Source organism: Dermacentor silvarum, chromosome 1, assembly GCF_013339745.2.
Source record: "Dermacentor silvarum isolate Dsil-2018 chromosome 1, BIME_Dsil_1.4, whole genome shotgun sequence".
In the NCBI taxonomy this organism is placed as follows: domain Eukaryota; kingdom Metazoa; phylum Arthropoda; class Arachnida; order Ixodida; family Ixodidae; genus Dermacentor; species Dermacentor silvarum.
The window spans coordinates 53660935-53733023 of NC_051154.1; the positions used below are offsets into that span (position 1 = coordinate 53660935).

The following is a 72089-nucleotide window of genomic DNA, read 5'->3' on the forward strand; positions in this document are numbered from 1 at the left end:
AAGCGTCCTCCAAATGCCAAAACCAAAACCAGTCCTGATTATGAGGCACGCCGTAGTGGAGGGCTCCGGATTAATTCGGACCACCTGGGGTTCTTTAACGTGCACTACAACGCAAGCACACGGGCGTTTTTGCATTTCGCCTACATCGAAATGCGGCCGCCGTGGCCGGGATTCGATCCCGCGACCTCGTGCTCAGTAGCGCAACGCCTTAGCTAACGGAGCCACCGCGGCGGGTCCCAACAAACAACCACGCAGAAAGTGGATGAAGTGGCAAAGAAGCTACCGCGCAATAAAAGGCAGCCATTGGTCGCTAACCTACCTCACGGAAATCATTTATTGTGTTTAGCCACTCTCGATCGAATGCGAAAGTAACTGGCAAAATCTTTCTTTTGATTGTTATTTCTGTGCTCTTAGCGGCACATCATTTATCTCTTAACAATCTTGTGTTGAGAACTAAAAGCAATGGTGAACGACTTCAAATGGTTACAAAAGTTGTCCCCTTTGCGCCCGGTGCTCTATATGAGCATTTCCTCAAACCAAAGTTGTGATGGTGTCCAAGACTCTCTGACCCTGCGGCTAACGTTGGAGCCGGTGGCCTTCTGTCACGCGCTGGCGCGTGACTCGGCTAGCGGTTCGCTGAAAACGACTCGCGCACCATCAGAACTGTTGTTTGAGAAAGCGCTCACTCGCAATCTCGGTTTTGATTAAATACCAAAGCTAAAGGATGCACAGAACAGAAAGAAAATACTCAAAGCACGATCAATTTCTTTTCTTGATTTCGGCTTTTTTACGTGACCGTATCGTATGTCTCGTGCCCTTGGTTTTCGTCCCCGTAGCTTTTAGCGCTTAATAGATCGCTATAGTATAGCGTATATCAGTAAACGCAAGGATCTGGCGTTAGCGTTAGCAATGCGCCGTCTCGCAAGTGACGTCACGGCCGGGACGCCACTGGCTGGTGGTGGTGGTGGTGGTGAAAACATTTATTTTGGGAAAATACAAGAGTTGACCCCCGAAGGGGGGACACCTAAGTGGACTCCCTAGTCTGGGATTCCATTGGAGATGGCCGCCGCTCGGGCACGCGCTACCAGGGCGCGCTGGGCGCACAAGGTAGAGCAGCTGAGCAGGGTCTCCTCCCAGGCCTCTCGTGTGGGAACGGGAAAAGGGGGGGGGGGAGAGGAAAAGAGAAAGAGGGGCATCCTGCAACCATGTGGTAGGTGTCGGCCAGGACCCCACAATGGCGATAGTGCCCACTTGTATTAGGCAAAAGATGGCGAGCCACGGCAGGACACAACAGGGTGTTGGTCTGTAAGCGGCGCAGGGTTCGCTTATCGGCCTTAGACAAACCCCCGACCGGGGCCGGAAAAAGCCGACGACCATCGCGGTAATAGGCCAAGATTTCTCGAAACGATGTGAGCAACTGGGTTGCAGGATCAGGCGAGGGGGGAGAAGGGGTAACGGCCCGGGGAAGAAGCGCGCGGGCGGCTGCATCGGCGGCCTCGTTACCAGGAAGACCCTCGTGTCCCGGGGACCAGACAAGTCGGACGGGGTGAGGTACGAAACGCCAGGAGGCGGCCCGGAGTAGGTGTGCCGCGAGGGGCGAGACGGAACCGGCAAGGTATCGGGAGCAGGCAGAGCGCGAGTCCGAGATGATGACCCTTGCGTTGGGGTGGGAGACCGCCAAGGCAATGGCCACCTGCTCCGCCTGAGTTGAAGTAGAGGCCCGAAAGGAGAGGCCATCAATCGTGTTTCCCTCGTGGATCACGGCAGCCGAAAAGTAGCCAGAGGGGGAAGGACCCGCGACATCCACATAGAAGACACCGGGGCGAGATCCGTGTTGGGATGTAAGGGCACGAACACGAGCGGCCCGACGACCAGGATGGGAGACAGTATCCATATTACGAGGGAGAGGGGCAACCCAGAGTTTCTGGCGCCAAGAGTCGGGAATCCGATCGGGGGGCGCCCGAGGAAGAATAGGTTGAAGAGCAAGGCGCGCAAGCAGACGGCGCCCAGGAGACGTCTGAGACAGGCGACCAAGTTGGTTAACGAGGTGAGCCTCCCGAAGCTCCGAGTAGGAGTTGTGCACCCCCAAAGCCGCAAAACGACGGTTGGAAGTGGACACCGGGAGGTCCAGCGCACGCTTATGCCCAGACCGGATGAGGGCATCCAGCTGGGCCTCGTGGTGGCGACCGAGACGGAGGTAGGGGGCTGCGTACATGATCCGACTGATGACGAACGCCTGGGCCAAACGAAGGGCATCCCGCCCTCGCAGACCGCCACGTTTCGTAGACACCCGACGAATCATGCGGCTCACCTGCTCCCCCGTACGGCGGAGGCGGGTAAGGGTAGAGCCCGGGTTGAGAGAGGACGAAATAAAAAGTCCCAGAACACGGAGCTCGGTGACCACGGGGATGGGACCCGAGCGCAAGGAGAGCCAGGGTGGGGGTAAAGAGGAAAGAGAAAGAAGTGCCGATTTCTGCGGGGCGCACTCCAGACCACAAGAGGTGGCGTAAGTGTCCACTATTGAAGCAGCCTGTTGAAAACGCTGCTCGGTTTGAGCGGGGTTGCCAGAATTAGTCCAGACGGTGATGTCATCGGCGTAAAGTGCGTGTCGGATACCCTCCACCTGGGCCAGAAGAGCAGGAAGGCGTAGCATGGCCAGATTAACGAGGAGCGGAGAGAGAACCGCTCCCTGAGGTGTGCCCCGCGTGCCCATGGGGCACGGCCCGTGTTCAGAGTCATCGACGCGGATGAAGGCAGAGCGGTGAGAAAGGAAAGCGCGGATGTATGCGAACGCTTTTGAGCCGCAATGTGTCGTGTTGAGATTGGCGAGGATACTACTATGTGTGACGTTGTCAAATGCGCCGCGCAGGTCGAGCGCAAGAATGGCTTTGTCGTTGTGGCGCATAGTAGTAAGATCAATAATGTCGCGGTGAAGCTGGAGGAGGACGTCTTGCGCGGACAGATGCGGGTGGAAGCCGCACACTGTGTCCGCGAAGGTCCCCTCCCGCTCCAGGTAGGCGGAAAGGCGATCCCTAACCATCGCTTCCGTGAGTTTCCCTACACAAGAGGTGAGAGAAATGGGGCGGAGGGCCTCGATGTGAACGGGGTTGCCAGGTTTGGGTATAAATGTAACGAGAGAGGTGGTCCATTCTGTGGGGAGGGGCACCCATCCCAGACACAATTCATGAGGTGAAGAAGGGAGAGATAGGCCGAGTCGGGAAGGTTAGCCAGCAGGGTGACCGTGATGCCATCGCGACCCCGGGCCGTACCCCGTCTCATTTTGGCCAACGCAGCCCGAAGGTCAGGCAGCGTGAAGGGAGCATCAAGCTCAGGGTTGGGACGGCCCGAGTACTGATACTCCGGCCCAACCAGGTCCACCGTGCGACAGAGGTACCTGTCGCGCAGCTTGTCCGCGAGCTGAGCCGAGATGCCAGGGAACCCGTGCAGAGCGCGGCGCAGTTGTCGTTGTGTTTCCCCTCGCGTGGAAGAGGGATCCAGAAGGCTCCGAAAGAGGCGCCACGTCCCCCTGGAACCCATCTGACCTGCGGCCTTCGTGCAGGTTTCGACCCAGTTTGTATCACTGAGGTGGGCTGCATAAGCAGCCGCTTCCTCTGTGAGGGCAGCAATGCGTGCTTTGAGCTTGCGATTCAACTTGTGGCGACGCCAGCGGCGCAAGAGGCCGCGGCGAGCGTATCAAAGGTGGAGAAGGTGCGGGTCGACGGCGGGAGCAGCCTGAGTTGTCTGTATGACACGGGTGTGAGAGCGTTGAGTCGAGAGGGCATGGGCGGCCCAGGCGGAGTACCCGTCGGGGGAGGACAGGGGAAGGAAAGGCTGGGTTCGAAAAGCAGGACAGTCCGTGAGGCGGGCCGCACCCCACGTTTTGCGCACTATCCGCGTGGAGAAGGCGATTCGCAGCTGACAGTGGTCGCTACCAAGAGACTCCTCGAGGTTCTCACAAGTAGCGTCCCGGATATGTTTGGTGAGAGAGAGGTCCGGACACGTGTCACGAGTAACCGAGTTGCCCCCTCCCCCCCCCCCCCCCGCGTGGGACAAGCCGGGTCCGTGAGCAACGTGAGACCGAGCGTGGAGATAAGCTCCTTGAGCTTACGGCCCTGGGCCTTCTCATAGTGGTAGCCCCAGTGCAGACTGGGGGCATTGAAGTCCCCAACAATGACCAGGGGGTCACGAGCAGCGGTGTTAAGGGCGCGATAAAAGAGTTCCGAGAAGGTGACGCGCGGAAGATGAGGAGGGCAATAGACATTAAGAACATGAATTGGGGGGTCACGGCGCCGCGAGATGAGCACCGTAACCATGGAGTAATCGTGTTGGAGGGTGAGATCGAGATCGACTTTCACCGCTGTATAAGATTTGTGGACGAGGATACTGGTCGTCGGGCCCCCTGAGTAAGAACAGTAGCTAGAAAGAGAAGGATTGAGACCAGCCTCCTGGAGAGCCAGGACGGCCGGCAGAGAGCCCCGGGATTGAAGGAAGAGGAGTAGGTGAGAGCGCTTCTGCCTATTCCCGAAACCGCGACAGTTCCACTGGATGAGCTCGAATTGTGACGAAGGTGAGGAGCTCGAGGAGGGCACCGCCATAGTGAAAGAGATGAGTTAGGGGTCATCCTCCATCGCCTGGGCCGACACCAGGACCGGGTCCGGTACTGGAGGAGCAGGAGAGGGAGGAATGAGTACCGGGTTGAAGGGGGTGTTAGCGGTCCCAGCGAGTTTGCGGCGGCGCGGGGTGGCGTTGGGAGACGCCGAGCGCGAGCGCGACTTTTTGAACCTGAATTGAGAGCACGCCCATATCTAGGCGGCCTTGAGAACCTCAGCTGTAATTTTTGGCACGATGGTCTCTCCGATGCGTTGAATGAGCAGATCGGGTAGGGCTCGTAGTGCACGCTCCATGGTAAGGCTGCGTAGTTCGAGACCCGTGAGACGGTCTTCAATGGGAAGAGTAGTATCGATCGGAGGAAGATCATCCAGGGGGACCTGGATTGGGGGAAGGGCCGAGGAGGGATCTTGCGAGACTGCGGCGGCGACTGCCCGAGTTTGCGGGTGCTCCTGGGAGGGAGGCCCGGGGGGAGAAGAAGAACTGGGATTGGGATGGGGGGAAATGGCCACTGAGGCAAGTGGAAGGGCCGACTTGGGTTGGGGGGGAAGGAGTTGGGAGCGAAGGGACTCGAGTTGCTTGGCCAGAGCAGCGACCTGGCGCTGAAGCTCGGAGTTCTTCCGCTGGAGAGTAAGTTGAAGCGGGGTGGGGGCAGCGGAGGGAATGGAGGGGAGAGGCCTGGAGGCAACCCCTGCCCAGCTACTCACCTGAGGTGGAGCCGCGAGTTGCGGGAAGTGTTCCGGAGTAGCCGGTGGCGGGGCCTTGGACCGGGAGCCGGACTTGGGTTGAGTCAAGGGCGCGTGGCCTTGATGGGGAGTACGAGGTGGTGGCGAGGCCGGGTGTGAGGAGACCAGCTGGGAGGGCTTGATAGCCTTACGGTACTTGCCGGGGCAGCCCCGTGCCCCGGTTTCGTGCGGCCCGGTGCACAGGATGCAGCGGGGTTGGCAGTCATGTTTAGCAAGGCCCTCAGGCGTGGTAGGCACCTGGGAGCCGCAGCGGGAGCAGAAGCCCGGTTTGGGACTGGGGCAAGCCGTGGCCCTGTGGCCAATGGTGCCGCAGCAAGAACATACAGGAACCGTCTTCTTATAGAGGCGGACGTGGGCCACCTGGCAGCGGTAGAAGATGAAACGCGGGACCTTCGGGCCCTCGATCGAGGGCCCGAACCGCCACGTTGGAGTCCCCGAGTTTGCGGGCCGCGAGGATAGTGCCTTTCGGCCACTCCAGATTCGGCTTGATGCTCGAGGACGATGCAGCCGGCTCGATGTTGTTGACGCGGCGGCAGATGTCCCCAGACGCCTTGGCCTGGCCCCGAAACGGGAGCTGCTGGTCCCCTACGGGTAGCATGATGTCACCAAGAAGACGTTGAGCAATAGGGATCGAGGTGAGGCTGCACACCAGCACATTTTGGTCCCACACTGGCCACACGTGGAGGTCGGCAGCCGAACAGTCCCCCAGAAAGGCACGCACCGCATGACCAGCGCGTTCCGATGCGAGCACCGTCTTGAGGTCAAATGAGGCACGCGGTTTGAGCACAACGATGAGGTCGTCACGTCCTATGCGGGGCGTGTATCGCGGCCGCCAAGCAGGCTTACGGGGGCGCCTGAGGAGGAGAAGAGTTGGGAGCGCCTCCTGGGAGAAGGTGCGTCGACATTCCCGCAACCGCCGGTTGCGAGGCAGCCGGCGTCCCCTTGAGCTTGGGCGTCTTGGGAGAGGACTTGCGTTGCTTGCGTTGCCAAAGTTGGATCATATCTTCAAGATACTCATGTTCGGTAGGGACATCCTGGTCCGCCGGGGTGACATCCATGGTAACCACTCGATGTGAGGCGGGATCGTAGCCCGTAACCGGGGTTGAAGCCGCCATCGCCGCGGAAGAAGCCCGGCGAGGCCCGCCGGCGCGCCGCAGCTGTTAGGCTACGCGCCCCCGAACGCTGGGAGAATCTCCAAAGGGCCCGGAATTGGAGAAAAATGGTCCCACCGCGACGAAAGTGGGGTCCAAATGGAGCCCTGGGCTTGCAGAAGACGATGTTACCAAGCTTACGGAGATCTGTGGTGATGGACTGCAGTAGCCAAGGGGCCACGCCACTGGCTCGGCTACCGGGCACGCTCATTCGCTTCGTCCATGCCCGAGGTTTAGATCGCGCCAGCCGTACTTACTGAAGGATGTTAACGCGACAACGTTAAGGGTCCCGTGTCGCAGAAAATACGGTGGCGGCATCGTAGCCGGCGTATAGGCGTCCCGTGAGCGAAAAATATTCTTTACGGCACTAAAGCTGTTCTTCTATCACTAAAATTGCTCATAGCTTGTCTTACACTGTTTACAAAATTATTCCTCGGAATTTTGAGATGACAGACGACAAAAAAATGTCATGTAACAAAACACTCACAGCGCATGCGTTTTACGTTAAATCTTCTCGTACTAAAGTACTAAACGTGCGAAACAACAACAGAACATCGGCCCATGCAAGAGGCCGTGTTTCTACCAGAAAGCTCGCCTTCGTGTAAAGCGTTCGCCGCAAGCATTTCCCGGTAAACATCTGGGCTACTTAAGCTCCATTTGCCGGGAAACGTGACAAGCAGTCAGGGATCTTTAATGCTATCGCATTCCACTTTTAAAGGCGAAGATTAAGCGTCCTCCAAATGCCAAAACCAAAACCAGTCCTGATTATGAGGCACGCCGTAGTGGAGGGCTCCGGATTAATTCGGACCACCTGGGGTTCTTTAACGCGCACTACAACGCAAGCACACGGGCGTTTTTGCATTTCGCCTACATCCCGCGGCCGGGATTCGGTCCCGCGACCTCGTGCTCAGTAGCGCAACGCCTTAGCTAACTGAGCCACCGCGGCGGGTCCCAACAAACAACCACGCAGAAAGTGTATGAAGTGGCAAAGAAGCTACCGCGCAATAAAGGGCAGCCATTGGGCGCTAACCTACCTCACGGAAATCATTTATTGTGTTTAGCCACTCTCGATCGAATGCGAAAGTAACTGGCAAAATCTTTCTTTTGATTGTTATTTCTGTGCTCTTAGCGGCACATCATTTATCTCTTATAACAATCTTGTGTTGAGATCTAAAAGCAATGGTGAACGATTTCAAATTGTTACAAAAGTTGTCCCCTTTGCGCCCGGTACTCTATATGAGCATTTCCTCAAACCAAAGTTGTGATGGTGTCCAAGTTTCTCTGACCCTGCGGCTATAACGTTGGAGCCGGTGGCCTTCTGTCACGCGCCGGCGCGTGACTCGGCTAGCGGTTCGCTGAAAACGACTCGCGCACCATCAGAACTGTTGTTTGAGAAAGCGCTCACTCGCAATCTCGGTTTTGATTAAATACCAAAGCTAAAGGATGCACAGAACAGAAAGAAAATACTCAAATCACGATCAATTTCTTTTCTTGATTTCGGCTTTTTTACGTGACCGTATCGTATGTCTCGTGCCCTTGGTTTTCGTCCCCGTAGCTTTTAGCGCTTAATAGATCGCTATAATATAGCGTATATCAGTAAACGCAAGGATCTAGCGTTAGCGTTAGCAATGCGCCGTCTCGCAAGTGACGTCACGGCCGGGACGCCACTGGCTCGCCTACCGGGCACGCTCGTTCGCTTCGTGCATGCCCGAGGTTTAGATCGCGCCAGCGGTATACGTACTGAAGGATATCAGCGCGACAACGTTAAGGGTCCCGTGTCGCAGAAAATACGTTGTCGGCGTCGTAGCCGGCGTATAGGCGTCCCGTGAGCGAAAAATATTCTTTACGGCACTAAAGTAGTTCTTCTATCACTAAAGTTGTTCATACCTTGTCTTACTCTGTTTACAAAGTTATTCCTCAGAATTTTGAGATGACAGACGACAAAAAAATGTCATGTTACAAAACACTCACAGCGCATGCGTTTTACGTTAAATCTTCTCGTACTAAAGTACTAAACGTGCGAAACAACAACAGAACATCGGCCCATGCAAGAGGCCGTGTTTCTACCAGAAAGCTCGCCTTCGTGTAAAGCGTTCGCCGCAAGCATTTCCCGGTAAACATCTGGGCTACTTAAGCTCCATTTGCCGGGAAACGTGACAAGCAGTCAGGGATCTTTAATGCTATCGCATTCCACTTTTAAAGGCGAAGATTAAGCGTCCTCCAAATGCCAAAACCAAAACCAGTCCTGATTATGAGGCACGCCGTAGTGGAGGGCTCCGGATTAATTCGGACCACCTGGGGTTCTTTAACGCGCACTACAACGCAAGCACACGGGCGTTTTTGCATTTCGCCTACATCCCGCGGCCGGGATTCGGTCCCGCGACCTCGTGCTCAGTAGCGCAACGCCTTAGCTAACTGAGCCACCGCGGCGGGTCCCAACAAACAACCACGCAGAAAGTGTATGAAGTGGCAAAGAAGCTACCGCGCAATAAAGGGCAGCCATTGGGCGCTAACCTACCTCACGGGAATCATTTATTGTGTTTAGCCACTCACGATCGAATGCGAAAGTAACTGGCAAAATCTTTCTTTTGATTGTTATTTCTGTGCTCTTAGCGGCACATCATTTATCTCTTATAACAATCTTGTGTTGAGATCTAAAAGCAATGGTGAACGATTTCAAATTGTTACAAAAGTTGTCCCCTTTGCGCCCGGTGCTCTATATGAGCATTTCCTCAAACCAAAGTTGTGATGGTGTCCAAGTCTCTCTGACCCTGCGGCTAACGTTGGAGCCGGTGGCCTTCTGTCACGCGCCGGCGCGTGACTCGGCTAGCGGTTCGCTGAAAACGACTCGCGCACCATCAGAACTGTTGTTTGAGAAAGCGCTCACTCGCAATCTCGGTTTTGATTAAATACCAAAGCTAAAGGATGCACAGAACAGAAAGAAAATACTCAAATCACGATCAATTTCTTTTCTTGATTTCGGCTTTTTTACGTGACCGTATCGTATGTCTCGTGCCCTTGGTTTTCGTCCCCGTAGCTTTTAGCGCTTAATAGATCGCTATAATATAGCGTATATCAGTAAACGCAAGGATCTAGCGTTAGCGTTAGCAATGCGCCGTCTCGCAAGTGACGTCACGGCCGGGACGCCACTGGCTCGCCTACCGGGCACGCTCGTTCGCTTCGTGCATGCCCGAGGTTTAGATCGCGCCAGCGGTATACGTACTGAAGGATATCAGCGCGACAACGTTAAGGGTCCCGTGTCGCAGAAAATACGTTGTCGGCGTCGTAGCCGGCGTATAGGCGTCCCGTGAGCGAAAAATATTCTTTACGGCACTAAAGTAGTTCTTCTATCACTAAATTGTTCATACCTTGTCTTACTCTGTTTACAAAGTTATTCCTCAGAATTTTGAGATGACAGACGACAAAAAAATGTCATGTAACAAAACACTCACAGCGCATGCGTTTTACGTTAAAATCTTCTCGTACTAAAGTACTAAACGTGCGAAACAACAACAGAACATCGGCCCATGCAAGAGGCCGTGTTTCTACCAGAAAGCTCGCCTTCGTGTAAAGCGTTCGCCGCAAGCATTTCCCGGTAAACATCTGGGCTACTTAAGCTCCATTTGCCGGGAAACGTGACAAGCAGTCAGGGATCTTTAATGCTATCGCATTCCACTTTTAAAGGCGAAGATTAAGCGTCCTCCAAATGCCAAAACCAAAACCAGTCCTGATTATGAGGCACGCCGTAGTGGAGGGCTCCGGATTAATTCGGACCACCTGGGGTTCTTTAACGCGCACTACAACGCAAGCACACGGGCGTTTTTTGCATTTCGCCTACATCCCGCGGCCGGGATTCGGTCCCGCGACCTCGTGCTCAGTAGCGCAACGCCTTAGCTAACTGAGCCACCGCGGCGGGTCCCAACAAACAACCACGCAGAAAGTGTATGAAGTGGCAAAGAAGCTACCGCGCAATAAAGGGCAGCCATTGGGCGCTAACCTACCTCACGGAATCATTTATTGTGTTTAGCCACTCACGATCGAATGCGAAAGTAACTGGCAAAATCTTTCTTTTGATTGTTATTTCTGTGCTCTTAGCGGCACATCATTTATCTCTTATAACAATCTTGTGTTGAGATCTAAAAGCAATGGTGAACGATTTCAAATTGTTACAAAAGTTGTCCCCTTTGCGCCCGGTGCTCTATATGAGCATTTCCTCAAACCAAAGTTGTGATGGTGTCCAAGTCTCTCTGACCCTGCGGCTAACGTTGGAGCCGGTGGCCTTCTGTCACGCGCCGGCGCGTGACTCGGCTAGCGGTTCGCTGAAAACGACTCGCGCACCATCAGAACTGTTGTTTGAGAAAGCGCTCACTCGCAATCTCGGTTTTGATTAAATACCAAAGCTAAAGGATGCACAGAACAGAAAGAAAATACTCAAATCACGATCAATTTCTTTTCTTGATTTCGGCTTTTTTACGTGACCGTATCGTATGTCTCGTGCCCTTGGTTTTCGTCCCCGTAGCTTTTAGCGCTTAATAGATCGCTATAATATAGCGTATATCAGTAAACGCAAGGATCTAGCGTTAGCGTTAGCAATGCGCCGTCTCGCAAGTGACGTCACGGCCGGGACGCCACTGGCTCGCCTACCGGGCACGCTCGTTCGCTTCGTGCATGCCCGAGGTTTAGATCGCGCCAGCGGTATACGTACTGAAGGATATCAGCGCGACAACGTTAAGGGTCCCGTGTCGCAGAAAATACGTTGTCGGCGTCGTAGCCGGCGTATAGGCGTCCCGTGAGCGAAAAATATTCTTTACGGCACTAAAGTAGTTCTTCTATCACTAAAGTTGTTCATACCTTGTCTTACTCTGTTTACAAAGTTATTCCTCAGAATTTTGAGATGACAGACGACAAAAAAATGTCATGTTACAAAACACTCACAGCGCATGCGTTTTACGTTAAATCTTCTCGTACTAAAGTACTAAACGTGCGAAACAACAACAGAACATCGGCCCATGCAAGAGGCCGTGTTTCTACCAGAAAGCTCGCCTTCGTGTAAAGCGTTCGCCGCAAGCATTTCCCGGTAAACATCTGGGCTACTTAAGCTCCATTTGCCGGGAAACGTGACAAGCAGTCAGGGATCTTTAATGCTATCGCATTCCACTTTTAAAGGCGAAGATTAAGCGTCCTCCAAATGCCAAAACCAAAACCAGTCCTGATTATGAGGCACGCCGTAGTGGAGGGCTCCGGATTAATTCGGACCACCTGGGGTTCTTTAACGCGCACTACAACGCAAGCACACGGGCGTTTTTGCATTTCGCCTACATCCCGCGGCCGGGATTCGGTCCCGCGACCTCGTGCTCAGTAGCGCAACGCCTTAGCTAACTGAGCCACCGCGGCGGGTCCCAACAAACAACCACGCAGAAAGTGTATGAAGTGGCAAAGAAGCTACCGCGCAATAAAGGGCAGCCATTGGGCGCTAACCTACCTCACGGGAATCATTTATTGTGTTTAGCCACTCACGATCGAATGCGAAAGTAACTGGCAAAATCTTTCTTTTGATTGTTATTTCTGTGCTCTTAGCGGCACATCATTTATCTCTTATAACAATCTTGTGTTGAGATCTAAAAGCAATGGTGAACGATTTCAAATTGTTACAAAAGTTGTCCCCTTTGCGCCCGGTGCTCTATATGAGCATTTCCTCAAACCAAAGTTGTGATGGTGTCCAAGTCTCTCTGACCCTGCGGCTAACGTTGGAGCCGGTGGCCTTCTGTCACGCGCCGGCGCGTGACTCGGCTAGCGGTTCGCTGAAAACGACTCGCGCACCATCAGAACTGTTGTTTGAGAAAGCGCTCACTCGCAATCTCGGTTTTGATTAAATACCAAAGCTAAAGGATGCACAGAACAGAAAGAAAATACTCAAATCACGATCAATTTCTTTTCTTGATTTCGGCTTTTTTACGTGACCGTATCGTATGTCTCGTGCCCTTGGTTTTCGTCCCCGTAGCTTTTAGCGCTTAATAGATCGCTATAATATAGCGTATATCAGTAAACGCAAGGATCTAGCGTTAGCGTTAGCAATGCGCCGTCTCGCAAGTGACGTCACGGCCGGGACGCCACTGGCTCGCCTACCGGGCACGCTCGTTCGCTTCGTGCATGCCCGAGGTTTAGATCGCGCCAGCGGTATACGTACTGAAGGATATCAGCGCGACAACGTTAAGGGTCCCGTGTCGCAGAAAATACGTTGTCGGCGTCGTAGCCGGCGTATAGGCGTCCCGTGAGCGAAAAATATTCTTTACGGCACTAAAGTAGTTCTTCTATCACTAAAGTTGTTCATACCTTGTCTTACTCTGTTTACAAAGTTATTCCTCAGAATTTTGAGATGACAGACGACAAAAAAATGTCATGTTACAAAACACCCACAGCGCATGCGTTTTACGTTAAAACGTCTCATACTAAAGTACTAAAAGTGCGAAACAACAACAGCACATCGGCCCATGCAAGAGGCCGCGTTTCTATCAGAAAGCTCGCCTTCGTGCAAAGCGTTCGCCGCAAGCATTTCCCGGTAAACATCAGGGCTACTTAAGCTGCATTTGCCGGGAAACGTGAAAAGCAGTCAGGGATCTTTAATGCTATCGCATTCCACTTTTAAAGGCGAAGATTAAGCGTCCTCCAAATGCCAAAACCAAAACCAGTCCTGATTATGAGGCACGCCGTAGTGGAGGGCTCCGGATTAATTCGGACCACCTGGGGTTCTTTAACGCGCACTACAACGCAAGCACACGGGCGTTTTGCATTTCGCCTACATCGAAATGCGGCCGCCGCGGCCGGGATTCGATCCCGCGACCTCGTGCTCAGTAGCGCAACGCCTTAGCTAACTGAGCCACCGCGGCGGGTCCCAACAAACAACCACGCAGAAAGTGGATGAAGTTGAAAAGAAGCTACCGCGCAATAAAAGGCAGCCATTGGGCGCTAACCTACCTCACGGGGAATCATTTATTGTGTTTAGCCACTCACGATCGAATGCGAAAGTAACTGGCAAAATCTTTCTTTTGATTGTTATTTCTGTGCTCTTAGCGGCACATCATTTATCTCTTATAACAATCTTGTGTTGAGATCTAAAAGCAATGGTGAACGATTTCAAATTGTTACAAAAGTTGTCCCCTTTGCGCCCGGTGCTCTATATGAGCATTTCCTCAAACCAAAGTTGTGATGGTGTCCAAGTCTCTCTGACCCTGCGGCTAACGTTGGAGCCGGTGGCCTTCTGTCACGCGCCGGCGCGTGACTCGGCTAGCGGTTCGCTGAAAACGACTCGCGCACCATCAGAACTGTTGTTTGAGAAAGCGCTCACTCGCAATCTCGGTTTTTATTAAATACCAAAGCTAAAGGATGCACAGAACAGAAAGAAAATACTCAAAGCACGATCAATTTCTTTTCTTGATTTCGGCTTTTTTACGTGACCGTATCGTATGTCTCGTGCCCTTGGTTTTCGTCCCCGTAGCTTTTAGCGCTTAATAGATAGCTATAATATAGCGTATATCAGTAAACGCAAGGATCTAGCGTTAGCGTTAGCAATGCGCCGTCTCGCAGGTGACGTCACGGCCGGGACGCCACTGGCTCGCCTACCGGGCACGCTCGTTCGCTTCGTGCATGCCCGAGGTTTAGATCGCGCCAGCGGTATACGTACTGAAGGATATCAGCGCGACAACGTTAAGGGTCCCGTGTCGCAGAAAATACGTTGTCGGCGTCGTAGCCGGCGTATAGGCGTCCCGTGAGCGAAAAATATTCTTTACGGCACTAAAGTTGTTCTTCTATCACTAAAGTTGTTCATACCTTGTCTTACTCTGTTTACAAAGTTATTCCTCAGAATTTTGAGATGACAGACGACAAAAAAATGTCATGTTACAAAACACCCACAGCGCATGCGTTTTACGTTAAAACGTCTCATACTAAAGTACTAAAAGTGCGAAACAACAACAGCACATCGGCCCATGCAAGAGGCCGCGTTTCTATCAGAAAGCTCGCCTTCGTGCAAAGCGTTCGCCGCAAGCATTTCCCGGTAAACATCAGGGCTACTTAAGCTGCATTTGCCGGGAAACGTGAAAAGCAGTCAGGGATCTTTAATGCTATCGCATTCCACTTTTAAAGGCGAAGATTAAGCGTCCTCCAAATGCCAAAACCAAAACCAGTCCTGATTATGAGGCACGCCGTAGTGGAGGGCTCCGGATTAATTCGGACCACCTGTGGTTCTTTAACGCGCACTACAACGCAAGCACACGGGCGTTTTTGCATTTCGCCTACATCGAAATGCGGCCGCCGCGGCCGGGATTCGATCCCGCGACTTCGTGCGCAGAAAGTGGACGAAGTGGCAAAGAAGCTACCGCGCAATAAAAGGCAGCCATTGGGCGCTAACCTACCTCACGGAAATCATTTATTGTGTTTAGCCACTCTCGATCGAATGCGAAAGTAACTGGCAAAATCTTTCTTTTGATTGTTATTTCTGTGCGCTTAGCGACACTACATTTACCTCTTATAACAATCTTGTGTTGAGAACTAAAAGCAATGGTGAACGACTTCAAATGGTTACAAAAGTTGTCCCCTTTGCGCCCGGTGCTCCATATGAGCATTTCCTCAAACCAAAGTTGTGATGGTGTCCAAGTCTCTCTGCCCCTGCGGCTAACGTTGGAGCCGGTGGCCTTCTGTCACGCGTCGGCGCGTGACTCGGCTAGCGGTTCGCTGAAAACGACTCGCGCACCATCAGAACTGTTGCTTGAGAAAGCGCTCACTCGCAATCTCGGTTTTGATTAAATACCAAAGCTAAAGGATGCACAGAACAGAAAGAGAATACTCAAAGCACGATCAATTTCTTTTCTTGATTTCGTCTTTTTTACGTGACCGTAACGTATGTCTCGTGCCCTTGGTTTTCGTCCCCGTTGCCTTTAGCGCTTAATAGATAGCTTTAGTATGGCGTATATCAGCAAACGCAAGGATCTAGCGTGAGCGTTAGCAATGCGCCCTCTCGCAAGTGACGTCATGGCCGGGACGCCACTGGCTCGGCTACCGGGCACGCTCGTTCGCTTCGTGCATGCCCGAGGTTTAGATCGCGCCAGCGGTACTTACTGAAGGATATTAGCGCGATAACGTTAAGGGTCCCGTGTCGCAGAAAATACGTTGTCGGCGTCGTAGCCGGCGTATAGGCGTCCCGTGAGCGAAAAATATTCTTTACGGCACTAAAGTTGTTCTTCTATCACTAAAGTTGCTCATACCTTGTCTTACACTGTTTACAAAGTTATTCCTCGGAATTTTGAGATGACAGACGACAACAAAATGTCATGAAACAAAACACCCACAGCGCATGTGTTTTATGTTAAATCTTCTCATACAAAAGTACTAAAAGTGCGAAACAACAACAGAACATCGGCCCATGCAAGAGGCCGCGTTTCTACCAGAAAGCTCGCCTTCGTGAAAAGCGTTCGCCGCCAGGAAGGAAGGAAAGAGTGGAGAAGGAAAGGCAGGGAGGTTAACCAGTTCAGCACAACCGGTTTGCTACCCTACACATGGGAGCGGGATGAGGGGGAATGAAAGATGGGGAGGAGAGAGAGCACACAGCACAGCACACACATCGTCAGTCACAGTCCGTCACTCTTGCGTGGTACCTGACATCACTGTCACAGCCGCTTGTCCAAGCCCGTTGCTTTTAAAAACCGAAGTATTCCCTTCGTCGCCTTCAGCTGCGATGTCTTCTGTCGACGACATGTGAAAATCACTTCAGCTGACATTGGTCTGTTGTCAAGGTGCGCTAGAACGGACGCCAGGGACTGTCTCTGAACATTATATCCAGGACAGTCGCATAGAATGTGTTCCAGCGTCTCCTCGCAAAGACAGGCATCGCAAAGAGCGTTGTCGGCCATTCCAATCAGAAATGAATAAGATTTAGTGAATGCCACCCCTAGCCATAGGCGATAAAGCATAGTGGCCTCTCTTCGGCGGAGTCCAGATGGCATACAGAGATGCATCAAAGAGGGCAGGTGGTAGTGACGATTGCTCCGGTTGGTCTGGCCGCTGGGTGTGCACCATAGAGAGAGCGTGATCTCCTGGGCAAGCACTCGAAGTCTGCTGGCAGCGTCGGACCGTGAGAGTGGTATGGCCTCTTCCTGTGTGTCGTCAAGAGCTGCCCGAGCGGCATTATCGGCGTCTTCGTTCCCTATGACACCGCAGTGACTTGGAAGCCACTGAAATGCCACGTGGTGTCCTTTCTCGTGTGATGTATGAAGTAGGTGCCTAATATCGAATACGAGCTGTTCGTATGGCCCGCGACGCAGAGCTGATAGCACACACTGTAGGGCTGCCTTAGAGTCACTGAATATTGACCATTGTCGAGGTGGTTCCCGAATGACAAAACAAACTGCAGCGCGAAGAGCAGCTAGTTCCGCAGATGTCGGTGTCGTTGGGTGGTCAGTCCTGAAGCTGATGGTAGTAGCTCTTGCTGGGACAACCACAGCACCGGACGAACATTGGAGGTTTGTGGAACCATCAGTATAAATATGTACACTGTCCGCATACCTCTCGTGCAGAAGAAGCAGAGACAGTTGTTTCAGCACAGGTGACGATAGCTCAGATTTTTTCTTGATTCCTGGTACACTGAGATGTACTGTGGGGCTAATAAGACACCAAGGGGGCATCGATGGTTTAGATGCAGCGGTGAAGCCCGAGGGAAGTTTGTCGTTGTACTTGATGATAGTTTGAGAGAACGATGCTTGGCTCCTGTCTGAAGGTAGTGTTGCAAGGTGGTGATAGGGGGCACGTGCAAAATGTCTGATGTGCGTTCTCAGGGCTTCCACCGTAATGTGAGTTTGCATCGGATGGTCCCCAGCAATCGCAATAGTTGCCTCTGTTGACGTGCATCTGGGCAAACCAAGGCAAACTCTGAGTGCTTGAGCTTGTTCTGCCTGCAGAACACGAATATTTGTCTTGCAAGTGTTGTTCAGTACAGGTAGACTATATCTTAAAAAACCGAGGAAGAGAGCTCTGTAGAGTTTCATCATTGAGTCTACTGACATCCCCCACGTCTTTCCTGTCAAGTATTTAAACAACTGGGAAATTGCTGTCAGGTGCCGTTTCATGTAAGCCACGTGCGGGCTCCAACAGAGGTCTCGGTCAATGATTACGCCAAGAAACCTGTGGGTTCTGACATAGGAAATGGTCCGCCTATTGATTGAGATGACATAAGGCGTCATTGGTTTACGAGTAAATGCCACTAGTGCGCATTTTTCTGGTGATATGCTGAGACCTTGTTTACACAAGTAGCTCGCTGTCAAAGTTGCTGCTCTTTGAAGCCGCGCACGTATCTGTGGACGTGTGACTGCCGAAGTCCAGACACAGATGTCGTCTGCGTATATTGAAATCTTGATGGTAGTCGGTAAGTATTCAGCAAGTCCAACAAGAGCGAGGTTGAATAGCGTCGGGCTGAGAGCACCGCCTTGAGGAACGCCTCTGCTGGTATAGCGTCGCGTAGTCGGGCCATCGTCAGTTAACACAAAGAATGATCTTGCAGATAGGTAACTTGCAATCCACAAAAAGACTCGACCACCTAGGCCAACTGTTGCAAGAGCATCGAGAATGGCCTCATGTAGTACGTTATCGTATGCGCCTTTTACATCTAGGAATAAAGCTGCAGATAAACGCTTACGGGACCTTTCGTGCTGAACATATGAAACGAGATCAACTACATTGTCGATGGAAGAGCGGTCACGTCGGAAACCAGCCATGGAATTCGGATAAATCTTGTAGTGCTCAAGGTACCATTCCAGGCGGCCAAGGATCATCCGTTCCATTATCTTTCCTACACAGCTGGCCAGCGCTATTGGGCGGTAAGAGGTGAGCTCGAGTTGGGATTTGCCCCGCTTCAAGAGTGGCACCAGGCGGCTTACTTTCCATTCGTCAGGAACGTTTCCCTCCTGCCATGAGGAGTTGTAAAGACTCAACAATTCTTTCCGTGCGGATTCTCCAAGATAGCACAAGGCTCGGTATGATATACCATCTGGACCCGGAGATGAAGAGCGTCTGCAGAGAGCTAGTGCCGCCTCGAGCTCCTCCATTGTAAAAGGAAGGTCCATGCGGCAATCACGGGAATGGGGGACGTCACCTTGGGCTGGAGGATCTGGACGAGTCGCTTGGTCGGCGATCCTCGCACAAAAGTCTTCTGCGACATCGATGTCTTGCCGCCCTTGGAAGAGCGCGAGCGCCTTGAATGGAAAACGCTGCTCCGGAAGGCAACGCAGACCTTGCACCGTTTTCCAAATGTGAGACAGTGGCTTCCGGGGGTCTAGTTTCTGGCAAAACGTTGTCCAACGTTCCGATGCTAATCTATCCATGCGACGCTGAATCTTCTTTTGCATTCTCCTGGCCGCCCTAAGGTCATGGATAGATTTTGTACGCCGATATCGACGTTCCGCCCGGCGACGAAGTGCTCGTAGTCGCTCTAATTCTATGTCGAAGTCGTCTCGCGTGGAAGAGATCGTCACCATGCGAGTGGCGTTTTGCATCGTACTTATAATTGTTTGCTCTAACCCAGATGGTAGGCCCTCGCGGCAAGCATCTTCCATATCAGACTTGAAGGTGGCCCATTGAATCTTCCGAATGGTCTTCCGTGGACCAGATCTAGACGACAAGCCTTTGATGTTAAGATAAGTGGGAATGTGATCACTCCCATGCGTTTCAATATCCGGAAACCACTTCACACATCTGGCGAGAGAGTTGGAGACGAAAGCAAGATCGAGGCAGCTGCCGTATGTCACGCCTCGAAGAAAGGTGGGGCTACCATCGTTCAGGAGAGTAAGGTCATAGTTGTAGGCGATGCTTGCTAATCTTCGTCCTTTTGCATTTGTTCTTGTACTTCCCCATGCCGGATGGTGTGCATTGAAATCTCCTATGATAACCCATGGGGCAGGACACACACTCAAGATATCCGCTAATCATTTCGTATCAAAATTGCTTGAAGGCGATATATAGGCGCCTATGAGAGTAAACAAGAGTTTGTTCTTTTTAACTGTGATGCATATATACTGATTGTCGTCGTGGGGTGCAATTGGTTGCAAAACATAGGTAAGTTCACGACGAACAAAAACGATGATTTTGCTGCATGCACCATTTGTTGAAGACATGATAACTTCGTACCCTGACAGTCTGATTGGTTTCGACAAGTTGGGCTCACAAATGACGATGAGTGGAAACACATTGGTGTACATAAACTGACGAAAATCTGAAAGGCGTGATTTTAGCCCTCTGGCGTTCCACTGGATGACGGACGCTGCCTTGACTTCTTTTCGGAAGGATGGTGTATGGGTAGCCATCTTTCTAGTTGAGGGAATCAAGCACTGGGCTTAAGGCGTCCAGCACTTTAAGAGCGCTTCGAGCAGATGTTGTCCCCATGTCCACCAAAAGTGCTCGGATGGCTTCCATGAGGGAACGCAGAACCGAAATGACCTGACGATCTGTTTTAGGTGCATCATCCACGGCTGGAGAAGGCTCCGGCGGGACGACGACCTTCTGAGGTTCCTTGGCAAGGGAGCGGCTCGGTAGCGTAGGCCATTCCTCCAAAGAAAGAGTCTTATCCGCTTCCTTCGTGCAAGTGGTGGGCCCTTTCGCGGCGCCACTGAGTGGTGCCGCAGTGGAATGGGCACTATCACTTCGAGCATGCCCCTTCTTTGAAGACGTACGATGGTGCCGACGTCGACGCCGACGCCGGACTACTTCGGCTGCCTCCCTGTGGGTCGAGTTGTCTCTGGACATTTGCTTGAGAACTGCATGCTCCTTCTTGATGCGGGGACAGTCTTTCGACGAGGCAGCGTGAGGGCCATTACAGTTGGCGCACTTCAGAACCGTGGCACCGCAGGTCTCTTCTGCATGAGGTTCAGCGCAACGGGGACACAGTAGCGAGTTGGGACACACGCCCTTGACGTGTCCTAGCCTGAGACACTGATGGCATTGAAGCGGCTTCTGGATGAATGGTCGAACCGGATGTCGGAAATGTCCGACTTTAACGTGGGATGGTGTACAATCCCCCTTGAAAATTACTTTTACGCAGCGCGTATTCCCAAGGCGTCGCACTTGCGTAATGATAGTTCCCTCGCTTGCCGGCTTGATGAGGCTAGGTAAGTCATCATTCGGAATGGCAATGTCGATGTCATAAATTACACCTGCTATGGATGTATCGTCAATCGGGATAAAGGGGCGCATTTTGATGCCGCCTAGCTCCGTGATTGCTTGAAGTTTTCCAAGCGCACTCACGTTGTACACGTCTATGGCGAGTATATTCTTCCGCGGGTTTATTCGGATGTCCTTAATTTGATCTGGCACCGCACATTCCAGAAAAATGGATAGGGCTTGCCTGTTCAGCAGCCGTAGGTTACTTGAGGGTTCTTCCGGCATAAAAATGATGACGTGCGGCCAGCGCGCAGGCCTTGACTTCACAGTCGTTGTACTCGCAGGAGTTGACGGCGATGTGTTGACGATCTTTCTCTTCGCCCTCTTGCTTCGGAAGGGTATGAAGCTGTCGTCGGATGAGTCGTCTTCCGACACAGAGTACAGCTCGGTGTCTTCGGTGTCGCTGGGGGAGCCAACTCGCTTCCTTGCGGTTGACGGCCGTGATGACTGCTGGCCAGGCGGGCCTCTGGAATGCTCCGCGTCCATGGCCGCAAGACGGGGAGGCGAGGCACCTCAAAAGGCGAAGATTTCACCAAAAATTCAGAGAGCACAGAGACTAGTGTTCTATCAAGAAGACACTTCGTCGTCGTTCCTCCGTCGTTCGCCGCCAGCATTTCCCGGTAAACATCAGGGCTGCATAAGCGACATTTGCCGGGAACCGTGACAAGCAGTCAGAGATCTTTAATGCTATCGCATTCCACTTTTAAAGGCGAAGATTAACCGTCCTCCAAATGCCAAAATCAGTCCTGATTTTGAGGCACGCCGTAGTGGAGGGCTCCGGATTAATTTGGACAGCTTGGGGGTCTTTAACGTGCACTACAACGCAAGCACACGGGCGTTTTTGCATTTCGCCTACATCGAAATGCGGCCGTCGCGGCCGGGATTCGATCCCGCGACCTCGTGCTCAGTAGCGCGACGCCTTAGCTAACTGAGCCACCGCGGCGGGTCCCAACAAATAACCACGCAGAAAGTGGATGAAGTGGCAAAGAAACTACCGCGTAATAAAAGGCAGCCATTGGTCGCTAACCTACCTCACGGAAATCATTTATTGTGTTTAGCCACTCTCGATCGAATGCGAAAGTAACTGGCAAAATCTTTCTTTTGATTGTTATTTCTGTGCTCTTAGCGGCACATCATTTATCTCTTATAACAATCTTGTGTTGAGAAAAACTGAATGACTTCAAGTGGTTACAAAAGTTGTCCCCTTTGCGCCCGGTGCTCCATATGAGCATTTTCTCAAACCAAACTTGTGATGGTGTCCAAGTCTCTCTGCCCCTGCGGCTAACGGTGGAGCCGGTGGCCTTCTGTCACGCGCCGCGCGTGACTCGCCTAGCGGTTCGCTGAAAACGATTCGCGCACCATCAGAACTGTTGCTTGAGAAAGCGCTCACTCGCAATCTCGCTTTTGATTAAATACCAAAGCTAAAGGATGCACATATCAGAAAGAAAATACTCAAAGTACGATCAATTTCTTTTCTTGCTTTTGTCTTTTTTACGCGACCGTAACGCGTGTCTCGTGCCCTTGGTTTTCGTCCCCGTCGCTTTTAGCGCTTAATAGATCGCTATAGTATAGCGTATATCAGTAAACGCAAGGATCTAGCGTTAGCGTTAGCAATGCGCCCTCTCGCAAGTGACGTCATGGCCGGGACGCCACTGGCTCGGCTACCGGGCACGCTCGTTCGCTTCGTGCATGCCCGAGGTTTAGATCGCGCCAGCGGTACTTACTGAAGGATATTAGCGCGACAACGTTAAGGGTCCCGTGTCGCAGAAAATACGGTGGCGGCGTCGTAGCCGGCGTATAGGCGTCCCGTGAGCGAAAAATATTCTTTACGGCACCAAAGCTGTTCTTCTATCACTAAAGTTGTTCATACCTTGTCTTACACTGTTTACAAAGTTATTCCTCGGAATTTTGAGATGACAGACGACAAAAAAAAATGTCATGTAACAAAGCACCCACAGCGCATGCGTTTTACGTTAAAACTTCTCATACTAAAGTACTAAAAGTGCGAAACAACAACAGAACATCGGCCCTTGCAAGAGGCCGCGTTTACCAGAAAGCTCGCCTTCGTGCAAAGCGTTCGCCGCCAGCATTTCCCGGTAAACATCAGGGCTACATAAGCTGCATTTGCCGGAAAACGTGACAAGCACTCAGGGATCTTTAAATGCTATCGCGTTCCACTTTTAAAGGCGAAGATTAAGCGTCCTCCAAATTTTTTTCGGCTGCTTTCCGCTGTCACTGTTAGCTGCAGTTTATTTTTGGAAACTGCGTGAATAGTGAAGAATTGCGACTGGGATATCGCAAGCTATGTAAAGTTCAAGGGGGCTGTTGCTTTTACACTGCAAAGGTCTGCCGCGTCTGCTAATAAATTTTGTGTAAAAAGAACGTTTGCAAATTCAGCATGCAAGATATTCAATCAATCAATCAATCAATCAATCAATCAAAGCTTTATTTCAGTTTGCAATAGAGTGTGCGGAACTGGGGGTTTGAGAGAAAAAGCAGTCTACACGACCGCTTGACAAGGCTCTCGAACCCTTTTAACACATTGACAGCTGCGACAAAAGGAAGAAGGAAAAAAAAGAGAAAAAGTGTAGCAATAATAGGGTACAATATGTGTAATGCAATGAAATCTCTCGGACATTGTTAGTACAACAGTTGCGTATGTCATTATACAATGATACGTAGAACTTCAAATGCAGTAAAACATGTAGTGAATACTCGCATAATAAATACACAGTACGAAAAATATTTGAGTTAACATCAAACAGTGCAAAATTATATTTATAAAAGAAAATACGAATGCTCTATATTAAGTCAACAAGAACTAAGCCACGAATGAGTCTCGAATAGCATGAAATGACATATAGCATAAATTCTCATAGAATTCAGTGTATCAGTATTTAAGCAATTTGTACAACAACATAGCGAAACCATAGTTACACTCTTAATCTGGTTCCATATAAGTTCCAGTTAAAAAGGTGATTCACATATTTTTATCTGGATCGGAACAGTCGATAAGTGGAACGAGACATATAAGTGGATCTTATGTGGAACGTTCGTTCTGTTTTCTTTATGTTTATCGTTCTTATTTGGAACTCAGTAAAGGGGGGGGGGGGGGGGGGGGGCGGTGTTGTATGATCCAGTTATCGTTCCACTTAGATTCCAGTAACATTTCTAGAGCTTGCATGTTTTTTGCTTGTGTCTTGTTCCACATAACTGGTGCGCTGCAGTGAAGTGTGCATTGCACCACATATAAATTTGGCGCTCTTTGGGCGGAGATGCCCTTGGCCCATACACACATGGCATATAAAATTGCAGAAACTTACGCTGTATCTGTGAAGCTATCTTACAGCAGTTGACATTTATAAACTGCTAAGGAGGATATTTAGTGATGTTATTTTACATTAAAAAGATCCCTGTTCAACAACGCCGTAGAAAGATTAAACGACGCAAGCAAAGGATATATCTTAGCGAAAAGTAGAACTTGCAGGATCCTCTTGTCAGGTTGTCTGCGGCGCTCAAACGGCCTTTGCGAACCTGGTCTTGCTGTCACTAATTTCAGACGCGCAGTACACCAAAGCGAAGGTGTCATTGCCCTCTCATGTGCTTGTCTCAGTTTACGCTTCCGTTTCAATGACGAATGTTCACCAGCTAGCTCGTCTCTCCATTTTACTTCAGTGCGTCTAAAATCATCAATAACTTGGATTCTAGAAGGTCTGGCGTCTTTCGGTGCCCACTCTGCTGTTTGGACGAAGCCCATAACTGCCTGGGCTCAAGAATTTCTGGTGGACATCGCGCTTTTCTGGACACCTCGGTTATAAAATAATTCTTGAGGCTATCACGTGTTGTGCATTTGACTAACAAGTAGCACCATAGAAACAATGGCTTTGGTTCAACGTTCAGCCATTTGCGCGCTGTGGTCTAGTACGTACACAGTCTTCAACGCTTAAACAATAAGTCAATGACTACAGCCTTCAGCTATAATGCACCCTTGGGTCAAGTTGCGGCATATTGCGCATGCTTATACGCATGCAAGTGTGGTTGCATTTTCCGGCTCCTGGTAGCTCTTTGATTTCCACAAGCAAACAAAAATATCAGTTTGCAGGGAAAGGTCGACTGTATACGATTCAGAAGTGAGGAACGAAATTAAACTTAGAGAACTTAAAATACTTCGCAGTATCTGCAGTAAACTCTGTGTATTAATACTGATATCATAATATTTTTCTAAATTATGCACTTCAATAAAGGAAAGATTCGCAGTGTAAACATCGATTTCTTCATGGTAAATGTAGCGCACCGAATGACCCTTCCGTCTCCTGCTGCTCCCTTGTTTATTGTTTTTCTGCAGTGCTGGCCTTAAGGAGGAAAACAACTGTTTTGAAACGGGCCGGTGCTTTACTTTCTAATAAACTGTGCCACACCTTTCCCTGGCTGTACCGTGTACGCGAGTAATTTGTCATGTGTATATCAATGAGCGTCGCATTATATTTTTTTGGTAATGAACAGGCTTGCTGTGGTCAAGGAAACGCAGCAAATGAAGCAGCGTACATTTTACGCTTATTGTAAACAGCAACGCTGAAAAGCTTTCTTAAGACATTATGTACGGTTATTGCGCGCGCTCACGGCCAGCAGTGCGACACAACTTAAGTAGAAATTAACGTGTTAAGCGGTCTGCTAATATCTTTGTAAAATGCATTAACACCTGTATTACGTATATTGTATGTATTAAGTACAATAATATATATACTAACGTGTTAATAACTAAACACTGCGCCCTGAGGGCGCGCGGCGCGTTGTCATTTCCTTAAAAAAAAAAAAGAAAAAAAAGAAAAGAAACCCCGGCGACGGCCGCGCAGTTTTCACGCGCAGTACCGCGGGCTGGTCCCGGGCCACATCGCCCATACAATCGCTACCTCCAGATGCGCATGCGCGACGTCTGACGAGCTCTCCTCGCCGGCTCACCGGCGCCACCTTATCGCCGGCGCGGTTTACGTTGTGACTACAGTGTACTAGAAGAGTTGTTGTTCAGTTAATAGGCCCCTGAAGACTGTGAACAGGATAATTCAAGCCTACAAGTATGAAGGTCGCATAGGATGCACCCCGCGCGCCCCGCCCTAAAGCTTGAAGACGCCCTCATAGTTGCAGCTAGTAGGACCGTTTCGGACACCACTGTTCGACGTCGCCTGCGTAACATACTAACGTGCTTGCTGCACAGGTGACACGGACGCTTGCCTTCGGCCGTTGCCACGCAGCGACCCGGACAACGTGCAAGGTGTTTCTGCCAATGGGAGATCGAGTGTGAACGTGTGGGGTGCTGTTTCAAGATATGGTTTAGGGCCCCTGCAACGTATACGTGGACACTTATCGTCGGAACAATACTGCAACATTTTGAACAATGTGCTGTTGCCATATGCGAGCAGTTTATTCCCAGACGGTGATTACCTGTTCCAACAGGACCGGTCACCGATACACACGGCGCGGGCTGACGGTGGTGTGCGTCGGACATTTTGCGACGGTGTAACCTTTACGCGACGTCTGACGAGCTCTCCTCGCCGGCTCACCGGCGCCACCTTATCGCCGGCGCGGTTTACGTTGTGACTACAGTGTACTAGAAGAGTTGTTGTTCTAGTACACTGTAGTTGTGACACATGGGTGTTCTGTGGTGACACGCACAGTACAGCGGCGGCGCTTGCCGCGCCTGATGCGAACTGCAAGAAATGACGGTGGTGTGCTGTCGGACATTTTGGCGGTAACCTTTACGACGAAGTGGAGTGGTGGAGTTGCTAGGAGGCGCAAACAAAGGTCAGTGCTGCATATTTATGTGCTCATTAGGGTAGTTGTTCAGTGAAACCAAAAATATCATTATGTCGGGTAGGATTATTCCTACCCGAATTCAACTGTATTCAGTTGTATGTATTCAGTTGATTCAGGCACGCCTGCCAAACTCGCTCCACGAAGACAATTACTGCTTATATAGTCCGATAGCTTAATTTGAGTACCATCCCGGCGGATTTGTTTCCAGCGCGCGTAATAGAGCAATCTAAATGACGGAATGGTGGCAGTTTTTCCGCCAAATTGCGGATCACGAGGCAAAGGGCGAAAAGACAAATCGTGTTAATATGCTTATTTCGTCATTTACGCTGTCTTAAATTCTGCGCGGAAATTTTTTTCGTAGCGTGCAACTTCACTTTGTTTTGGCGAAACGTAATCGGTAAATGGTAATTCGCGTCAATTTGCGTGCTCGTTTCCCGGAATCCGCTGGCCATTTATGACTCCGACCACGTTGCTGGTTCGCGTGTTTCCCAGTAATCTGTATGCCCCCTTACAGTATGTTGCTTAGTAAGATATTGACGGTCGCTTTAGCTGACAGCAGTTGTGGATCTTCGCACCATGCGACCGCGTGTTTGCCGCTCGCGATCTCAGCGCGCTCACACGCTTAGCAATTTCCAAGCAAATTTGCCAGAGCTTGCGTCCTTGAACGTATCCGTATTTTTTTTAAACTTGTGGGTTATTCCCGCTGTTTTATTCTGCTAGGTAGCATGGATCTACAGCGCTTGCAAAACCGGGATCTTCGTCCCGGGAATATTTGTCCTTGCCGCTTGCGCGCACGTAATGCACCAATTAAGGAGAGAGCGCGAGTAAGATGCCATTCTGCATAACTGTTAACAGGGGCGGATCCAGGTTTTTTCTGAGGGGGGGGTCAGCTTCTGTCAATGATGATGATGATGATAGTAGCCTTTCTGATTTACCGAAATTCACCGTTTCTGCTCACGATAAACCCGCGTTTTATACGGCTAGAGCAACACCTGTAGCCCACCGTGGTGGCTCAGACAGCGTTGCGCTGCTGAGCACGAGATCGCGGGATTCGCGGCGGCCGCATTTCGACGGAGGCGAAATGCAAAAACGCCCGTGTGCTTGCGTTGTGGTGCACGTTAAAGAACCCCAGGTGGTCAAAATTAATCCGGAGCCTTCCACTACGGCGTGCCTCATAATCAGAATTGGTTTTGGCACGTAAAACCCCAGAAAGAGGAAGAAGACCTGTAGCGAAACCAGATATCGGTTTTCCGAGCTTATAGGAAAAGGACGTTACCCAATACAGCCATGTGATTGGCGGCTGTGCCTGATAATACCGGGTGTTCAAAACTAAGCTTTATGCTTTTCTTAAAATTAGGCACTGGGAGGCACACGAAGACCACCTGTGCAAATAAGTTATGTGGCCAGGGGGGCACAAAGTAAGATGATAATTATCGCTGTGAGCAGCCCAATTAACTAAAATTGAACAATTATTTTTGTCGACTGCAGTAAGTGGGTATGTTTGTATTGAAAACTTAGAGGCAGTCGTGTTTATTACTGCAGTGAATAAAAAGGTTATTATTCAATTTTAGTCAGTTCGGCTGCTGACAGCGATAATTATGATTTCACTTTGTGCCCCCCTGGCCACATGACTTATTTGCGCAGGTGGTCTTCACGTGCCTCCCAGTCCCTAACTTTAAGAAAACCATAAAGCTTAATTTTGAACGCCTGGTATATCTAGCGTGTATTGTTTCTTAAAATAAAATTTGGGATGATCTGTTGCAGGTTCGTTATAAATGCGTAAGCACGGGTCCGTCTTTGGAGTTTTGTTGGGACACCTTGTTTTCTTTAAGGAGATTCTATGGGTTCGGCTGAGACACCTTCGTTTGCTTTGGAGCTCCAACGCGGCAACCACTACGCTGGTTTACGATATGCGAATCGCCGCGTATGAAGACTCACGACGCCACCTACAAGAAGAACGATGCGGCGTAGTAGCCGAGAGCGCGAGCCAGCGTCTTCATGTTTTGTTTCCCACGCGACGCCATCCTTTTACACAAGGCGCGCATCTGCTCCCGTTTCTCTAACCACGCGACGCCATCCTAGGCGCGCGCGCTGGCGTTGGCCGTCACGCTCCCCCACTTCGCAGCCGCTGCTCGAGGCTTCGCCCCGCTCCGCAAGAACGCCCACTCAGATAAACGGATCCGGCTGCTTTGAGCCTCCTATGCTTAATGTACGACAATAAAACTGCGAAGTTACAATGAAAAACTTGTAGCGTACTGCGCTCGTACTGGATATTGTCAACGTGTAACTGTGATCACAATGAGTGCTACAGTTAAAAAAAAGTTGCCCATGCGGAGTTCTTAGTTTAGCTGTTAGTTGTTATTATTTATACAGGGTTTGTCCGAAAAGTAATGTCAGTACTGTCGATTAAAAAGAAACTATTGATCAGATCGGTACAACACAATAAAATGTTTCAGAATAGGCTCCTCCTGCGTCGTTACATTGCTTCTAGCGAGATTTTCAACCATCGAAGGCGTCACTGACAGTAGGCCTCCTTAGGAATGTCCTTTATAGCCTTGGTGCAAGCCTCTTCGACTTTGCCAACTGTCGCGAAATGTTGTCCTTTCATGGGAATTTAAAACGCAGAAAGAAGCCTGGGAGAGCCACGTCAGGACTGTAGGGCGGCTGGGGAACCATTGGCATCTTTCAATCGGCCAGGAAGCGGGTCACGAGGAAGGCGGTGCAGGCTGCATGGTGCATTGTCATGGTGAAGTTTCCAATCGCCCCCGATATCAGGCCGGGTGCGATGAATCCTTCATTTGAGTCGCTTGAGCACTTTTGACCTTTGACTTGCTAATTCTGGCCTTCTTGGGGCGAGGGGACGCCGATCTGTGCCACTTGGCACTTAGCCTTTTTGTTTCGGGATCGTATTCAAACACCCAAGTCTTGTCACCTGTGATGACATTGTACAAAACGTGGGGGTCACATTCGCACAAGTTCCCAACCTCCTGGCACGTTTCAACTCGGTTCGATTGTTGGTCGTCCATTAACATTTTGCGCGAGATCTTCGCGCACACTTTTCGCATCTGAAAATTATTCGTCAAAATCTTGTGAACGGTACTTTTTGGAATGTTTACTGTCTGTGCCACTAAACGGACACTCAAACGAGGGTCTGAGTACAAAAGATATCTCTCGCGGGCGTCACATTTTCGTCGGTGATGGTGGTTGATGGCGGTACAGCGCGGGCTTCATCGCTGAACTCTTCACAACCTTCTAAAAAGACCCTGTGCCCCAGGTAAACTTGACGTTGTGACAAACAATTATCACCAAAAGCTGCCTTTATATTAGGAACAGTTTCCTCTGCAGACTTGCCGAGTTTCGCACAAAACTCGATGGCGGTCCTTTGTTCCAACGAGCGCTGCATTACGGCTTGCACGGTAAATGAAAATGAGTTGACGAAAAAATGCCAGGCCTGCGCGGCACACGCAGCACAGTCACAGCGTAAGCTAGAGGAGCGTTTCGACAGTACTACCTAGTAATTTGAGTGAATGCGTCAATAACGCGCTTGGGACGCCGTCGCGCATGCAAGCCGACGCATTCCATCGCCGATGGCTAGCGCCGTTCGGCCCAGCCAAGCGGCGGACAATGCAACTACGGCTGTCACATTCGCTCCCACTGCAACGCGCCCGACGCGGCCTGCTTGGGACTCCGTCGCGCGTGCAAGCCGACGCGTTCCATCGCCGGCGGCATCATCGCGACCAGAAACTGCTATTGGAATGAGCCCATAACAGCTTACGCTGTAAAACCTTGTCCTTACTCTCCAGATGGTCGCAGACGACTGAGCGACCGCGCGTGCGTAAGCTAACTTCCCCCTACACCAATGCCAACTGGTCTTAGCGCGCTGCGACGTATAGTCGCTTCACAATATAATCACTGTGTCACAGACCCCGGTGAACGAGGTGCAGACGCCGGACTAAATTCCAAAGCCGAATTATCAGCTTCCGAAAATAATCCCACGAAAGCAAGGACAATTAAGAATGGGCCCTCTGGTGCGCCAGCGAACGCCAGTTGCTGTCCAAAGACCGAGTCAGAGCCCAGAGTTGTCAAAACACAACAAAATATATTCTTCACACAAGGCAGTTACACACAAACTTGCACACTTAGGCTAGACACAACACAATACAAATCAGATGGGTATTAAACACAAGAAAATAATTCACGACAAGCACTAAGAGTCCAACACGTAAAGTACAAAATAAATAGGAACACTAAGTGTCCAATCGTATTCACCGTGCTGGTTGGTCTTGGAGTCGGACGATCTCGGCGTAACTTGGGGGCAAATCTCGAAGAAGGAACTTCTTCCGGAAATGCAGACGCTCGATAAACTCGTCGACTAGCTTGCCGGGGAATCCCCTTCTTCCGCAGACGCTCGGTCTTCACGTTACATCACTTCACCGGTGCGGACTGTACTCCTTAATTCCCGGATTCCTACTAAACGATTCTCGCACGGCGGTTATATAGCTTCCACAGGTGTTCTCGAACATTCTTATCGGTGTCATGATCTCGTAGCATTGCCAAAGCTTGGGAAGCTTCTACTCTTTTCTCGTACCTTCGACCGCCGCTTTCGGAACATTCTCGAGGGGGGGGGGGGGGGGGTGATGACTCATGCTGTTGGCGCGCGCGCTCACGCTGTAGTTATGTCTGTCGACTCGCCGGGTGAGAAGGTGTCTCGGCGCGCGCGTGTGCTCCCTCTCTCTGGTTAACGTCGCTTCGTCGAGGCTCTTGCAGACGTTTCGGCGCCGTGGTTCGCGTTGTTGTTTGAGGCGTATGGGCTCTCCCCCTCTGTTGAAGTTGCCGCGGGGCCGGCGTGTTCTTTCGCTGGCTTGCGTGATACGCGGCGCGCGCTTGGATTACGCGCTCTTTTGTGACACACTGACATTACTTTTCGGACAAACCCTGTATATGAACACTTCAGCAAGTGATCTCTTTCATAAAGCAGGTTGGTCGCGGAACCGATGACAGCCAATGAGGCAACCGATGACACCCCACGGGGCAACTGAGTTGATCAGGCGCGAAGGCACTCGTGCGGACATCGGCGTGCTTGGCAAAACGGACGTCTCCTCGTTCATTCGACGCCACCGACGGGACGAGTAAGGCACCGCCGGCGCCAGGAGGTCTAGGTGTTCATGAGAAAAAATAACTACAGCAACTTCGCAACACAACACCCCGACGGAATACAAGTAAGCTTGTGAGCGAGCTAGCTTTACTTCCACGTGGCTGATATCACTGGTACTCGCGAAAAATACTTTTGAAGAATGCTAGTGGCCATATTTTTTTGCGACAGGGCCGTCCCGCTGTCAGCGAGGGGCCGATGCGGAAATCTGAGGGAGGGGGGGGTCAGGACATCCGGACATCCCCCCTGGATCCGCGCCTGACTGTTAATAATGGTTCAATGCGTTGGCGGCCGCACTGCCTAGGTTTGGCTGTGTACGTTAGGTAGTTTCTTGTTTCTTCCAATGCCGCCGGCCTTTTCAGATCTTATGTCCACGCCACCCTTAGCTTGCTCCCTGACGTAGAGAAATCTAAGGGACAGTGGTTGTCGTAGCAGTAGCGTAAGTGCACGCTGCTGTCGCTTCATAATATAACTCTTTTGGGGCAGCTTAGATTAGTTAACAAAAACATTTCATTGGTGGAGGGATGAAAGTGAGGAACGCATGCCTGGGGGCCTGGTATCACCGTGCCTGGTATTCAGAAATTGTGCCGCCATTTCTATGCCGTTGATGTCAGTTCTGGTTGCACGACAGAATAATTGCCTACAACGCGTACGTGCTGAATAAGTTCTTACATCATGATGTGCCCACAAAAATTATGCCATTTCTGCGCGTCCTCAAACTTAATAATCTGCAAACGTAGCTACGTTCTCAGTTCGACAATAACCTGTGCAGAAACCGAATATCGCTGTGCCCACTTGGATAGTTTGTGACAAATATTCCTGCTTTTGTATGAAAAATAAAAATGAAACCATTATTTCCAGTCTCTACGCGAACCCTTCGCGTCATGGCTGTGGTATGCACTGTGGACGCATGTAATAGGCATGTATAGTTATGATTTGTGAGAAACTTATGCAGCAGCCTAATCCATCAGCAGTTTATAGTTTGGTTGATGCCACCACGTAGGGTCAGAGTCAGAAGTCAGAAGTGGTTTTATTTGGGCATTGAATGAATTACAAAATATGTCTATACAGAAGGAGGTCCCATAGTCGGAGACTGAATCGGGACCTTCTACAGTAGTTAATGTAGAAAAATTAATTAAAGCAGCAAACAGCAGTAGCGAAAACAAAAATAATATGGATTGCAGACAAAACAAAGAAATTGAGAAAGAAAAAAAAGAACAGCAAAAAAAAAAAACAGCAATAATTAGACAGGATAAGAAACAAAAGGTAATTCAACACATCTAAGCAGTTGTCGGATGGTTACAGGGTGAAAAGTAGTGAAAATAAAAAAAGAAGTCGCATCTATTTTCACCAATGTAAAACAACCCCTGATGAGTTGTTTCTTCGATAAAAGGTTGTGAACTACTTGGCATGATAGGGAGCGGGACAACAAAAGGAAGTAAAAAGAAGTAACCACAATTACGCAGAATATGACATGGATGTTAAGAAAGTTTTCACTTCTTTTTTGAATTTGCCAATTGATTGTGAGGTTTTGATTGCATTTTGTATATATACCTAGAGGATAAGATTTGGACACACCTTTGTAACATAAATTTTACTCCACAACACAAAATTTATCACATCCTGTGACTTGGAACCAGTGGCGTAGCCAAGGGGGGGGGTTGGGGGGGTTCAAACCCCCCCCCCCCCGAAATTTTTTGCACCCCCCCCCCCCCCCCACTAACCCACCCTTTTCTCTCGTCGCTTCGCGCTGACATATTTCAAGAAACCGGTGCTACTTTCACACTTTCATTCCTGGGCGCTTCCGTTTGGGTTGGTAATTTACAGCGAATCGTGTCTGCATATGGAAAAAAACTGTCACGGTGTTTGTCAAGGCCTTGACACTCTATCAGGTTTTGGGCGCGAATGTGGCGGCCGCATTCTGAAACAAGAAATGCGCAACAAATGCGCAACAAATGAAGCAACAAATGCGGCAGCCGCATTTTAGATGAAGGCGAAAATGCTCGAGGCCCGTTTACTTAGAGTTAGGTGCACGTTAAAGTCCCCAGGTGGTCAAAATTTCCGGTATACATTTGCGCCGCTTCCCTTCAGGTGCCGGTTAGGCCGCGTTCGCGTAGGAACTTGGTCTCGAAGCTGTCGGAAGCGGCAAAATCTTGCAAAAATCCCGCCCGTCTAGGCGGCAAAACAGGCAGAAAAACAGGCGGCGAGCCAAATTGGTCTCGGACCGATTTTTTCGCCATGGCGAAGCGGAAACGCGGCGGAAAGTCGTTCTGCTCGACCGGAAGCTACACTAGCATGTAAACTTCCGGTCGTAAATTGAACATGGCACCAAAAGTGTAGGCTGTAATGCTGATCGACGCGATCAATAACCACCCCTTGCTCTACGACAAGAGTGGCACTCAAACGTACTGTCAGCAATACTCGCGATAGTATTCAACGTCGCGCGACAGGAGGTGCGGCAACGAAGCCTTGGCGTGACCCAACTTCTCACACTTTTGCAAAGCCAGGCGAACCCACCACTGCCGTTTCCGAGGTTTTCTTGTCTTCCGTTTATTCATTGTCCATTTCTAGAAAACAAGTAGGTAGAAGTTAAAAGCCATTTCTTCTTCCACTTCCATGGAAGACAATAGTTAGGCAGATTCCTCGTTGGCGCTCCATAATTCTCCTCGCACGTGCACGGTATGTTGCAGAAGTCGCGGGGCGCTTTTCTCGTCGCGACGATAGATTGGGAGCGTAGGTCTCACGTAGGACGCGCAGGCTTCGGCGAGCCTCAACACAAGGGCCAGCCCGGGTTTTAGCTTTGGTGTTCCCGTTGCCGCTTTCGTGTCCTGGAGGCGCCGAAAATAATACGAAATGATGAAATGTTATTACAACTTGTAAATAAAAGCTATTAAAGAAATATAATCAGCGCCTATAGGCAGCAACCTGTGACACAGCGCTACCGCGCCCGTGTGAGGAGAATTACAGAACGCCAACGAGGAACTTACCGAAGGTCGCAGATGACACGCGAAATTGCGCAAGATGATCACTTTTGATGACGGGTGGGTCAGTGAATGAACATACCGCTCGAAATAATGCGATAATGAGCGCCACCAGGCCGACAAACGTACGCAGACTAGATGGATGTGGACGAAAGCGGCAGCGGCGGCCGCGGTGGTAGCAAAACAAATGTGAACTTGGACATGCGCAGAAAAGATTTTCCGGCCGCTTTGGCCTCTCCACCCGCTTGCCGCTTCCCAAATGTGAACGTAGCTATAGTCTGCAGCGCAAAACGTCTCTCGTTTGCGATTGCGCCCCTACGGAAGGCTGGTAGTTACTGTTGTGTTGCTGAATCCCAAACCAGCAATTACGAAAGGCTGGTAGTTGCTGTTGTGTTGTGGAATCCCAAACCAGCAATGTACACACGAAAGGGTTGATGCCAGCAGTGAAATTCCACCGACTCGCAACAGAATGCACGAAACAGACAGCCGACAAGCATGGATTACTGCTGTGCGCAGTACAGCGTAAGTAAACTCTCGTTGCAGGCGCTGACAGTTCTCGTCGGAGTTCACGCGTCCTGAGAAATTGATTATGTGCACTATGCACTGAACAAGACCGGAGTTCATTCCTGCATCACTAGTACACCAATCAGTCGAGATTCTGTGAGGTATAAGGCCGCTTCCTGTTTGCACCGGCCTAAGTGAAGCAGAAATGACTCGCACGCACTACTTAAAATGCGTACACATGCCATAACTATGCAGTGCGGTGAAATATTCTGTACAATTCTGAATCTGTTGACGTAAAGGCAAATGACGGCTGCACGCTTGCACACAGCGGAAGACACAGCGGCCCATGCACTTGCCGCAGGAAATGCAAGGCGACGAAAGCTTCGTAAAAAAAAGCATTACTCGTTTTTGCGCGTATTTAAGTTTTCTAGCGCAAAGACGCAGCGAACAAGCTATTGCTATGGGAGTAGGTATAGCCTGGTAACACGTGCATTTTCACATGTATAGCCGTCCTTGACCTGTGAAACGCACTTCGCCCTGACGAGGACGACGCCATCTACGCTTAACGGAGATTAACAATTAATGTCTTCTCCGATCGGGCGGGTCGTCTCAATGATGCGTTTTCGAAGACTGGTCCATTCAGTGGTGCGACGAGAGGCCGTTGCTCCAAACGCCCACTGTACCTGTCGTACTTACTGTATTTTACTGAGCTTACATTACTTTTTACTTAATTTCTTCACAAGCACACATTGTCACGCACACACGCGAGGGGGGGGGGGGGGGGGTCCCATGTCTTTGATATACATGCATAGAGTGTGCTTACACTACCGATACTGATTATCGATCACGTCACGTCACGTAGTGGAAAGCAGACGCTTGCCCCCCCCCCCCCGAAAAAAATTTCTGGCTACGCCCCTGCTTGGAACTGTAATGTTTATACGTGGTAGCAGCATTCCAAAAACACATCGTGAATACATTCGTTATGTATTTTGTTATGTTAGATGTATAATACCATATTTATATATGAGCACTCGATTCCCACATAATCTGGAAAGGCCACTAGCATGTCAGGTATATACCGCCATTTATTTCAACGTTGACTCATGCTATTTCAGAAAGCATTCTTTCGATCTGTGAGTGCAACGAGGAAAACGCGGCTGCTTTGGATGAAAAAGTATCTGAGAAGCCTGCAGAAAGTGACCACGCTTCCAGCAACCCAATCCCTTGTCCTGATGCACTACTTGAACTGAAGGTGAGAATTTAGTTTTTCAAAGGCCTTGTTCAAACATTGCCTGACAACATGTTAGTTACCTCTATGGTGAAAGTGGCAGCTGACGATATTATGCTTATAAGCAACCACCTGCTACTTCTTGCATTGGTAAACCATTTTTCGGCAGGCAAAGTGTGATATCTTGTGGAACTACTAGATGTTAACAGGTATTGAGGGTTGTGCTGGTTGTCAGTCCAAGCATTTATGCCTATTGACCGCAGCTGTGGCAGACAAGAAATGTAAGGAACGCCTGTGCTGCTACTCAATTTGGAAGCTGCACTTTTGTAAAACAATTTGAGATTCTCGAATGAAAGTGCTTTATTGGCTCACTGCCTTTACTTCCTGTGTTGTGCCCCGGCATCATTTCCTTAGGCTCTAGGTTACAAACAGGAGGATTTTGTATTTATTTTGTTGATGTGCTGCTTGCCATCTCTTCAACTATGCTATCAATTTTCATTTATGTGCATATATTTATCTGCGCTCAGGTGGAATGCATTTAGCCATTTTAGGTGTTAACGTCAAGCGTTTTTTCATGGATATTACTATGTGTGGTTTGTCAGAAGCACAAAAACGTAGCTTATTTTATAATCTGTGCTTTGATGATGTGTACAGTTCTTTATTTATCGGCTTTGATTTTTTTGCCTATGCAATTGAGGACATGGTCACAGATCCCTTTTGCAAGGACCTTGGGCGAACGAAAATGCTTTTGGCCGCAACTGCAGAGGCCCACAGCTCCAATGCACCAGATGATTTGCCATCATACTTTTTAAATCCGGATGTGGTAAGATCACTTATGTTTTTCAAATCGTGTGGATCTGCTCTGTAAGGTTAAGAGTGTGTTATTTTGTTAGCTGTGATTTATGTTTAGTCAGCTGTGCTCTGTCGGTAGCATTTGATAAATGATAAAAAGTGAGTGGTCAATAACCATACCGGCTCGCACTTTATAACCCTTAACACTGGTGAAAAGGCATTCCTGTAACAATGAATGTTGAAAGATGTCATCTAAGTCAAGATGAATATAGAATCAACTCCGCTGCTTGAGTAGTTGTGTAAAGGTGATGTTTTCTCTCATCGTATTGTTCAGCAGAATTAAAGTATTTGAAGCTATCCTAGGGCCTGTTTTTGTTTCATTGGGCCATAAAGTCACTCAATGTGCATTTCTTTCAGCTTGGCTTAGAAGCAGAAATAAGGTTTAGAGACACAATGGAGGCTGTGGAGTTGGCCAAGCTAAGCAAATGCAAGAGATTTTGAACCGGGGAAGTCTGATGGGGAAGAATTTGTTCAACCCAAGAAGGCTGATGCTGCAGTTTTTACTATGCTAAGACGGCACTTTCTGATCTCTTGAATAAAAAGGGAGGGATAAAAGAACTTCAGGGGCTGTAGTTCCGTACACAAAATACCTAAAAAAGGTATGGAAAGGTGAATTTCAAATCACACTTTTAAAATCATGTTTTACCTGTAAGTTACGTTAAGCATCATAACAGCACTACAAAGCACATAATGGAGTAAAGAGGACATTTATTTGTAGTGGGAAAGTGCATGAAGTGTGAAGTGCGCAAAGATTAAGATATTGTTTGGTTGGTAACTAACAATCCATCAAGGCTGGAAAAGCCAATTGATGCTCATGTCATTCAACCAGAAAAGTGTAATGCTTTTTCCAGAAATAAAGCACCGATTCCATTCACACTAAGAAATCGTCGATGCGGCATGCTCATAGAATTTTTGTGCACACTGGCACCTTTTGCAGGTTTGAAAGAAAGGAAACCACGAAATTATAGTGAAATAAATTATTAGTTTTATAAAAAGGGTATCATCACGAACACCACAATTTAAAGCCATTGTGTTGTTAAAATTTGCTGCTTCTCTTTTCTTTAAAGGCACAAGAACTTGGCAACAGGTGTCCACCAGGCCCATGCGTTTTGAAAGAGAATGGCAACTTCAAAATTGCCTGCAAGGAAAACATTGTGGCGTTACCACCTGCATCATCACCTGAGAAGGCAGTCATCCTCCTGTTGACTGTATATTTTATTCTAAATCTGTCATACACATACGCTTTTTGACAGTTTTTGGTACTTGTGCAGGCAGTTGTTGTGAAGGCTGAGCCATTTGACAGTGGCTTGATGCCATTTAAGGTAAAGTCTCTGTTGAAAAACATGAAGCGGTCAGGCCTAATATTGACGTGCTGTTCGGTAGGTAGAAGCAGCATGTCAGCTGCAACATTGTGACATCGTGCGTTCTTTTATGATTTTTTATCACCGAGGCAAAGCGCTGGCTGCAGGTTTCAAGGCTGGCTTGTTTTTTTTTTCTTTTTGTTTTTTTTTTAAAGGTATCTCACTTGTATTTTTCAAGGCTAAGTTGTTTGTTATTTATAGATTTCTCACTTGTTTTCCGGAGTCTCTTACCTTTATATTTCGCTGTTGCCTTGTTGACTTTAAAATGTGCAACATGCTTCCAGATACATTTGGGGCATAAAAGTTTATAAACATTAACACTAGCTTTCAAGGTAGTGTTTGGGATGAGTGATACCAAACTACACAATGCTGGGGCAACTAACCTGCCTGGAGTGGGAGGCTTTTTCAGGGGCTTATAAAGTGTTTTGGTCACAATTAGCTTTGTATTATACATACATCTATTATCTGCCTACTGTATTGTTTCTAGTGTTCATGTTTTTATTGTGATATTTGCCACATGCTTCTGGCAAGTTTTTGTGTGCAAATGTTTCATTGTTTATTTTGGCTTGCACTGTCTTTTCCCTTTAATAACTTATCCACTACATTCTTCATTGGGCTTGTCTTAATTCAACACTGTAAGCCCATTTTTTAAGCCTTTTTCATAAAATTCTTAGAGTACTGAATTATTTTGGAACAGGGATGCGTAAACTCGGTAAATGGCATATGGCTACTTCCGCATTTCAGTTACCTTATTTCCTGTGATAAGCCAGCTTATTCTATAGCCTTGTTTAATGTTTCTTTTTTCCATAGCCGATGTGCAAGTTTATTTGAATGTGGTGCACTTATGTCTCGGGCCATTTTTCTTACCCACTTTTTTAATATAGGCGCATACACGTGAATGCCACTTAATGCCTGGTCTCTCTTCTTTTTGGTATTTGTTCCTTGTTGACTAGTCATTTTCTATGACATTTGAGACACGTCTTCAGTGTATGCAATACTGCCAGTCAATAAAGTTGGCTCATGTTGAGAAGCATTGTAATAATTTGTTTCATATGTGTTTTAATTTAGGTACCATGTTTCTTTTATATGCAGCTAAAGGCCAGAACAGGATCCGGCAGCCGAAGCCAAGGTTTCCACTGTGCCATTCCAGGTACCTCAAAGCTACTTTTATATAGAACTGTGCTCTAATAGGCAACTAGTTGGGAACTGTCGGGGACCACACTACTGCAAAATTTCTACTTTCCAATAGTTGGTATCACTGCAGGCCACATGCCAAGCCAACTTGGCATATGACCTCAGTTTGTTCTGACAGGGGAAGGCAAAAATATTGCAGAAGTGGGAACCCATAGACAGCTTCCTAACTGTCTATTAGAACATTGTTTTATATAAAAAGCAGGTCTGAGAGTACCTGGAACGGCGCACCTGATATATCCATCACTATTTTATTTGGAACAGGGTTCCATATACTCTTATGTGGAACCACGATCCACATAATTGATAAGTAAAAATAAGTCGTGCACTGTTCCATCTACTTTTTAAAGTATGTGGAACGTGGTTCCAAATATATAAGTAAGAACTTTTTTGCAAAAAAGTTCCAGCTACTAAGTGGATCTTAAGTGGATCCTAAGTGGATCCAAATTAAGAGTGTAGTTCTGCATCAGGGTAAGATATAAGTATGTCGTTTTCTAGTTTCATATGGCGTAATATGCGGGGTAAGCTTTACTATGTGATTAAGGAACGGTTCATTTTTTGCTATCGTTCTTTTTTTTGTAAGAACAGGCAAACCTGTCTGTATTCAAACTATTTAGGCCAACAATTTTATATTTCAGGCGTAGGGGAAGTGTTGGGGCATCATACGAGGTATCGGCAATTATCCGGAGCATTTTCTTTTTCTGAAGTACAAATAATTTCTGAATATTCGAAGCAGTGGTGTTACCCCAGACTAGAAAACAGTAATTTAGGTACGAGTAAAAAAAGCGTAATACAAACTTAGCTTACTCTTGACGGGTAAACTATGCCTGTTGCGTGAAAAAATTCCAACAAATCTGGAAAGAGTATTGCAAGTTTTATTTATGTGAGCGTCCCATGTCAGTGTCTGTGTCTATGATGCTTCACTGAAAACATAACATTTCCTTAGTACTTAGTTATGGCAGGCATTGCATGCATTTTACACGGAACCACAATCTTGGTATTTGGTGTTCACTTTATCAATCCGTGTGCTACAAGGATGCTGTGCCTGCGAAGTTTTCATCGAGATTCTTTCTGGCGAGTTGTTCTCGAGTCACTGGGTGTCTGTCACTAGGTATGCGTCGCTGTTCAATGCAACACTTTGACGCAAGTGTGGGTCACTGAGAACGTGCCGTGCTTGAATGAAACTCGTTGACGCCTGCTCGGGTGACTGTATGTGTGCCACATGGTATGTGCTTGCTGTTCATTGACTGCAAGAAATACTTCAAAATTGCCCTTATGGCCATTTGTCACCACCAGGTTTCAAGGGGATGCCAATAAATCATCATCATCGAAGCGCAAGAGAGGAACGCAGCTGCAGTACGTATGCCTGAAACATGACACGTATCGGCGGTGGTGTGTCGCTACATTGCATCAATGCTAATTGCATCACCATCGACAGTCATCCTGAGATGGCTTCTGTCGGATTTTGTTATTCCTCTTCCTTTAAAATCTTCCTGCAACACTTTTATACGCAACGGAGGCTTTCAAGGCGAAGGCTTCTTTGTGCCGAGCTCGAGGTTTGGCCTTAGTCGTCGTTTCCTCGCCGAATATGTTAGTGGATAGATGGACAATCTGAATCTGAAAGTGACCACGTCAGCAGTCGTTGACGTCATTAACTCAAAGATACTAAAAACAGGATATTAGCCTCGAGTAAAATATTATATCATGCATTCCGGCAATCGCTATTGACAGGAAAGCTTCCCCATGACAGGAAAATCGTGAAGGTCGTTCCCATCTTTAATGTGGCAATAGAAATCGACCCCTGAATTACAGACCAGTTTCACTGACTTCCATGTGCTATAAAATGCTAGACCATATCATCGCCTCCCATATTTGCAATTATGTAGAGCATAATACTTTCTTCTATGCAAATCAACGTGGATTTAGGAATGGTTTATCGTGCGATATCCAACTATTTGAGTTCACGACTGAATTGCGTTTTAACTTGGACAAAAACTTACGAACTGCATGCATTTTTAAAGATTTGTCAAAAATCTCTTCAACGCGTAGCTCACTGCTGACTAATTTTTATACTAGCTTATTTCTGCTTTGATTTGCTAACGCTATTTTAACTACTTTATCTTATATTAACGACTTACCGAATAACGTATTGTCACGTGGTAGTGACGGTCAAGAACTAGCAGAAAGGCGAAACTGACTCTTCATTGGGCGCACCTGTGCCCCGAAAAACGGGCTACACTCAAAGCGGATCCGGTCGCCGAAAGTGATCTGTGGCGTGGGAAGCCCTTTCCCCCTTTCTTTAGCTTTTCCTCCCCGCGACACACCAAACGACCCTGACTGGTCGCGCGCGTCACGTGATCTGGCGCCGGCGCAACTCGAATGTGCCGCCCCGGTTTGCTTCCTTCCTTTCTTTCTTCTCCCTTGATTATACTCGCATATCCCCGGCTCAACCCGCATATGCAATGCGGCTATGCGCCACACGTGATTTTATAACCGTTAATCGTGACGTAATTGAGGAGCATGTGATTTTACTGATGTCATGGCCTCTCAGTCATGTTAGTAATACATACGTCCCCTTCCATGCCAATTTTGGTATTGTGAACTAGACGCGGGTTTTCGATAGGATTTTAGCGTGGCACCACCACCATCACCGCCGCCGACGCTTGTGAGGCACTACAGGCTTCGCTTGAATAACAACAAACAGAGAGCCTTGCCATCGTTCCGTCCTCTACTCGGTGAGAAACGGACTCCCTCACGCCAAATCCATCGCCCTCTGCTCAGCACATGTTTCGGCTAATCATCTCGTTTTAGGTTAGAGACGCCATCCCCAACAAACATCTTCTGTCTGGGGTTTTACGTGCCAAAACCAGTTCTGATTATGGGGCACGCCGTAGTGGAGGGCTCCGCATTAATTTGTACCACCTGGGGTTCTTTAACGTGCACTGCAACGCAAGCACACGGGCGTTTTGGCATTTCGCCTACATCGAAATGCGGCCGCCGCGGCCGGGATTTGATCCCGCGACCTCGTGCTCAGTAGCGCGACGCCTTAGCTAACTGAGCCACCGCGGCGGGTCCCAACAAATAACCACGCAGAAAGTGGATGAAGTGGCAAAGAAGCTACCGCGCAATAAAAGGCAGCCATTGGGCGCTAACCTACCTCACGGAAATCATTTATTGTGTTTAGCCACTCTCGATTGAATGCCAAAGTAACTGGCAAAATCTTTCTTTTGATTGTTATTTCTGTGCTCTTAGCGGCACATCATTTATCTCTTATAACAATCTTGTGTTGAGAACTAAGAACGATGATTCAGGGCGTCAAAGTGTTTACAAAAGTTGTCCACCTCTGTGCCCGGCGCTCCATATGAGCATTTCCTCAAACCAAACTTGTGATGGTGTCCAAGTCTCTCTGCCCCTGCGGCTAACGGTGGAGCCGGTGGCATTCTGTCACGCGCCGCGCGTGACTCGTCTAGCGGTTCGCTGAAAACGATTCGCGCACCATCAGAACTGTTGCTTGAGAAAGCGCTCACTCGCAATCTCGCTTTTGATTAAATACCAAAGCTAAAGGATGCACAGAACAGAAAGAAAATACTCAAAGCACGATCAATTTCTTTTCTTGATTTCGTATTTTTTACGTGACTGTAACGCATGTCTCGTGCCCTTGGTTTTCGTCCCCGTCGCTTTTAGCGCTTAATAGATCGCTATAGTATAGCGTATATCAGTAAACGCAAGGATCTAGCGTTAGCGTTAGCAATGCGCCGTCTCGCAAGTGACGTCATGGCAGGGACGCCACTGGCTCGCCTACCGGGCACGCTCGTTCGCTTCGTGCATGCCCGAGGTTACTGAAGGATATTAGCGCGATCACGTTAAGGGTCCCGTGTCGCAGAAAATACGGTGGCGGCGTCGTAGCCGGCGTATAGGCCTCCCGTGAGCGAAAAATATCCTTTACGGCACTAAAGCTGTTCTTCTATCACTAAAGTTGCTCATACCTTGTGTTACACTGTTTACAAAGTTATTCCTCGGAAGTTTGAGATGACAGACGACAAAAAAATGTCATGAAACAAAACACCCACAGCGCATGCGTTTTATGTTAAATCTTCTGATACTAAAGTACTAAAAGTGCGAAACAACAGAACATCGGCCCATGCAAGAGGCCGCGTTTCTACCAGAAAGCTCGCCTTCGTGCAAAGCGTTCGCCGCAAGCATTTCCCGGTAAACATCAGGGCTACTTAAGCTGCATTTGCCGGGAAACGTGACAAGCAGTCAGGGATCTTTAATGCTATCGCATTCCACTTTTAAAGGCGAAGATTAAGCTTCCTCCAAATGCCAAAACCAAAACCAGTCCTGATTATGAGGCACGCCGTAGTGGAGCGCTCCGGATTAATTCGGACCACCTGGGGTTCTTTAACGTGCACTACAACGCAAGCACACGGGCGTTTTTGCATTTCGCCTACATCAAAATGCGGCCGCCGCGGCCGGGATTCGATCCCGCGACCTCATGCTCAGTAGCGCAACGCCTTAGCTAACTGAGCCACCGCGGCGGGTCCCAACAAACAACCACGCAAAAAATGGATGAAGTGGCAAAGAAGCTACCGCGCAATAAAAGGCAGCCATTGGGCGCTAACCTACCTCACGGAAATCATTTATTGTGTTTAGCCACTCTCGATTGAATGCCAAAGTAACTGGCAAAATCTTTCTTTTGATTGTTATTTCTGTGCTCTTAGCGGCACATCATTTATCTCTTATAACAATCTTGTGTTGAGAACTAAGAACGATGATTCAAGGCGTCCAAGTGTTTACAAAAGTTGTCCACCTGTGTGCCCGGCGCTCCATATGAGCATTTCCTCAAACCAAATTTGTGATGGTGTCCAAGTCTCTCTGCCCCTGCGGCTAACGGTGGAGCCGGTGGCATTCTGTCACGCGCCGCGCGTGACTCGTCTAGCGGTTCGCTGAAAACGACTCGCGCACCATCAGAACTGTTGCTTGAGAAAGCGCTCACTCGCAATCTCGGTTTTGATTAAATACCAAAGCTAAAGGATGCACAGAACAGAAAGAAAATACTCAAAGCACGATCAATTTCTTTTCTTGATTTCGGCTTCTTTACGTGACCGTATCGTATGTCTCGTGCCCTTGGTTTTCGTCCCCGTAGCTTTTAGCGCTTAATAGATAGCTTTAGTATAGCTTATATCAGCAAACGCAAGGATCTAGCATGAGCGTTAGCAATGCGCCGTCTCGCAAGTGACGTCATGGCCGGGACGCCACTGGCTGCTGGTGGTGGTGGTGGTGAAAACATTTATTTTAGGAAAATACAAGAGTTGACCCCCGAAGGGGGGACACCTAAGTGGACTCCCTAGTCTGGGATTCCATTGGAGATGGCCGCCGCTCGGGCACGCGCTACCAGGGCGCGCTGGGCGCACAAGGTAGAGCAGCTGAGCAGGGTCTCCTCCCAGGCCTCTCGTGTGGGAACAGGAAAAGGGGGGGGGGGGAGAGAGGAAAAGAGAAAGAGGGGCATGCTGCAACCATGTGGTAGGTGTCGGCCAGGACCCCACAATGGCGACAGTGCCCACTTGTATTAGGCAAGAAATGGCGAGCCACGGCAGGACACAACAGGGTGTTGGTCTGTAAGCGGCGCAGGGTTCGCTCATCGGCCTTAGACAAACCCCGGACCGGGGCCGGACAAAGCCGACGACCATCGCGGTAATAAGCCAAGATTTCTCGAAACGATGTGAGCAACTGGGTTGCAGGATCAGGCGAGGGGGGAGAAGGGGTAACGGCCCGGGGAAGAAGCGCGCGGGCGGCCGCATCGGCGGCCTCGTTACCAGGAAGACCCTCGTGTCCCGGGGACCAGACAAGTCGGACGGGGTGAGGTACGAAACGCCAGGAGGCGGCCCGGAGTAGGTGTGCCGCGAGGGGCGAGACGGAATCGGCAAGGTATCGGGAGCAGGCAGAGCGCGAGTCCGAGATGATGACCCTTGCGTTGGGGTGGGAGACCGCCAAGGCAATGGCCACCTCCTCCGCCTGAGTTGAAGTAGAGGCCCGAAAGGAGAGGCCATCAATCGTGTTTCCCTCGTGGATCACGGCAGCCGAAAAGTAGCCAGAGGGGAAAGGACCCGCGACATCCACATAGAAGACACCGGGGCGAGATCCGTGTTGGGATGTAAGGGCACGAACACGAGCGGCCCGACGACCAGGGTGGGAGACAGTATCCATATTACGAGGGAGAGGGGCAACCCAGAGTTTCTGGCGCCAAGAGTCGGGAATCCGATCGGGGGGCGCCCGAGGAAGAATAGGTTGAAGAGCAAGGCGCGCAAGCAGACGGCGCCCAGGAGACGTCTGAGACAGGCGACCAAGTTGGTTAACGAGGTGAGCCTCCCGAAGCTCCGAGTAGGAGTTGTGCACCCCCAAAGCCGCAAAACGACGGTTGGAAGTGGACACCGGGAGGTCCAGCGCACGCTTATGCCCAGACCGGATGAGGGCATCCAGCTGGGCCTCGTGGTGGCGACCGAGACGGAGGTAGGGGGCTGCGTACATGATCCGACTGATGACGAACGCCTGGGCCAAACGAAGGGCATCCCGCCCTCGCAGACCGCCACGTTTCGTAGACACCCGACGAATCATGTGGCTCACCTGCTCCCCCGTACGGCGGAGGCGGGTAAGGGTAGAGCCCGGGTTGAGAGAGGACGAAATAAAAAGTCCCAGAACACGGAGCTCGGTGACCACGGGGATGGGACCCGAGGGCAAGGAGAGCCGGGGTGGGGGTAAAGAGGAAAGAGAAAGAAGTGCCGATTTCTGCGGGGCGCACTCCAGACCACAAGAGGTGGCGTAAGTGTCCACTATAGAAGCAGCCTGTTGAAGACGCTGCTCGATTTGAGCGGGGTTGCCAGAATTAGTCCAGACGGTGATGTCATCGGCGTAAAGTGCGTGTTGGATACCCTCCACCTGGGCCAGAAGAGCAGGAAGGCGTAGCATGGCCAGATTAACGAGGAGCGGAGAGAGAACCGCTCCCTGAGGTGTGCCCCGCGTGCCCATGGGGTACGGCCCGTGTTCAGAGTCATCGACGCGGATGAAGGCAGAGCGGTGAGAAAGGAAAGCGCGGATGAATGCGAAAGCTTTTGAGCCGCAATGTGTCGTGTTGAGATTGGCGAGTATACTACTATGTGTGACGTTGTCAAATGCGCCGCGCAGGTCGAGCGCAAGAATGGCTTTGTCGTTGTGGCGCATAGTAGTAGGATCAATAATGTCGCGGTGAAGCTGGAGGAGGACGTCTTGCGCGGACAGATGCGGGTGGAAGCCGCACACTGTGTCCGCGAAGGTCCCCTCCCGCTCCAGTTAGGCGGAAAGGCGATCCCTAACCATCGCTTCCATGAGTTTCCCTACACAAGAGGTGAGAGAAATGGGGCGGAGGGCCTCGATGTGAACGGGGTTGCCAGGTTTGGGTATAAATGTAACGAGAGAGGTGGTCAATTCTGTGGGGAGGGGGCACCCATCCCAGACAGAATTCATGAGGTGAAGAAGGGAGAGATAGGCCGAGTCGGGAAGGTTAGCCAGCAGGGTGACCGTGATGCCATCGCGACCCGGGGCCGTACCCCGTCTCATTTTGGCCAACGCAGCCCGAAGGTCAGGCAGCGTGAAGGGAGCATCAAGCTCAGGGTTGGGACGGCCCGAGTACTGATACTCCAGCCCAACCAGGTCCACCGTGCGACAGAGGTACCTGTCGCGCAGCTTGTCCGCGAGCTGAGCCGAGGTGCCAGGGAACCCGTGCAGAGCGCGGCGCAGTTGTCGTTGTGTTTCCCCTCGCGTGGAAGAGGGATCCAGAAGGCTCCGAAAGAGGCGCCACGTCCCCCTGGAACCCATCTGACCTGCGGCCTTCGTGCAGGTTTCGACCCAGTTTGTATCACTGAGGTGGGCAGCATAAGCAGCCGCTTCCTCTGTGAGGGTGGGCTCCCCCACCCCAGTGTAGGGTAGCAAACCGGAAACTGACTTCTGGTTAACCTCCCTGCATTTCCTCTCTCGCTTGCTCTCTCTCTCTCTCTCCTCTGTGAGGGCAGCAATGCGTGCTTTGAGCTTGCGATTCAACTTGTGGCGACGCCAGCGGCGCAAGAGGCCGCGGCGAGCGTCCCAAAGGTGGAGAAGGTGCGGGTCCACGGCGGGAGCAGCCTGAGTTGTCTGTATGACACGGGTGTGAGAGCGTTGAGTCGAGAGGGCATGGGCGGCCCAGGTGGAGTACCCGTCGGGGGAGGACAGGGGAAGGAAAGGCTGGGTTCGAAAAGCAGGCCAGTCCGTGAGGCGGGCCGCACCCCATGTTTTGCGCACTATCCGCGTGGAGAAGGCGATTCGCAGCAGACAGTGGTCGCTACCAAGAGACTCCTCGAGGTTCTCCCAAGTAGCGTCCCGGATATGTTTGGTGAGAGAGAGGTCCGGACACGTGTCACGAGTAACCGAGTTGCCCCCCCCCCCCCCCCCCCGCGTGGGACAAGCCGGGTCCGTGAGCAACGTGAGACCGAGCGTGGAGATAAGCTCCTTGAGCTTACGGCCCCGGGCCTTCTCATAGTGGTAGCCCCAGTGCAGACTGGGGGCATTGAAGTCCCCAACAATGACCAGGGGGTCACGAGCAGCGGTGTTAAGGGCGCGATAAAAGAGTTCCGAGAAGGTGACGCGCGGAAGATGAGGAGGGCAATAGACATTAAGAACATGAATTGGGGGGTCACGGCGCCGCGAGATGAGCACCGTAACCATGGAGTAATCGTGTTGGAGGGTGAGATCGAGATCGACTTGCACCGCTGTATAAGATTTGTGGACGAGGATACTGGTCGTCGGGCCCCCTGAGTAAGAACAGTAGCTAGAAAGAGAAGGATTGAGACCAGCCTCCTGGAGAGCCAGGACGGCCGGCAGAGAGCCCCGGGATTGCAGGAAGAGGAGTAGGTGAGAGCGCTTCTGCCTATTCCCGAAACCGCGACAGTTCCACTGGATGAGCTCAAATTGTGACGAAGGTGAGGAGCTCGAGGAGGGCACCGCCATAGTGAAAGAGATGAGTTAGGGGTTATCCTCCATCGCCTGGGCCGACACCAGGACCGGGTCCGGTACTGGAGGAGCAGGAGAGGGAGGAATGAGTACCGGGTTGAAGGGGGTGTTAGCGGTCCCAGCGAGTTTGCGGCGGCGCGGGGTGGCGTTGGGAGACGCCGAGCGCGAGCGCGACTTTTTGAACCTGAATTGAGAGCACGCCCATATCTGGACGGCCTTGAGAACCTCAGCTGTAATTTTTGGCACGATGGTCTCTCCGATGCGTTGAATGAGCAGATCGGGTAGGGCTCGTAGTGCACGCTCCATGGTAAGGCTGCGTTGTTCGAGACCCGTGAGACGGTCTTGAATGGGAAGAGTAGTATCGATCGGAGGAAGATCATCCAGGGGGACCTGAATTGGGGGAAGGGCCGAGGAGGGATCTGGCGAGACCGCGGCGGCGACTGCCCGAGTTTGCGGGTGCTCCTGGGAGGGAGGCCCGGGGCGAGAAGAAGAACTGGGGTTGGGATGGGGGGAAACGGCCATTGAGGCAAGTGGAAGGGCCGACTTGGGTTGGGGGGAAGGAGTTGGGAGCGAAGGGACTCGAGTTGCTTGGCCAGAGCAGCCACCTGGCGCTGAAGCTCGGAGTTCTGCCGCTGGAGAGTAAGTTCAAGCGGGGTGGGGGCAGCGGAGGGAATGGAGGGGAGAGGCCTGGAGGCAACCCCTGCCCAGCTACTCACCTGAGGTGGAGCCGCGAGTGGCGGGAAGTGTTCCGGAGTAGCCGGTGGCGGGGCCTTGGACCGGGAGCCGGACTTGGGTTGAGTCAAGGGCGCGTGGCCTTGATGGGGAGTACGAGGTGGTGGCGAGGCCGGGTGTGAGGAGACCGGCTAGGAGGGCTGGATAGGCTTACGGTACTTGCCGGGGCAGCCCCATGCCTCGGTTTCGTGCGGCCCGGTGCACAGGATGCAGCGGGGTTGGCAGTCATGTTGAGCAAGGCCCTCAGGCGTGGTAGGCACCTGGGAGCCGCAGCGGGAGCAGAAGCCCGGTTTGGGGCTGGGGCAAGCCGTGGCCCTGTGGCCAATGGTGCCGCAGCAAGAACATACAGGAACCGTCTTCTTATAGAGGCGGACGTAGGCCACCTGGCAGCGGTAGAAGATGAAACGCGGGACCTTCGGGCCCTCGAAGGTCACAACCGCCACGTTGGAGTCCCCGAGTTTGCGGGCCGCGAGGATAGTGCCTTTCGGCCACTCCAGATTCGGCTTGATGCTCGAGGACGATGCAGCCGGGTCGATGTTGATGACGCCGCGGCAGATGTCCCCAGACGCCTTGGCCTGGCCCCGAAACGGGAGCTGCTGGTCCCCTACGGGTAGCATGATGTCACCAAGAAGTCGTTGAGCAATAGGGATCGAGGTGAGGCTGCACACCAGCACATTTTGGACCCACACTGGCCACACGTGGAGGTCGGCAGCCGAGCAGTCCTCCAGAAAGGCACGCACCGCGTCACCAGCGCGTTCCGATGGGAGCACCGTCTTGAGGTCAAATGAGGAACGCGGTTTGAGCACAACGATGAGGTCGTCACGTCCTATGCGGGGCGTGTATCGCGTCCGCCAAGCAGGCTTACGTGGCGCCTGAGTAGGAGAAGAGTTGGGAGCACCTGCTGGGAGAAGGTGCGTCGACATTCCCGCAACCGCCGGTTGCGAGGCAGCCGGCGTCCTCTTGAGCTTGGGCGTCTTGGGAGGGGACTTGCGTTGCTTGCGTTGCCAAAGTTGGATCATATCTTCAAGATACTCATGTTCGGTAGGGACAACCTGGTCCGCTGGGGTGACATCCATGGTAACCACTCGATGTGAGGCGGGATCGTAGCCCGTAACCGGGGTTGAAGCCGCCATCGCCGGGGAAGAAGCCCGGCGAGGCCCTTCGGCGCGCCGCAGCTGTTAGGCTACGCGCCCCCGAACGCTGGGAGAATCTCCAAAGGGCCCGGAATTGGAGAAAAATGGTCCCACCGCGACGAAAGTGGGGTCCAAATGGAGCCCTGGGCTTGCAGAAGACGATGTTACCAAGCTTACGGAGATCTGTGGTGATGGACTGTAGTAGCCAAGGGGCCACGCCACTGGCTCGGCTACCGGGCACGCTCGTTCGCTTCGTGCATGCCCGAGGTTTAGATCGCGCCAGCGGTACTTACTGAAGGATATCAGCGCGACCACGTTAAGGGTTGCGTGTCGCAGAAAATACGGTGTCGGCGTCGTAGCCGGCGTATAGGCGTCCCGTGAGCGAAAAATATTCTTCACGGCACTAAAATTGTTCTTCTATCACTAAAGTTGCTCATACCTTGTGTTTTCATTTCATTTCATTTCATTTCATTTCATTTATTGAGCATTCTTTTTCACACAGTGATATGTTAAAATACAATGATGCAATATTCATACAATGATAGAGGTTACACAAAAAACAAATGCAATGAACAGTGAAAAAGACGCAAGGACAGGAATTAAAAGCTGCTGAAATAGCCGCTTGACATGATTCCTGACCCTAATATTTTAAAGCAGTTTTGGCAGCAAACAGTGCGAGGTAACAATACATGTTCATGTAAACGAAATAATTATAAAAATAGTAAAGAAATGTAGGCATCCATAGAATGAAATAATATACATGTATATACAACAACAACAACAACACAAAATCTGTAAACACTGTAAAAATAAGAATCAGCAAACAATGAAAGAAAAATACCAGCATTTATTAAAAAAAATATGCCAAATATGAAAAAAAAAAAAAACGTACAGGCCTTACACAAAAAGGGAGGAACTTTACTGAAAAGAATGAGTGCATTCAGCGGTACTACATGACATAACTAATTAAATATTCTTTCCACAATTTCCTTGTCACTGTATCAGCGTTAATACCCTTGCTGTTCAAGAAATTTAAAAAATTTGGCATAATGTACTGTAGACTTTTTAAACCGTATCCTGTTCGTGAAAAAGGTATATACCATGTGTCTCTTTTTCTGATGTCATAAGGTGTTTCCGGTGGTTTTCTTAGTTTGCATAGTTTAAGAAAGTGATTGCTTTTATTTTTCAGACCATGCTTGTATTTAATGAAAAGGTTAAAATTGTACAGCTGTTCTATTTGAAGCACGTTAAATGTTTTGAGTAAGTTAGATGTATGAGGATAGTGTGGGACACCTGCAATATGTCGGATTGCCTTTTTTCTTGCGTGAGCAATTTTAATTTATTCTTTTGCAGTGGTGTTTCCCCAGACAAGGCTACAGTAATTAATATGTGATTGAAAAATGGCATTATAAATGAGTGACTTGATTTTGGATGAGACTATGTTTCGAAATCGTGAAAGTACACCACACGCCTTGGCAACTTTCTTGGCAACATCATGCACATGGGAATCCCAGTTTAAGTCTTCACTGAAAGTAACCCCTAATATTTTAACATCTTTTGCTATCTCAATCTTTTGATCCCCGAGGCGTAGGTCTAAGCAATGGAAAACTTGTTTACGAGTTGGTTTGAATAGGACAGCCTTCGTTTTTGTAGCATTGGTAACCAGAGAATTCGCCCTACTCCAATGCAGTAACCTTTCAAGCGTGTCTTGAGCTAATACTTCGAGATGATATATATCATCGGATTGAAAGAACAAGCTAGTATCGTCGGCGTAAACTGAAAATTGGGCACTCTGACTAACTCGTACTATATCGTTTACGTAGATGTTGAATAACACGGGGCCTAACACACTGCCCTGTGGAACGCCAGTACTTGTTTCTAATAAGGAAGAACTTTTGCCTTTGATGTTTACACACTGTTTTCTGTGTTGTAAGTAAGATTTTATTAGATTAAGGACAAAACCACGGAAACCATAGTGCTCCAATTTAGTAAACAGAGTTTCATGATGTATTCTATCAAAAGCCTTTGAAAAATCAATATATATACCCAATGGCAGCATTTTTTCTTCAAACCCATTTAAAATTATTTCTTCTTGTGCTAATAAGGCGTGTTCAGTTGATAAGCCCTGTCGAAAGCCAAATTGTTCAGCCGCGAGCAAAGAATGCTTGTCACAGAAGGAGAGGATTCGCTTACTGATAACTTTTTCCAATCCTTTTGAAATAACCGGCAATATTGCGATTGGTAGGTAGTTTGAAAAATCATTCTTATTTCCTGATTTGTGCAAAACGCTAACTTTGGCGTGTTGCATTTTCTCAGGAAAAACTCCTGTGGACAGACACAAGTTGAATTAATACAAAGGTAATGGGAGGTACTAGACAGTTTTAGTTTAGCGTTAGCGTAATAGCGGGGTTACGGGAAATAGCGTTACCGTTTCGCAAACGAACTTTGCAGAAAGAGAGTTTTAGTATAGCGTGATAGCGTAGTTTACGTGCGGGACGCTATTCCATTACGCTTTGAATTTCGCATACACAGGGCACCTAATTCTGTGTGTGCGTGCGTCCGGAAAGTGCGATAGGCAGCGCAATGGAAGCCAGGAGCGCGTTGTATTTTTACTTCACATGTCCGTCGATCTGCAACGAAACGTACAAGCTGTCTACCATAGCCTCCGAAATCCTCCCATCTCAGAGGCCATATGCTGTCGTCGCGCCTATCTCTCGACTTTAGCGACAGATGGCGCTCGGATCTCAGAAAAATTTCTCTAGTTAGGCTTAGGCGCGTTCGAAACGAGAAGCGATCTCGAAAATTCCTCAAGATTAGCCATAACACTCTCTCGGCGAAGCGGCATGAGACTAAGCAAAAGCCGTTTACGCAGTCATTTGCTACGAACGAAGTGAATTCTACAAAAACAACGCCAAATTCAGTTCGAAGCGGGCGGCCGGGACCGCCGCCATGTTTTACGTACACTACGTACACCACGCTCACGCGGTAACGTTAACTCTGAGAAATAGCGTGCGCACGGTAAACGGTATGGGTCGGTTAGCGTTCTGCGCATGCGCACTTCGATCCCGCTATTCCGGTACGCCCGCTATTCCGATAACCACGCTAAACTAAAACTGTCTACTAGAAGGTCAAGTACGTATTTAATTGGCCTAATTTGAAGCTCATCAATATCGCGCGCTTTGCTGTTTTTAAGGCCCATAAAAGTCAAATGTATTTCCTGATGAGTTGTTGGTTCAAAAAAAGCAGACTTAACATTTGGTGTGCCCATAAACTGCAATGTAGAGCGCTTATCTGCAGTTGGCGTGCTACTTGAGACCAGAGTAGTGAAATATTTATTAAAACTATTTGCTAGGTTTTCACCCGACAGGAGGAGGAGGAGGAGGAAAAAAAGAAGGAAAGGCAGGGAGGTTAACCAGAAGCACGTCCGGTTTGCTACCCTACACGGGGGAAGGGGTTTAAAGGGATGAAAAGAAAGGAGAGAGAGGGAAGAAAGCACTCGCAGTATAAACACATGCGGTTGTCCAACACTTCACAATCGGTCACTGAGGCCAGTCGACTTCATGAACTGTAACAATGCCCGCGTCGCTTTGTAAGCCTGTGACGCGTGGGGCCACGGTCCAAGAATCTTTGTCTCTGAAAAAGGTCTGCTGTCCAATCGCACTCCGGAGAAGGTCACGTTCGGTCTCATAAAGATGACAAAAACACAACACGTGTTCCACCGTCTCCTCACAGTTGCACGAGTCACAGATTGGTGTGTCGGACATGCCCAGAAGGAATGAGTATGCTTTCGTAAAAGCCACTCCTAACCAGAGGCGGCAAAGTTCACCCGACAGTATTTTGTTATGGATTACGAGCTCTAATTCCTTCGTGTAGCTAGGGCCAGAATATAGTAGACGATTAATTTCCTGCCATACGATATCACTACGACTGCTTGCTCTTTCAAATAAATTTAAAAGATAAGCATTTTTTTATTACGTAAGGTTTTAATTAAACAGTTCCTAAATCTCTTAAATTCTGCCAAATCATTGCCGTCTCTACTTTTGATAAACCTGAAATATAAAGCATTCTTTTTATGAATCATCTCATAGCATTCCTTTGTTAACCATGGCTTTCGAATTTTCTTTGAAGTTCTCACAGCCTTTAACCTAAAGCAGTTGTGATAAGCGTTTTTTAAAAGATACATCAAGGTATCGTAAGCCTTGTCAGCATTTGTGCAGCTATACAACGTACTCAAGTTTAATCTTGCAATTTCATGTCTAAATTGTTCCAAAGTGTTTGAATTGATTTGCTGTATTTGATAGGAGTCGGGGCGACAAGCTTTTAAGCATCCAGAAACCTCATTTTTTAATAAATCATATATATTGGAAAGTGATCGCTCATATCCGATATAATGGAGCCTGATTTCATGCCGTCGCTTTTTTTATTTGTAGTAAATATGTCGAGAAGGCTTTCAGAATGAATGGTAACACGGGTCGGCTCATTTAAGGTAACTGTGCACGCAAAAGAACCAAACAATAGCTGGAACGAACGTGACATTGCATTACATTGTAAAAGGTTACAGTCACCAACTATTACGACACGCAACCCATTTGTACCTACAAAAGTGAACAGTTTTTCTAAGCAAACGTAAAACTTCTCAACACACCCATCAGGTGGGCGATAAAGAACAACATAAACAAGCCTATCTTGGATTACAGCCAGAGCTTCATAATCTGGTGTCATTATCCTACATTATCGTACATGGTGTCATAATCTGGTGTCATAATCTGGTGTCATTATCGCGTTACACTGTTTACAAAGTTATTCCTCGGAATTTTGAGATGACAGGCGACAAAAAAATGTCATGAAACAAAACACCCACAGCGCATGCGTTTTATGTTAAATCTTCTCATACTAAAGTACTAAAAGTGCGAAACAACAACAGAACATTGGCCCATGCAGGAGGCCGCGTTTACCAGAAAGCTCGCCTTCGTGCAAAGCGTTCGCCGCCAGCGTTTCCCGGTAAACATCTGGGCTACATAAGCTACATTTGCCGGGAAACGTGACAAGCAGTCAGGGATCTTTGAATGCTATCGCGTTCCACTTTTAAAGGCGAAGATTAAGTGTCCTCCAAATTTTTTTTCGGCTGCTTTCTGCTGTCACGGTTAGCTGCAGCTTATTTTTGGAAACTGCGTGAATAGTGAAGAATTGCGACTTGGATATCGCAAGCTATGTAAAGTTCAAGGGGGCTGTTGCTTTTACACTGCAAAGGTCTGCCGCGTCTGCTAATAAATTTTGTGTAAAAAGAACGTTTGCAAATTCAGCATGCAAGATATTCAATCAATCAATCAATCAATCAAAGCTTTATTTCAGTTTGCAATAGAGTGTGCGGTACAAACTGGGGGTTTGAGAGAAAAAGCAGTCTACACGACCGCTTGACAAGGCTCTCGAACACTTTTAACACATTGACAGCTGCGACAAAAGGAAGAAGGAAAAAAAAGAAAAAAAGTGTAGCAATAATAGGGTACAATATGTGTAATGCAATGAAATCTCTCGGACATTGTTTGTACAACAGTTGCGTATGTCATTATACAATGATACGTAGAACTTCAAATGCAGTAAAACATGTAGTGAATACTCGCATAACAAATACACAGTACGAAAAATATTTAAGTTAACATCAAACAGTGCAAAATTTTATTTATAAAAGAAAATGCGAATGCTCTATATTAAGTCAACAAGAACTAAGCCACGAATGAGTCTCGAATAGCATGAAATGACATATAGCATAAATTCTCATAGAATTCAGTGTTTAAGTATTTAAGCAATATGTACAACAACATATCGAAACCATAGTTACACTATTAATCTGGTTCCATATAAGTTCCAGTTAAAAAGGTGATTCACATATTTTTATCTGGATCGGAACAGTCAGTAAGTGGAACGAGACATATAAGTCTTATGTGGAACGTTCGTTCTGTTTTCTTTGTTTGTCGTTCTTATTTGGAACTCAGTAAAGGGGGGGGGGGGGGGGGGGGAGGCGGTGTTGTATGATCCAGTTATCGTTCCACTTAGATTCCAGTAACATTTCTAGACAGTGCGCTTGTATGTTTTTTGCTTGTGTCTTGATCCACATAACTGGTGCGCTGCAGTGAAGTGTGCATTGCACCACATATAAATTTGGCGCTCTTTGGGCGGAGATGTCCTTGGCCCATACACACATGGCATATCAAATTGCAGAAACTTACCCTGTATCTGTGAAGCTATCTTACAGCAGTTGACATTTATAAACTGCTAAGGAGGATATTTAGTGATGTCATTTTACATTAAAAAGATCCCTGTTCAACAATGCCGTAGAAAGATTAAACAACGCAAGCAAAGGATATATCTTAGCGAAAAGTAGAACTTGCAGGATCCTCTTGTCAGGTTGTCTGCGGCGCTCAAACGGCCTCTGCGAACCTGGTCTTGCTGTCACTAATTTCAGACGCGCAGTACACCAAAGCGAAGGTGTCGTTGCCCTCTCTTGTGCTTGTCTCAGTTTACGCTTCCGTTTCAATGACGAATGTTTTACCAGCTAGCTCGTCTCTCCATTTTACTTCAGTGCGTCTAAAATCATCAATAACTTGAATTCTAGAAGGTCTGGCGTCTTTCGGTGCTCACTCTGCTGTTTGGACGAAGCCCATAACTGCCTGGGCTCAAGAATTTCTGGTGGACATCACGCTTTTCTGGACACCTTGGTTATAAAATAATTCTTGAGGCTATCACGTGTTGTGCATTTGACTAACAAGTAGCACCATAGAAACAAGGGCTTTGGTTCAACATTCAGCCATTTGCGCGCTGCGGTCTAGTACGTACACAGTCTTCAACGCTTAAACAATAAGTCAATGACTACAGCCTTCAGTTATAATGCACCCTTGGGTCAAGTTGCGGTATATTGCGCATACTTATACGCATGCAAGTGTGGTTGCATTTTCCGGCTCCTGGTAGCTCTTTGATTTCCACAAGCAAACAAAAATATCAGTTTGCAGGGAAAGGTCGACTGTATATACGATTCAGAAGTGAGGAACGAAATTAAACTTAGAGAACTTAAAATACTTCGCAGTATCTGCAGTAAACTCTGTGTATTAATACTGATATCATAATATTTTTCTAAATTAAGCACTTCAATAAAGGAAAGATTCGCAGTGTAAACATCGATTTCTTCATGGTAATTCTGTAGCGCACCGAATGACCCTTCCGTCTCCTGCTGCTCCGTTGTTTATTGTTTTTCTGCAGTGCTGGCCTTTGGCAACTCCGTGTCACAGGATTCAACTCCGGACCTCACATTCGTGGGGTCGACAGGGGAATTTTCATGGGCTAACTTAGGGGTAGAATTGGGAAGCGATCATTATATTGCTAGCACCGTGCTGCAGGTAGGCAGAAAGCCTCCCAGGGCATTCAAATACATAGACTGGGATCATTTCCGTAAGATCAGGGAGGAAAGAGGGGGTGATTCTCTTGAGAACTTCCAGGAATGGTTGGATAGAGTCAAAAGGGACGTAGGAGAAGTGACCAAGTCGATACACACGGAGCTGGAGGTCGAGAAAATGGATAGCAGATTAGCACACTTAATAGAGGCCAAGGAATCTATACTAGCTAGGTGGAAAACACAAAAGCTCAATCGTAGGCTTAGAAAGAGGCTAGCCGAGCTAAACAAAACAATTATGGCACACTGTCAAGTGCTTGAGAGACAGCAATGGGATGAGGTTTGTAACATGGTGGATGGGCAGATGCGATTAGGTGGGAAATGGAACCTACTAAAGTACCTGCTCCACGAGGATAAGACCAAAAGCAATCAGAATCGGGTGGTGGATAAAATTCTTCATGCGGAAAGGCAGCAGCATGGGGATGACGAAATCGCCACGCACTTGGCACGGAGGTATCTTCCCCTGGCGGACAAGGCTGGGCCCACGGGGCAGGAATGTCCACGATATGAGGGCAAATCGGCAGAGAGCCTAGACAGGCCGTTTCAGGAGGCGGACGTTCGCGAAACACTGCAGAAACTCAATGGCAGGTCAGCCCCGGGACCGGATGGCGTAACCAACAGAATGCTGCGCAATTTAGATGACAGGTCGATTAAGGTCATAACGGAAGAGATCAACCGCATTTGGGAATCGGCTGTATTTCCAGATGAGTGGAAGGTTGCATCCGTGGTTCTCATTCCCAAGCCTGGGCGCAGCCCCGGAATTGAGAACCTCAGGCCCATCTCCCTCACGTCTTGTTTGGGCAAGGTGGTGGAGCATGTGATAAATGATCGGATCTCTAAACACATTGAGGAGGAGGGTCTCTTTCCCAACAACATGATAGGCTTCAGGCCTCACCTCTCCGCGCAGGACGTCATGCTACTCATCAAGCACGATATATTAGATAAAGACACCAGGGACACGAGGGCCATTCTCGGTCTCGATCTGGAAAAGGCCTTTGACAACGTGTCGCATAAACATATTCTAGACTCTATCTCCCGCCTTGACTTAGGGGAAAGATTTTACAGATTCGTGCACTCTTTTCTCGGAGATAGGAGGGCCACAATCAAATTGGGTGACCTGAAATCGGAGGCTTATGATCTAGGAAAAAGGGGTACTCCACAAGGGTCGGTTGTCTCGCCGCTCTTATTTAACATAGCGATGCAGGGCTTGGCGAACGAGCTTGACCAGATGGAGGGTATTGGCTCCGCAATCTATGCGGACGACATCGCCCTCTGGTGCTCTGGCGGGTCAGAAGGCCACGTTGAAGACGCACTGCAAGAGGCGGTGCATTGCGTAGAAAAACACGTCAATCGGATGGGTCTCCGGCTATCGCCTTCCAAATCGGAGTTACTTCTATATCGTCCCACTAGAAGAGGACCCAAGCCTAGAGGGTGGAGGCCTCCAGAGGAGATTGATATTGGCGTGCGAACGTCGTCCGGCAGCGATATCCCAAGGGTTCGTTCTCTCCGGGTGCTAGGCATGATCATTGAAGCTAACGGTCAGCACGGGCGTACTATAGATAAGCTTAGAGGACATGCTGAAGGAGTAATCAGACTCATTGCAAGGGTTTCTAACAGAAAAGGAGGCCTTAAGGAAGATAATCTCCTCAGGCTTTTCCACGCGTTTCTCATGAGCCATGTGAATTATGTCACTCCGATGCACAGATGGCAGAAACACGAAATGAACAAGTTGAACACGCTCATCAGGAAAAGTATTAAGAGAGTCCTAGGATTCCCAATGCGCACAAGCACAGAAAACCTAGCAAGCCTAGGCGTCCACAACACATTAGAGGAAGTTATCGAAGCGCAGCAATCCGCACAAACTGCTAGACTCTTGTCTACAGAGGCGGGAAGAGGGATCCTGGCTAAGGTCGGGATCAATCCGAAGACGTTAAGGGATAGGAACGTTCAGCTTTCGGATAGTGTGAGGCAGGCTATTAAGGTCTCCCCAATTCCGAGGAACGTGCATCCGACTTTCAACACTGGCAGGAGGACGGCTCGCGCCTCTGCGCTTTTGCGGTACGCACATGCGCACGAGGCAGAGTCATGTTTTGTAGATGCTGCCCAATACGAAGGCGACTCCAGCCATTTTGTTGCTAACGTCGTGGACATGAAGGGTCGAGTGTTATCGGCCGCGTCAATCAGGACGTCATCGGCTTGCAAGGCGGAGCAGCTGGCCATTGCGCTGGCGCTCCTTCGGTCGGACAGGGAAGATATTTATACGGACTCGAGATCAGCCCTTCGAGCTTTCTCGACTGGGGCAGTTTGTGAAGAGGTTGGTAGGGCACTTGAGGGTAAGGTGTTTACTCATCACGTCATTACATGGTTCCCGGCGCACGAGGGCGCAGAACTAGGGGGGCTAGCCAACGTTAATGAGTTGGCCCATGCCCGGGTGCGAGGTCTTTCCGGCCGCGCCGGGCACTGGGAGGCCGGTGTGCCGGGTGGGACCGGCGACGGGCTTGGTCCGACCTTTTCGGAGGCAGAACCCCCCCGTTTCAGGGACATTCTCTCCACCTTCAACGAGATCACTAGCCACTATCAGATGAGTCGTAGGGCTTTCCCCCTGCCACATCGAAATCTCACGAGGCCTCAAGCCGTGACCCTCAGGCTAATACAAACGAACTCGTATCCCACACTCTCCATCATCAGTAGGTACACGGAGGTCTCCCCTCTTTGTCCCGACTGCGGCGGAGTTAGCGATTTCAAACACATGCTCTGGGAGTGCCCCTCTTTACAGCACCCCACGGACCACGTATTGATGGCGGACGCATTTTATTCATTGGTCAAGAGCCACGAATGGATTAATCAACTCCGGGCTGTCCAGAAGGCCCACGATGCGGCGGTGAGGCTTGGCCTTCCCGTCCCAACGTGGGAGCGGCCCGCAGTCTTGCCCCTATAAAAACGGGGTGAAGATTCTTCAGGACCTAAATAAATGTTACCACCACCACCAGTGCTGGCCTTAAGGAGGAAAAAAAACTGTTTTGAAACGGGCCGGTGCTTTACTTTCTAATAAACTGTGCCACACCTTCCCCTGGCTGTACGCGAGTAATTTGTCATGTGTATATCAATGAGCGTCGCATTATATTTTTTTGGTAATGAACAGGCTTGCTGTGGTCAAGGAAACGCAGCAAATGAAGCAGCGTACATTTTGCGCTTATTGTAAACAGCAACTCTGAAAAGCTTTCTTCAGAAATTATGTACGGTCATTGCGCGCGCTCACGGCCAGCAGTGCGAAACAACTTAAGTAGAAATTAACGTGTTAAGCGGTCTGCTAATATCTTTGTAAAATGCATTAACACCTGTATTACGTATATTGCATGTACTAAGTACAATAATATATATATAAACGTGTTAATAACTAAACACTGCGCCCTGAGGGCGCGCGGCGCGTTGTCATTTCCGGAAAAAAAAAAAAAAAAAAAAAAAAACCGGCGACGGCCGCGCAGTTTTCACGCGCTGTACCGCGGGCACATCGCCCCAAGGAGGTTATAAAAAAAAACTTCTGGAGTGGAGATGCCGCACCGCGGCTGACGCCGGCGACCGCCATATTGCTCCGGGCAGAAAACGTAGCTGCGCCGCCTGGGCCCTTGCGGTAGTTCGGCAGTTGCGGCATTTATAGTGCTTAGTTACGGTCTGCTGAGCGGTAGTTCTGCGTTTGTAAGGGAACATCCAAGCTCTACTGAACGGGGTGGTGAACGCCTGCGTCGCACGAATCGTGCGAAGCAAAAGTCAGGAGTAACGTTTCACGTGTATGTAGCGCGAAAAAGCCTTCAATCGCTCGACCATTGCTGTGCACTATCTCCGTCGAGGAGCGCTGTTGTACATGAAATCTACTTTTAATTGGCTAATATAGGCTGAAACAAGCTTTTTTCTGCGTATGTTTGTGCGACAGGTTCCCGAAAGAGAAAGCGCTGCGTGACGCATGGCAGCCCGCTGTTCGCAGAGATGGCGGGGCGCCTAAAGATTCGGATGTTCTTTGCTCGGTGCACTTTGAAGAGGGTTGTTTTGACAGGTCTGGCCAAACGACAAGGCTGCGACAGGGCAGCATTCCAGCCATTTTGCTGGTGTAAAATCTGCATAAAAAAGTGAGTTCGTAAGAAATGCTTGCTGTTCGTATATATTTCCGGTGCGCTTGCATATGAGATTCCGCATGTCGAGAGGAATTATTTACTACTTATTTATATAAAATGATACAGCTCTCAGACCTGGCGGACGCTGTAGCTGCGTCTCACAAGTTGACTGTTTATAAGCGTGGCACGCAACTGTTCCGCATCAAAACAAGAAAATAACTGACGTAACTGGCAAATAAAGAGTATTGCCAGTCACATATCGTGTGTGTAACAACACGATATGTGCCTGGAGCAACAACAGTTCTTGTGCAGCCATAGGTATCCTATCTCGGCGTAATTTAACTTAGGCTGGATCGCGAATTTTACTATTTTCGGAGTTCAAGTTGCTGTTGCATGCCGTCGTGTAAAGCTCTATACAAATCAGAGTTCATACAAATTCGTCTATTGCGGACTCACGATCTTTACAATATTTAAAAGCCATTATTCGTAGTTACTGAACCATGCGCCTTAAGAAGTCACATTATCAGCATGCCTTTAATTTTGGGCATTGGTGCATTTTTTTTGTTTTTGCGCAGCCAAAAATATGTTTGTTTTGATGTGTTTGCATTTTATGTATGCCTGTTTGGTATTGTTTTCCTATAGTATACACTGTGATGCACCAGGTAGCTATGCAATATTTTATTCTTTTTTTCCACCATGTTGCTTTATGCTTATTTTTATCAAAATAGCCAGGACATAATAAAAATTTATTTACCACTTTACTGATTTCACCTTGTACTTCGTGTCACTTCGGTAATGTGGCAAGCTGATGCGCATGAAATGCGTTACAGCTTCAGCCCACGTATTCTTGCGTTAACAACTGCCTTGTGCATTTGTCCTTAGCCTGACATGACAAAGATTACTGGGGATTCCTGATGATAGAACTAGGCGACATGAAAGCCCTAGCGTCGCTAACTGAATGATACGACGGCCGCTTTCCACTTCTTTTACGGAGTCTTCGTCACTTTATTTCGTCACAATTCTTTCAGCAAAAAGTCACTCTAAATTCGCCTAATTCACCTCTCTGTGCACGCATTATCGCCTCAGTTCAATCGCGTAATCACTTTTAGAATGTTAAATGTGGCTTTCTCATCATCATCAACTAGCCCAGCACCGCGTGTTCTTCCCATCATTACCTTTCGTTGAACTCCTATCACCCAGCTAAACCCCTTTAATCCACGATTATTTACTCCTAATTCAACATTATTACAGTCTCAACACACTTCATTCACCTATCTATATTCATTGTTACTGCAGTTCACATGCCTAATTAATATTGTATACTTAATAGTGGTATTGCGCGCGCTATCGCCTCTTATCCTAAGAGGATCATTTCGTGTCAACAGCACGGTTTTGAAACAGCTTTGAGACGGACACCCCACCATGAGGTATGCATAAAAGGCGGTCGCATTAAAAAAAAAAAGCATCTGCGCTAAATAAATCATAGTAATTCTCCCGCTTTCATCATAAAACGCCACCACGAAATCGCACTGGTTACGCTACCAGCGCGCAAGCAGCGCTCGTTCTTGCCCGGAGCAAGATGGCCGCCAACCGGTTTTCCTGGCTTCAGCCGGTCGCATGGGCGCGCATAGGGGATCTCCACTCCAGAAGTTTTTTTATAACCTCCTCAACGTTACTTTCTTCTAGTAACGTTGTAACCTCCTTGCATCGCCCATACAATCGCTACCTCCAGATGCGCATGCGCGACGTCTGACGAGCTCTCCTCGCCGGCTCGCCGGCGCCACCTTATCGCCGGCGCGGTTTACGTTGTGACACAGGGGTGTTCTGTGGTGACACGCACAGTGCAGTGGCGCTTGCCGCGCCTGATGCGACTGATGCGCCTGATGCGCCTGATGGACGACTCGCCAAGGTACCTTCCCTACCGGAGGCCGGGGGCGCCTTCGCCTCCCGCCGCTTCGATAGGACCCTGCAGAAGAGCCCGATCTGGTAGCAACGGGAGCTCCGTCATGACTACGCCTGACCTGACACCGGGACAGAGGCAACCAAGTGACCCTGAGAGCAACCGTGAATGTAAGAGATATAAAGCTACAGAAACAGACGACGAGTCTACGCTTATTGATGACTGTGACATAGCTGACATCACAGATCTGGACGATGAAGGCTTCAGGCTTGTGCGTCATCGCAAGGAGAGGACTGTCGGAATCCCAGTGATTATTACACCTGTCACAGAAGGAGCCGCCCTGAAAAAGGTGAATCCCATTGCTCTGTCTACGGAAATTGAAGAAATTCTTGGCGCATCGCCAGTTAGGAGACGATTTACTGCTCAAGGGGCGCTACTCCTAGATGTGCAGACAGAAGAACATGTGAACGGCCTTCTCAGTTGCAAGTCAATCTCAGGGACTGCAATCTCAGCACGAGTGCCAAATTCGTACCTACAAAACACTTGTATTATTAGAGGAGTGCCTAAGTGGTACACTGACGAGGAACTGTTGAACTACCTAAAACCACAAGGTGTTTATCATGTAAGGAGAGTCACGCGACGCGTCCAAACTTCCGAATCTGAATGGGAGTCCAGGCGAACCAGCACCGTGGTTCTAACGTTCGCTCCGAACACAGACCGCCCAGAGAAGATCAACTTGGGCTTCACAAGACACGAGACCATTGACTACGTTAAGACACCACCGCGGTGCTTCAAGTGTCAGCGCTATGGACATGTGGCCAAATACTGCCGTGGTGATCAGCGGTGTAAGAGATGTGGAGGACCGCATGATTTCAAAACATGCACGTGCAGGGAGAACGTTCTTTGTGCAAACTGTAGTGGTGGTCATCCAGCTAGTTATAGCAAGTGTCCTACGCGGGCAGCGGCAATAAAGCGAAAGAAAACGTTTATCTTGGGGCCAACAGCAAAGGATGAGAAGAATAAGACGAAGAAAAAGACAGAGAGTCGCAGAGAGTCAGATGACATCAAATGGAGTGAAACTGATTTCCCAAGCCTGAAGCCTCCTTCAGGAACCCAGAACACAGTGGTGCCATTGCGCAGCGGACCGGCTAAAGCAGTCAAATCACTGAACAGAGATCCCATAGAAGAGAAGAGTGCTGAACAACCGGAACAGCGAAGCTATGTGTCTACACTGCAGCGACCCCAATCGCGTTGCGTTGAAAAAACGCCACAGGAGGACTGCCAACAGGTGCTACGTGCTCTCTTCAAGGCCCTGCGATCACACATAGAGAAGATGCCAGCGAGCTCGATGAAGGACATGCTCGAAGTAGTCCTGGCTCTCGAGTCAGTGATTCTAAGCTCTGCCTCTTCTTAAAGCACCAAACAATATGGATGTGGTCAGGACACAATGTTCACCGTCTCGCCCAAAGGTGCCACTTATTATGCAATGGAACTGTGCTGGTCTTGCGTGCCATTTACCTGAACTGTCGCTTTTCTTACGCAACATGCCTGTGCCAATATTGGCCCTGTCCGAGGCTGGTCTTCCAAGTTCCAGATCAATTGCTGGTTACGTCGCACATGGAAACCAAAGTATTCCGACATTTCCGAATGGAAGCGCCACGCTATATGCGAGACGTGAAATACCGCATTACGTTCTCCCAGTTCAAGACATTTGCAGCAGTGCTTTGGGGGTCACTGCTGCACAAGTGCGGCTGGGAAACCGAAGCCTCAGCGTGGCATCCGTGTATGTGAGCTCTCGCCAGAAGGTCTCGATGGGAGAGATCATAAGAGACCTCTGCAGCCGCTGCCCGGCTCCGAGGATTATATGTGGGGACTTTAACGCACACCATACTCTTTGGGGCGACAAGGTGACTGATGCACGTGGGAAGCAAATTGTGAGTGCCTTAGACACTGAGGGACTCTGCGTGGTGAATGACAAACAACCAACGTTTTTTCGACCACCGGCCTCTTACAGTGTCATTGACTTGACATTATACTTAGCAGACATCCTCGCATCGTCAACGACGAGTAAAGATAGAATGGGTAGTGACAATTTTCCTGTCTTCGTCAACATTGCTGGATATAGAACCAACGGCCGAAAATCCTGTCCTGTGACGCATTAGGATACATACAGGTATATAAGTGAATCATCTGGAGACCTGTTCGCGGACATGCTACGTAGCAAGAGATTAGCTACCGCTGAGCTGAAGCTACCCGACCACTTTCCCGCTCCGGATCTAAAGCTAAAAAATCTATGCGCTGCTCGTAGAAGAGCGGAACGGAGGCTGATGAGGACGAAGGGCGACCCACCAATGAAGACAGTATACAACAGAATTAACGCAGTGATTCGACGTTACACGAAGAAACTAAGAAGAGATCAATGGGCAGCATTTTGTGCAAGCCTATCCGTCTTCACGCCAGTTCCAAGGATATGGTGGGTCGTTAATAACCTTGCTGGAAACTTTTGACCAAACAAGCCATTTGAAGCCCTAGCTTTGAAGTTAGGCAAGACGCTCGATTGTCTTGCGAATGCCTTTGCCCAAGTATACTCTTCTGGAAGGTCAGCCGGCACAACCAACCCACCTCCGCCGCTATCGTCGTCTCCGATGGATGCTCCTTTTACACTGAGAGAGATGGAGCTAGCTATGAGCAGCCTCCGACGTCGCTGTGCAGTGGGACCTGACCGCATAAGTAATCAGATGCTGACGAACCTACCTATTGAGCAACGACGTGACTTGCTGGCATTTTTTAACAAAGTGTGGGCTAGAGGGGATATCCCACATTTATGGAAGGTAGCATGGGTGGTACCGGTTCTGAAGCCTGGAAAGAATCCTGCAGCTCTGGACTCATACAGACCGGTATCGCTGACCTCCTGTGCAGCGAAGCTAATGGAGAAGATGGTGTGCACAAGACTCACTTGGTCTGTCGAGCAGGGTCGAAAACTACCGCCGTGCATGACTGGGTTTCGCCAGCGTCTAAGTGCTCAAGACAATGTGCTAGACCTGCTAAGCCACATAGAACATTACAGTGCGGATGGCCTGTCGACACTTGCTGTTTTTATGGATATTTCCAAGGCTTACGACTACGTGTCTCCAACAGCCATCATCAGCCAGTTACAAGTTATAGGCGTCACGGGTCATCTCTTGCACTTCATACATACGTTTCTCAATGATCGCCGTATCAGAGTCCGTCTTGGTAACACTTTGAGCGATGAAATAGGTATATTTCGCGGCAGGGTGCCACAGGGAAGTGTTTTATCTCCCTTATTGTTTAACATCGCCATGGCTAGCCTCCCAAGAGTACTAAACCATCGAACACCAGTGAAGATATCTATATATGCCGATGATATCTGCATATGGGTCTCCGGCTACCAGCATCGGCGCCTCGCACGAATAGCCCAGGGAGCAGTAAATGCCATTCAAGGCCACTTGGCAACGCTTGTACTATCACTATCAGCAGAGAAATCATCATTCATACTATTTCCTGGAGTTAAAAGAAAATCTACACGCTTGAAGCTGAATATGGACGGATACCACATTCGACAAGTCACCAACGTCCGATTTCTTGGCGTTACCTTGGACCACAGGCTAATCTGGCGCCCCGCTGTTGACCACGTTGTGGCGTCATCGTCACAGAGGCTACATGTGCTCAAGCGAGTCGCTGGTATACGCTGGGGCAACCACCCGACATCGATGCTACGGCTACATACAGCGTTGGTTACCAGTCGGATCCTGTACCAGCTACCCCTGATGTCACCCTCAGATAGCCAATTCGAGCGCTTAGAAGCCATCCACAGAAAAGGTATTCGACTTTGCCTTGGAGTCCCTCAGCCAGCGTCAAACAAGAAAGTGCTCTACGAAGCTGAGTCACGCCCTCTGCGACTTCAGGCTTCCCAGAGTCTCATGATCCAGTTACTACGATTGAGTGAGTCTACGCCCGGGAAAGCCCTGTTAAGACGTATAAGTAACAGGCCACGGTCACATTTTTATGCAGCACTGAACACACTTCGCGTCTTAGGATTGCGCTGCTCGAGACAGAGGGAAAAGATAGAACTGCCCTGGACATTCGAGGACATCACATGCGACTTAAGTATACCACGATTGCAGTCAAAGAGCTGCATTCCATCTGCAGAAGCCAAGTCATTAGTCCTACAACATTTGCACACAACTTACCCGAACCACCTACAAGTATAAACAGATGGCTCTGTCAAAGTAGACGAAGACCGCTGTGCAGCTGCATTCTGTATTCCCTCTCTGAGATATACATGGTCTGGCCATCTAGACTGTATGGCCTCGTCGACAGTTGTAGAAGGCGTAGCAATAGCTTCTGCGCTGCGCAAACTAAAGTCTCTGCCTTCGCAGAAGGTGGTTGTCCTTACGGACTCAAAGGCCGCGTTACAACAACTATACCGCGGTCTGCCATCCACCAAGTTTCCACGCAAATCACTAGCCCTTGTGAAAGAACTCAAGAACAAAGGCTTCACGGTAAAGTTTCAGTGGATTCCCTCCCACATTGGTTTTACTGGCAACGAAAAAGCTGATGCGCTTGCCTACGCAGCGCTCTACCATCCTCCCAAAATCAAGGCTCCAAAGAGTAATCAAGTGAAAAACTCGGACATTCGAAATCACTTTGGGTCGCTTTGGGTTCCACCACATATGCCCTGCGTAACCAAGAGATTTCATCGAGAGGAAGCATCACTTTTATATCGAATCAGGACAGGATCTGCTTGTACACCGGCCTGGTTATTTAAGACGGGACGAATAAATTCTCCGAACTGTACGGCATGTGACGAGACAGGAGATATTGAACACTTTCTGTGGTCACGCCAGCAATTCCAAGTTGAAAGGGACGCTCTCCTGGAGAATCTCCAAAGAAGGACCTTCCGCATGCGTGCCTGCAACACCTTGTATTTCCCGAGGGATCAGTTATAGCCCGCACAGAAACTTCACGTCTCCTTATGGAATTCTTAAGAGAGATTGGTTTGATGGACATATGGTGAAACCATTCAGCAATATTGTAAGAGACGCTCAGGCGGAGCAATTGCCGGCCTTGATCGCCAGGCTAAACCCGCCTGTTGCTACAATCCACCACCACCACCACCTGATGCGAACTGCAAGAAATGACGGTGGTGTGCTGTCGGACATTTTGGCGGTAACCGTTACGACGAGGTGGAGTGGTGGAGTTGCTAGGAGGCGCAAAGGTCAGTGCTGCATATTTATGTGCTCGTTACGGTTGTTGTTCAGTGAAACCAAAAATATCATTATGTCGGGTAGGATTATTCCTACCCGAATTCAACTGTATTCAGTTGTATGGATTCAGTTGATTCAGGCACGCCTGCCAAACTCGCTCCACGAAGACAATTACTGCTTATATAGTCCGATAGCTTAATTTGAGTACCATCCCGGCGGATTTGTTTCCAGCGCGCGTAATAGAGCAATCTAAATGACATTGGAATGCTGGCAGTTTTTCCGCCAAATTGCGGATCACGAGGCAAAGGGCGAAAAGACAAATCGTGTTAATATGCTTATTTCGTCATTTACGCTGTCTTAAATTCTGCGCGGAAATTTTTTTCGTAGTGTGCAACTTCACTTTGTTTTGGCGAAACGTAATCGGTAAATGGTAATTCGCGTCAATTTGCGTGCTCGTTTCCCGGAATCCGCTGGACATTTATGACTCCGACCACGTTGCTGGTTCGCGTGTTTCCCAGTAATCTGTATGCCCCCTTACAGTATGTTGCTTAGTAAGATATTGACGGTCGCTTTAGCTGACAGCAGTTGTGGATCTTCGCACCATGCGACCGCGTGTTTGCCGCTCGCGATCTCAGCGCGCTCACACGCTTAGCAACTTCCAAGCAAATTTGCCAGAGCTTGCGTCCTTGAACGTATCGGTATTTTTTAAAAACTTGTGGGTTATTCCCGCTGTTTTATTCTGCTAGGTAGCATGGATCTACAGTGCTTGCAAAACCGGGATCTTCGTCCCGGGAATATTTGTCCTTGCCGCTTGCGCGCACGTAATGCACCAATTAAGAAGAGAGCGTGAGTAAGATGCCATTCTGCATAACTGTTAATGATGGTTCAATGCGTTGGCGGCCGCACTGCCTAGGTTTGGCTGTGTACGTTAGGTAGTTTCTTGTTTCTTCCAATGCCGTCGGCCTTTTCAGATCTTATGTTCACGCCACCCTTAGCTTGCTCCCTGACGTAGAGAAATCTAAGGGACAGTGGTTGTCGTAGCAGTAGCGTAAGTGCACGCTGCTGTCGCTTCATAATATAACTCTTTTGGGGCAGCTTATATTAGTTAACAAAAACATTTCATTGGTGGAGCGAAGAAAGTGAGGAACGCATGCCTGGGGGGGGGGCTGGTATCACCGTGCCTGGTATTCAGAAATTGTGCCGCCATTTCTATGCCGTGGATGTCAGTTCTGGTTGCACGACAGAATAGTTGCCTACAACGCGTACGTGCTGAATAAGTTCTTACATCATGATGTGCCCACAAAAATTATGCCATTTCTGCGCGTCCTCAAACTTAATAATCTGCAAACGTAGCTACGTTTTCAGTTCGACAATAACCTGTGCAGAAACCGAATATCGCTGTGCCCACTTGGATAGTTTGTGACAAATATTCCTGCTTTTGTATGAAAAATAAAAATGAAACCATTATTTCCAGTCTCTACGCGAACACTTCGCGTCATGGCTGTGGTATGCACTGTGGACACATGTAATAGGCATGTAGTTATGATTTGTGAGAAACGTATGCAGCAGCCTAATCCACCAGCAGTTCTAGTTTGGTTGATGCCACCACGTAGGGTCAGAGTCAGAAGTGGTTTTATTTGGGCATTGAATGAATTACAAAATATGTGTATACAGATGGAGGTCCCATAGTCGGAGACTGAATCGGGACCTCCTACAGTAGTTAATGTAGAAAAATTAATTAAAGCAGCAAACAGCAGTAGCGAAAACAAAAATAATATGGATTGCAGACAAAACAAAGAAATTGAGAAAGAAAAAAAAAGAAAGAAAAAAAAGAACAGCAAAAAAAAACAGCAATAATTAGACAGGATAAGAAACAAAAGGTAATTCAACACATCTAAGCAGTTGTCGGATGGTTACAGGGTGAAAAGTAGTGAAAATAAAAAAAGAAGTTACATCTATTTTCAACAATGTAAAACAACCCCTGATGAGATGTTTCTTCGATAAAATGTTGTGAACTACTTGGTATGATAGGGAGTGGGACAACAAAAGGAAGTAAAAAGAAGTAACCACAATTACGCAGAATATGACATGGATGTTAGGAAATTTTTCAGTTCTTTTTTGAATTTGCCAATTGATTGTGAGGATTCGATTGCATTTTGTATATATACCTAGAGGATAAGATTTGGACACACCTTTGTAACATAAATTTTACTCCACAACACAAAATTTATCACATCCTGTGACTTGAACAGTAATCTTTATACGTGGTAGCAGCATTCCAAAAACACATCGTGAATACATTCGTTATGTATTTGGTTATGTTAGATGTATAATACCATATTTATAACCATTCCATATTGAGCACTCGATTCCCGCATAATCTGGAAAGGCCACTAGCATGTCAGGTATATACCGCCATTTATTTCAACGTTGACTCATGCTATTTCAGAAAGCATTCTTGCGATCTGTGAGTGCAACGAGGAAAACGCGGCTGCTTTGGATTAAAAAGTATCTGAGAAGCCTGCAGAAAGTGACCACGCTTCCAGCAACCCAATCCCTTGTCCTGATGCACTACTTGAACTGAAGGTGAGAATTTAGTTTTTCAAAGGCCTTGTTCAAACATTGCCTGACAACATTTTAGTTACCTCTATGGTGAAAGTGGCAGCTGACGATATTATGCTTATAAGCAACCACCTGCTACTTCTTGCATTTGTAAACCATTTTTTGGCAGGCAAAGTGTG

At 49.0% G+C, this 72089-nt stretch overlaps 1 long non-coding RNA gene and 1 pseudogene across 1 annotated transcript; one reads left to right on the forward strand and one right to left on the reverse strand.

The window, feature by feature from the left end:
• Positions 1-23594: 23594 nt before the first annotated feature.
• On the reverse strand, positions 23595-42366 carry LOC125942845 (uncharacterized; annotated as a pseudogene).
• Positions 26392-38382, forward strand: LOC125945847 (uncharacterized). The gene is made up of 3 exons (XR_007467161.1): positions 26392-26503; positions 36268-36404; positions 38300-38382. It is a non-coding gene; the product is annotated as an uncharacterized LOC125945847 (long non-coding RNA).
• Positions 42367-72089: the final 29723 nt, after the last annotated feature.